At 41.9% G+C, this 72,089-nt stretch overlaps 1 protein-coding gene across 1 annotated transcript; it reads left to right on the top strand.

Moving 5' to 3' along the window:
- The first annotated feature begins 17,346 nt into the window (after positions 1–17,346).
- Positions 17,347–54,392, top strand: LOC146812156 (protein-glutamine gamma-glutamyltransferase E-like). Its single transcript, XM_085614559.1, has 5 exons — positions 17,347–17,465; positions 24,407–24,714; positions 38,751–38,911; positions 46,105–46,238; positions 53,469–54,392. The coding sequence occupies exons 2-5, from the start codon at positions 24,456–24,458 to the stop codon at positions 53,641–53,643; spliced, it is 729 nt and encodes a 242-aa protein (XP_085470685.1). The 5' UTR covers positions 17,347–17,465; positions 24,407–24,455; the 3' UTR covers positions 53,644–54,392.
- The last annotated feature ends 17,697 nt before the right edge of the window (positions 54,393–72,089 follow it).

The following is a 72,089-nucleotide window of genomic DNA, read 5'->3' as shown; positions in this document are numbered from 1 at the left end:
TATTCTGAAGCTGCCAAAATAAATGAAGGACAAATAAGCTCATAGACTTCAATGCAAAAGCGTGGGAATTTTTTTTTAAAGTAAGTTCTTTTTTTCCTGCTCTTTTTTCTTAAGGTATTATTATTTCTGAAATGCATTTCTTATTACTCTTTTAATATTAAAAATATTTTTATTTTTTTTTAACATTTCTCTATTTTTTTATTATAATACTCCAAAAGTACTCTTCCTTTTTTTGGACAAACATTAAACTTTATATAAGAAACTTAAAAATACTCTAGTATTAATCTTTCTTAATACTAATTTTTTCTTTAATTTACTGTTATTAATTTTAAATTATTGGTCTAGTATTAATATTTAATAATAATCCTTATTTCAATTTTATTTACATATTTAATTTAAATTAAAATTAATCAATTATTAATTCCTCATAATACAATTCTTTTATTATTAATATTAATACTCTTTTATATTTGAAAAATACTCAAGTATTAATATTTAGTTAAACTACTCACACTTATATTTTTAAAATTAAATTAAAATATACTCTTTCTATTTTGAAAAATACTCAAGTATTAATGTAACTTAAAAAATACTCTTTTTTATTACAAAAATTCTCAAGTATTAATATTTAGTTAAAAATACTCAAGTATTAATTTAACTTAAAAACTACTCTTTTATATTAGAAAAATACTCAAGTATTAATATTTAGTTAAACTACTCACACTTATATTTTTAAAATTAAATTACAATATACTCTTTCTATTTTGAAAAATACTCAAGTATTAATTTAACTTAAAAAATACTCTTTTATATTAGAAAAATACTCAAGTATTAATATTATGTTAAACTACTGTCTTTTTTAAATTTATATTTTATAAAAAAACATTAAATTATACGATATATATTTATTTAAGTTAAAATCCCAAAATTAAAAAATGCGTTGTAATAGTATCTGCGTTGTAAAAGTACTTACCATATAACATCATGCGTTGTAAATGCATGCGTTGTAAATGCATGCGTTGTAAAGGCATTTTCTAAGAATGCGTTGTAATGGTATATGCGTTGTAAAAGTACTTACCATATAATAGCATGCGTTGTAAAAGCATGCGTTGTAAAACCTTTTGCGTTGTAAAAAATGCGTTGTAATAGCATAGCGTTGTAAAAGTTGCGTTGTAAAGGTAGTTCCCCATTTGTAATAAACACCCTTGAACTTGGCCACTATTTACTAGTCCTCATTATGTAGCCAAAAATCGGTTGCACTGTAAATTAAATGAATGAAGAGTGATACCCAGAGTTCCCCCACCCCTCAGTGTGATTAAAAAGGCCCATCGGAGGACCAAGAGTAAGTATAGTAACTAATGAAGCACTGAGCTATAGATTTGGATTTAAAAAAAGAAAGTTTGGGCCCAGAAGCTGCTGGATCAGGAAGTTGGATGTTTGGGGGCTGACTGATAAAGGCATGCAAGAGTATTCATGTAGTACTACTTTCTGTACTCATAAATGTTTTAGTGATTCAGCCCAAACTATATTTTTGTAAAGTTTTGGCACAAACAAATATATATTATCAGGCATGAAGGGCATAACCAGAGAGAGCATCTAGCATCCGCCATCCAACCATGGAATGTTTTGACTGCATTATGTGCCTTATAAAATACAGTTAGTATAAAATAGTAGCCAAACGCCTCTCCCACATTATAAGCCAATGCTTGTGGCTTGGGCTTATACATCTAATTGGGGGACTTTAGGACTGCTATAGCCCATGGGAGTGGGCTATAGTGCATTAGAACTATGGCATGATCGGAACCTCTTTAAAAACAATGAAGCTGTTCAGGGCCAATAATGTCTAGTTTCTGCCTTCTTGTTCAACATTCCAATATTTGTCTTTATGCCTCTTCCTTTTTAATTTAGAACATTCTACCCTCAGTTGGTGGAATACCCTAACAAGCCCTTTTGTCCAATCTATATTATGTTTTACCCTGAGGGCACGAGTTTAATTCCTGGCATGACCGCTCACATTCCAGTAAAATAGGTACCATTGAATTGGGTAACTACCAACAGCAATTATATTGTGCCAAGAGGCCCGATTGGGTTGAACATGTTTTTTTTTTTTTTTTACAAATGCACAGGTTCTTCTCAAACCTAATAGGTCATATTGAATTGTGTTGTATTTTGGTACTGTTGTAGGCATGCTAAAGATATCACTGTTGCATCTTAAGTTGTGATCAACTTATATTTTGTTGCTCGGATCTGAATATTACTGCACTTTAAAACCCATAGCTCTGTCATTTTAAATAGTCAAATTAAAGTGTCACAGTAAACCAGCTGACAAGCCTCTCTTTTGAAATTGGTGTGTTGTTTCCCTGGGAAAGGTATTCTAAAAGAGAAAAAGGTGTTTATCAACTGTGCCTCACAGAGGTGTAATCTGAGCCTAGCACTTCTTGACCATTCAATTTCCCAGATTCCTTCATTTTAGATGCATTGTAACATACACAATAGCCATCAGATACATCCACTTCACTCCAAAACACAGAAGTAAAAAACATTTACATTACAACGCCAATAGCTCTAACTCTAAAACATGCGAGAGGTAATGCATGGCAAATTCTTTTTTTAATATGCGATAGCGAGGGGCTCTGGCCTATGTTTCTGTTGTTAACAACCAGTATAGTATTAGGTAGCAGGCTATAATGTTACTTCACTTACCTAATCTCTACAGGTTACCAGCAACAAATACATCACTTCAAATTCTAGAATGTAGTGGTTTTGAACACAAAAACACTATATCCCCAATATGTACAAGCCTTCAACAGAAAAAGTAAAATAGTTATTTGTTTGTACACTGCTGAGAGAAAATCAAAGTCTTAATAATTGTGGACAAGATTACAGATAATTTCCTGCCTTTAGGCACACCATGTTACAATTGTGTGCTTTTCCTTTATAACCTCAAAACCTCATACATTCTGGGACTTGTGCTTCATTAAAAAGGATCCAATTAAGGTATGACATCTAAAAAAATGTTACTTGCTATGCAAAAATAAATAAAAATATGGTTTATTTTTTAAGGATTTTTCAATAAATAAATATTTTGAAAACATTCTTTGTTTACTGTTATTATTTTTTAAATTGTAATTTATTCATTAAAAATGTAACTTTTTTAATGTAAATTTACTAAATGTGTTCCTTACCTCGACTCTATTGTCTTTTTCCTTCAAAACTTTCTCTTTCTTCGCTTTCTGATCCTTCTTTTCTTGTTCCGCGGGTTCTATATTCTGAAGCTGCCAAAATAAATGAAGGACAAATAAGCTCATAGACTTCAATGCAAAAGCGTGGGAATTTTTTTTTAAAGTAAGTTCTTTTTTTCCTGCTCTTTTTTCTTAAGGTATTATTATTTCTGAAATGCATTTCTTATTACTCTTTTAATATTAAAAATATTTTTATTTTTTTTTAACATTTCTCAATTTTTTTATTATAATACTCCAAAAGTACTCTTCCTTTTTTTGGACAAACATTAAACTTTATATAAGACACTTAAAAATACTCTAGTATTAATCTTTCTTAATACTAATTTTTTCTTTAATTTACTGTTATTAATTTTAAATTATTGGTCTAGTATTAATATTTAATAATAATCCTTATTTCAATTTTATTTACATATTTAATTTAAATTAAAATTAATCAATTATTAATTCCTCATAATACAATTCTTTTATTATTAATATTAATACTCTTTTATATTTGAAAACTACTCAAGTATTAATATTTAGTTAAACTACTCACACTTATATTTTTAAAATTAAATTAAAATATACTCTTTCTATTTTGAAAAATACTCAAGTATTAATTTAACTTAAAAAATACTCTTTTTTATTACAAAAATTCTCAAGTATTAATATTTAGTTAAAAATACTCAAGTATTAATTTAACGTAAAAAATACTCTTTTATATTAGAAAAATACTCAAGTATTAATATTTAGTTAAACTACTCACACTTATATTTTTAAAATTACATTAAAATATACTTTCTATTTTGAAAAATACTCAAGTATTAATGTAACTTAAAAAAATACTCTTTTATATTAGAAAAATACCCAAGTATTAATATTATGTTAAACTACTCTCTTTTTTAAATTTATATTTTATAAAAAAACATTAAATTATACGATATATATTTATTTAAGTTAAAATCCCAAAATTAAAAAATGCGTTGTAATAGTATATGCGTTGTAAAAGTACTTACCATATAACATAATGCGTTGTAAATGCATGCGTTGTAAATGCATGCGTTGTAAAGGCATTTTCTAAGAATGCGTTGTAATGGTATATGCGTTGTAAAAGTACTTACCATATAATAGCATGCGTTGTAAAAGCATGCGTTGTAAAACCTTTTGCGTTGTAAAAAATGCGTTGTAATAGCATAGCGTTGTAAAAGTTGCGTTGTAAAGGTAGTTCCCCATTTGTAATAAACACCCTTGAACTTGGCCACTATTTACTAGTCCTCATTATGTAGCCAAAAATCGGTTGCACTGTAAATTAAATGAATGAAGAGTGATACCCAGAGTTCCCCCACCCCTCAGTGTGATTAAAAAGGCCCATCGGAGGACCAAGAGTAAGTATAGTAACTAATGAAGCACTGAGCTATAGATTTGGATTTAAAAAAAGAAAGTTTGGGCCCAGAAGCTGCTGGATCAGGAAGTTGGATGTTTGGGGGCTGACTGATAAAGGCATGCAAGAGTATTCATGTAGTACTACTTTCTGTACTCATAAATGTTTTAGTGATTCAGCCCAAACTATATTTTTGTAAAGTTTTGGCACAAACAAATATATATTATCAGGCATGAAGGGCATAACCAGAGAGAGCATCTAGCATCCGCCATCCAACCATGGAATGTTTTGACTGCATTATGTGCCTTATAAAATACAGTTAGTATAAAATAGTAGCCAAACGCCTCTCCCACATTATAAGCCAATGCTTGTGGCTTGGGCTTATACATCTAATTGGGGGACTTTAGGACTGCTATAGCCCATGGGAGTGGGCTATAGTGCATTAGAACTATGGCATGATCGGAACCTCTTTAAAAACAATGAAGCTGTTCAGGGCCAATAATGTCTAGTTTCTGCCTTCTTGTTCAACATTCCAATATTTGTCTTTATGCCTCTTCCTTTTTAATTTAGAACATTCTACCCTCAGTTGGTGGAATACCCTAACAAGCCCTTTTGTCCAATCTATATTATGTTTTACCCTGAGGGCACGAGTTTAATTCCTGGCATGACCGCTCACATTCCAGTAAAATAGGTACCATTGAATTGGGTAACTACCAACAGCAATTATATTGTGCCAAGAGGCCCGATTGGGTTGAACATGCTTTTTTTTTTTTTACAAATGCACAGGTTCTTCTCAAACCTAATAGGTCATATTGAATTGTGTTGTATTTTGGTACTGTTGTAGGCATGCTAAAGATATCACTGTTGCATCTTAAGTTGTGATCAACTTATATTTTGTTGCTCGGATCTGAATATTACTGCACTTTAAAACCCATAGCTCTGTCATTTTAAATAGTCAAATTAAAGTGTCACAGTAAACCAGCTGACAAGCCTCTCTTTTGAAATTGGTGTGTTGTTTCCCTGGGAAAGGTATTCTAAAAGAGAAAAAGGTGTTTATCAACTGTGCCTCACAGAGGTGTAATCTGAGCCTAGCACTTCTTGACCATTCAATTTCCCAGATTCCTTCATTTTAGATGCATTGTAACATACACAATAGCCATCAGATACATCCACTTCACTCCAAAACACAGAAGTAAAAAACATTTACATTACAACGCCAATAGCTCTAACTCTAAAACATGCGAGAGCTAATGCATGGCAAATTCTTTTTTTAATATGCGATAGCGAGTGGCTCTGGCCTATGTTTCTGTTGTTAACAACCAGTATAGTATTAGGTAGCAGGCTATAATGTTACTTCACTTACCTAATCTCTACAGGTTACCAGCAACAAATACATCACTTCAAATTCTAGAATGTAGTGGTTTTGAACACAAAAACACTATATCCCCAATATGTACAAGCCTTCAACAGAAAAAGTAAAATAGTTATTTGTTTGTACACTGCTGAGAGAAAATCAAAGTCTTAATAATTGTGGACAAGATTACAGATAATTTCCTGCCTTTAGGCACACCATGTTACAATTGTGTGCTTTTCCTTTATAACCTCAAAACCTCATACATTCTGGGACTTGTGCTTCATTAAAAAGGATCCAATTAAGGTATGACATCTGAAAATGATTTAATTACAGCTGTCACCTGTTCCAATAATGTGTGAGTGACATTTGTACATCGGCCGTGTCCTTACGTGATATTTCCAAACCTTACGTGTAACACTTTGCATTACACTGTATGACAAACAGAACAATGCAGTTATGTTCATCTTTAAACATACTTTACAAAAATAACCTCATCTGTTGTTAAGTAATGAATGGTCTATAAATATAAAAGCAATGAAAGGTCTCTAAATATAAAATCGGTATAGAGTGGAGAAGACAATATATTTAACCATAAACTCTATCATTGATAGCAAAATGTATTATAGAATGATAGGTCATCAGCATTTCTAAACGATAATAAAATGTTTCGGACACTAGATATTTGACAATATCATACTTTTTTTTTTAATTTGTTATCTTTACAACTTATAGATCACCATGGAATACACAGAAAAATCCATTCTGGTTATAGACTTGCCCTCCTCTCTGCCAACAAGTGTTTCACAAAATCTCCGCTTTTCAAGGCAATCTTACTAAAATTCTTTGTGCTGAGGGATTCACCTTCTTTCTACATAAATCAAATTCCTCTTGTAGTATTCGTTCAATATCTAATCATGATTCATCTTAGATCAAGTCATTTAATCAGACGTCCTTGGCTTGTGAGGGTCAGAGATATCAGGCAAATCCTGATATAATGCAAGTCTATAACCAGAATTGATGTTTCTGTCGATAACAGAGTGATCTATATGTTGTAAAGATCACAATTTTGCATAATGTTTATGATCTTGTCAAATATCTAATGCCTGAAACTTTTGATTTTTGTATGAACACTATGATGACCTATCATTCTATAGGAAATGTTGCTATTAGTGATACAGTTCATGGTTAAATATTTTGCATTCTCCACTCACTTTTGAAATTTTACTATTGAATATATACTTACCCTAGGGGGTAACTAGGGATGAGGAGAGGTAGCGCTGGGCAAAATTACTGGTTTTCCCGACTTGTGTTTATTATATACTTAGGATAGCGCTAGTGCAAGTCACCTAGGAGTCACGAGTCCAAAGCAAAGGACAAGTTCCTTTATAAGGTCACAGATCTTCACAGTGCCTCCCAATAGCCTTAACATTTACAGTAGAAGGTACTTAAATCCTTATCATAAGTGGTCAGACCATCACCCTTTCCATAAACCACTTCCGTGAATTTTTAAGGTTTTAGATCAAAAGGCACAATTTCTGACTGAACTCTATGGAGCAGTCAAAGTTTTTATTTTGAACAAGTTATTTATGGAGCTTGAAATACTCCAGCAGAGTGAGGTTGTGGGCTGCATCTAGTGAAGTCCTCTCAAAGTAGGATAGCTATTGAACGAGTCCCACTCAAGCCATTAGTATTGGCGGTAAAAGCAGTGAATGGAAAAATTATTTTGCAGCCTATAAGATCTGTTTGTCAGGGGGATACTTTGTGTGCATTCTCTAAAAATCTTTGGACTAAGGGCCTGATTTAGAGTTTGGTGGATGTGTTAATCCCATCTAACCTATTATTATTGCCGTAGGATATAATGTACTTGTAGTAAGGCTTATGAGATATCCATCACATTGGTGACTGAGTAATCCATTTTGAAATCTAAATTAGGTCTCATTTTGGAGCTCAAAATCCTCCTACACAGCAAGCCTAGGAGCTGTACCCAACTAAGTCCTTATGAAGTCAGATAGCTTTGCTGCAAGGTCTCACTGATGCTCTGAAGGCTTTGAAAGCCCAAAATGTTTTAAATGCCAACTTTTCAGACTTTCTGGAACAGATCTTCTTGGTCTCTTCTAAGGCTCCCAGAACCTCATGGACAGCACTTTGGTGCCAGGACTCCGTCCAGTAGAGGCCACCAGCAGGGTCCAGTACAGGTCCCGTTGCTACAGGTCAGTTGGGCACTCCAGAAAAAGGACCTCTTAAAGCTTCTTCCATCTCTTTAACCACACAGCAGGTCAACTTCTGAGTCCTGGGTGCATTTGGGAGCAGGTTCATTACCTCTGGTCTCCCCACAGGTCTAGACAGCAGGCCCACTCAACTTCTGCTCTTCCTCAGGCCCAAATGGTTTCTGATGACCCAAGAGTAAAGTGCCCATTTTGTAGGGGCCCCTAGTCAATGGTTGAGTGTGTCTTGTGAACTCTCCCTAGTCGATGAGAATAAATTTCCCAGGGGCAACCCTTCTCACTTTTGCAACAAATCTGGTTTGCCTTACTGCAATCCTCCCACAGCGTATCATTCTGAGCAAAATCCAACATGGCAGGACTATTCTACTTTTGGAGATGACTTGTGTCCCTGTAAGGTGGGTACCTAGGAAATAAGCAGTCCACTGCCTCACAGCTACACCAACGTGGTTCTAGGATCAGCTCTCCATTTTACTGAGATCATGTTAAGCTGGCTACAGTAAGCCCAGGAAACAAAGGTTGCTCTTCCCCAGGTCTGCCTTTACACTTAACTATGAATTTGCAAGCTGTATACTGGTCCCTTTCAAGTTATTGAAGTTCCTGAACCCTTCACAACTGCACTTCCTGATTGAGAGAAGTCGTATACATCAAACCCAGGTCTTCCTGCCAAAAGGCACAAGCCATTTTTCTGCTTTGGGAGCATTTTCCACTATTCATTAGGTGGAAGCACGTAATGCTGACAGCTACCTGCTGACAGGCTAATGCTAATTAGCTAATTGAAGTTTCAGACAGAGAAAGTGTAACTTTAAAAAAAAATCATTTTCCTGTATATTTAGCATGCATCAACTTTCATCAGTTTTATTAAATTTTAAAAACAAGGGTTGAATAATTTCTGTAGCTTATGCCAACCAAGCGTTAGCATGAATAATATTTTAGCTGAATTTCAGTTTTGCTCATGTGACCAGCTACAGCTCTAAACAGTAAAAATGATTTGGGGGGTTAGTCACTGCAGGTATATGCCAACCCTACGTTTCTGTATGTATCACTTTTAAATACCAGGCACCCTATCTTGTGGGCTACAAGTTCTACTTAGGGGTGATTAATTTAAGATTTAAAAGTAGGTTTCTGTACTGTAAAAAAGGGCTATTTTCTTTGATTTGCCCGCAGGCTTCATAGCTACAGAGGTCATGTAACGCAGGTAGACCTAAATGTATTTTCTTATCATCAGCGTAATGGATGGCATAACATGCTGGAGTCCGCAGGTGACATTTAGCTTTCCATTCCAGTGGTGTATGTTCCTGCACTGTAAATCACAGTCTTACTGGGAGGTACCACACCAACTGGGAATTAGTCAGTCATACCATGTTTTATGGGTTGGAGAACATGCACTGGGGACAGGATAGTAGTACCCAAGTGTGCAGAGCCCAGCACTACCAGTCAGCACAAAATGGGGATGATCATGCAAAAGGAGGGATTTTCGCTCACCAATCCTCTCTGTTTATGCAATATTTTTATTATTAACTTGATTGAACTCCTCAAAATTCCACATATTTGTGCAATCCTAGTACTTTATGAAACATTTGCTAATGCCTTGCATTGAGGGAAAGGCATAAAAAGATAAATAAATGTGAGTAATAAGCATCTCTCCTTATGAATGGCTAAACCTGATGACACTTTCTAGAACTGTGAACTAAACAATTACTAATATTAAAACTGCCTATCCTCAAGGCCTGGGCTGAATTTTTTATGACGCTGGGGAACATTTGGTAATTCCACTTACTCTTTGACGCAGAATTACCGATAACTGTGCAATTACCTGCTTGCATACTTTGGGGGGAAAATCCTACAGTGAGAGCCCATTTATCAAGTGCAAGCGGCTATTCGTGTTCTACTGCATTTAGAGCTATTTCTTAGTGCAAAAATTCATCCTTTCATCCATTTTGGGCACCTGGGGGCATTTTGCACTAAGAAAATGGCACTAAATGCCAGGAGTACGTTGGAAATAAATCCTGAGCGGCTTCTCACACTAGCTGTTCGTGTTCTGTTGCATTTATTGCTATTTCTTGGCACAAAATGCATCTTTGCATCCATTAAGGACGCAAAATGGCATTTTTGTGTTAAGAAATAACACTAATGCAGAATTACTCTTCCATCATAATTCTGTGTAATCTCACGTAATTGTTATGGTAATTCCACATGGTTACGCTGCACAGAATTACACAATTTACACCCACCCCCACCATATACCAACAACTGCCTATAATATTGTGCTTATTCGTAGAATGTAAACAATTTAAATATTGGAAGTGTCACAATGTTACCACAAGACCCTCAAAGAGTATTCACAATACAAGCGTATTACCATGATAAAAAAAATTAACATTAAGAATAAGAGATACTGTATTTAACAGCACTTTGAAAATGGTGTTGGTATTTGGCATAAGATTGTGAGACACCTAAATGTTACAAAACAACAATAGGGCCGGACCCTGCAGGGGGAATCCGAATTCACTGCATCAAAGGAACAGGGAATAGGGAAAACCCATTAGGTTTTTTTTAAAAAAAAAAAACCTCACCCACCAACCTAGTTGGTGGCATGCTTCATCACTGGGTTCCCACCTGGGGTGCCGAGTAAATCCCAGGTGTGCTTTGACACCTTAGTTACAGTGGATATTAGGTATTGCTTCCAAAATGATAGTGTCTAGCTAACAGGATGGGAAAATCAACTCTCCACGTGTACTAGTGAGGTGTGCCCAATGGAAATAAAGTAAGTGTCTTTAAAGAACAATTTCAAACTTTGATGGATGTAAGGTACTTTTACTTCGTGTGCCTGACTACAGAGGAGATAACATTGTAAAGATGTCAAAAAAGAAAACGTTTCTTACCTTCGAAACAATAATTCTGGGTGATACATAATCTTTCCTCACGTCCATCCCAAATAGTCATTATCCAACCAGGTTTCAGATTAATCTGGAAAAAATGCTCCTATCAATATCACTAGAGCGCCACAAGATGGCGCAATTTAGACACAGTCACAAACCCACCTCTTGATAAGACAACAGAGCATATAAATACATAAGGATTCCTCCTTCTGGGAATGAACCTGTCTACATATGCCTATTGGACATTAAATGGACAGCCAGTAATTAATGTCCATTTTAGTATAGGCCATTCAAAAATAGTATTAATGTGTGTATTTTGCAGACGTCTCTTTTACAGAATTGCATTTAATTTTTCACACTTCCAGATTCATCATTCTTATGTGCCGATGATCAATAGCAGGTTTTGACACAGCCTCAGAGTCGGAGCTAAACAACTCAATTATCTGGACAAATCTAAGAGCCCTAGGAAGGGTGTCCAGGTGATGACCATAGAAATTAACTAATTTACAAGGTGGAAACATTGACAGTAGAACAATCGGACTAGGTCCTTTCTCTAATTTCAAGAGACTGTGCTCTGCATCTGCATTTACTAACTCAAAACTGATATTCTGTCCGAAGTTGATTGTTTTGATTGTTTTGTACCTGCACACTTCAGCACTTATTCTTGGTATGTATCACTGAGTGATCACTGTGGGTGCTGGGCACTTTATTTGCAGCAAGTTCAAATATAGCTGTGTGTTTATTCATTGCAAATGCATTTGTAGTGCCTAGTTTTTTTTCTGAAGCATTTATTGCAATGGCAATTCAATTACCAAAAATGTTTCCAAATGTGTGCTACAGTGAGACCTAGTGAATCACTGTGATTTACAAGAACATGACTTGATTCAACCCAGCCTGGCAGAATGCATCATGCTAAGTGGGTCGAGGAATGCAGACAGAAACTCCTGTCTCTCGTCTATTTTTAGTGTCGGATTCTTATCCAATGACCAGAAACAGTCTCTATTTAGGGAATGGTGCCAAGCGGGAGTTGGAAAGTTTCCTCAAAGAAAAAGGAGGTTCGGCTTTCTGTGGAGCTTTTTTTGCATGTTATGGGAAGATATTTTAGGATATTCTTTCATGACAGGAAACTCTTCTATAGGCAAGGGAGAATACTTTCACGTGTCCCAGTTGGTACCCCTGCTTCACATGGCCAAACACCGTTTGACACCAGCATGCCATTTGGCAACTAATATAGTCTGATGTCATCATAGCCAAGTGCAGAGTCGCTGCTGCTGCCGCGTACCACCACTTGGTGGCGCTGGAGAGATTTGAGTGAGGAAGTTCTGTCCTGATGAGTCTGAAACCAGAAAGGTTAATTCATTAAGTGAGGAACCAGGAAGGTTAATTCATTAGATGAGGAATCTGGTGGATGATTTATTCATCTTGTTGTAATTCATTCTAAACGTGTGAGGAAACAGCACAATTACTAAAGTAGTATAAGTGCATTATATAGTGAAAATATTGTCTCTCTTTTGGTGGTTGCATGTCAGACCATAGTTTATAGAAAAATCGTCTGAAATAACTATTATGTCTTAAATACTATTTACACAAATATTCTCCCATTAGGTGTAGATTTTCTATTATTAACTTCAAAGCAGAAATATTCTGTCGTGTCGAAAGTATGTAGGGCACGATATGTATCTCAGACAATGTACTGATAGTATCTGTACTACACCCTTTCGGTAATTGGGAACACCAGTGATTCTATCACATGCAGCACGCACATAATAGAAGTTTTATATTATGATCTCTCATTACAACTAAGTTTGTACTGGGTACATTTAAAGATTAAAGAATTCACTGCTTGCGTGAAGTATAGAATGCTTCTTCCCCAAGAAACGTGTAGGAAAGTACAAGGAGAACAGGGGAAGCATAACAATTCATAAAATGGCAAGTCCGTGTGGGAGGTATGTTCTAGCCTACTCATTCATTAGGATTCTATAGCCGATCACTTGGAACCCTAGTGTACACCCCCAGTTCTCTGTTCTACCCAGTCCGGTATAGAGGTAGCATGAAAGGATGGACTTTGGAAGCCCCAAGGCATTGATAATGGGCCCTGAAAGTCCAATGCTAAAGGGTAGAATATACCATTCTACACGGGTGCTGATTCTTAAACCTTCCCCTCTCTACTCTTGATCAAAGGTAATTCCTTCTGTTCATCTTTCCAATTTGAATTTCTTATTAATTAATTTCCAGCATTGACAGCAACGTTACAGGAATTTTCTGTAAGAGGTCACACAGAGCCACAGTTATTCTCTCTACCCTGACCTTGAATAAATCAAAGATTAAAATGTAAATCTATCTTGGATGGATGGATGAATGGATGGATGTATCTCAATACTAACATCTAATGTAATATTCCACCCTTTTACTGAATTTCACACAAACACAATGTATATGTTATAAGCAAAATGTTGGTTATCTCAGTTTTCATCTGCCTCAGAAATTCCTACTTAATTTGTAAATGCAACTCTAGAGAGATCTTAAATTTGTAACTCACCATGGGGCATATTATCAAGAAACTGCTTAAAAATTGTCGCCGCTTTAGCGGCAGAAAACTGCCGCTAAAGCGGCGATAATGGGTTGATAATATGTCCTTGAGAATTTCCATATAAGCCCATGTTTTGGTGTCAACATGGGCTTCTATTAGAATTTTCTGCGGCATATTATGAAGCCCATAATCAGCGGCGGTAATTTTAACGCCGTAGTTGATAATATGACCCATGTGTTTCTTCATTGTGTTGAGTCTTGGGGCACTCTGAAGATAAACCAGCCCTCTACATACAGGTTACCTCATGCCAATGCAAGGCTGCCATGGGATTCTTATCTTGTTTTCAGAGCAATAGCCTAGCTTAAGAAATTTTTGGTTTGGAGCCTCAATAAATGATTCGACTGGTGAAGGGCGAGAAAAATATGATTTATCCAAAGCAAAGTAAGTATTGGAAGCATTCAACTGATTACTTATTGATGGGTGGTTTTCCATTTTTAGCAAAGATTATTTTCCAATGACGTCATGCTGTCCCTTCCCAACCTCTGACATCTAGCACATCCCTCTTAACATCTGTGGCAGGGGTCTAAAGACCAGACAGATTCACAAGATAATAGCATTTAGTAATTAGTAAAACAACTACATGGTGTACGCCTCGTTCCAACATCAACCTGTTCTCAACGAAAAGACCACATTACCACTTTGAAAGTTTGTTTGAGAAAAATAAGAAAGAATGTCAAACAAACCAAAAACATGATACCCACTCAGTATAGTACTGTGACTTCAGCGACTGTGCTGCACGGGTGTATGTAATGAAGGCGGCGATATCCCCGCTAGCCAAGTAGGGATCTCCAGTACGGACGGGGTTCTCTGCTGTGGTGGGCAAAGTCACCCACGAGGGTCTAAAAGATCTCTTTTGATTGGTTTCTGAAACATAAACATCATCTACAGTATGGCTCCGAGGCTTCATGCAGTGAGGGCTACATACTGACAAATATGCTCATTGAGGCGCTGTGAGGAAGGAAAAATCAAAGTTAAAAAAGGTGCTGGTTAAAAAAGGCCCTCAGAGGCTCAAAGTCATCAGATGTTTTCATTGTGTTAAGGCAAACCTATGTAGCACACATGCTCCAAGGGATCTCCTGGCACTATTAACCGAGTACATCAGCGAAGACACTTCGGTAGAAAATGCATTGGAGAAATGTCCACATTTTAACATGGCATCTGAACTTGTGATGCCGGATCCTTCCTGAATGTAAACAAGTAAACAAGTCCACAGTCTAGCTGCAGACCTCGAGGAGCTACTACCTCCCTTCTTAGGAATTTGGAAGTATCAACCAGGTTGGCAGCAGAGGAATGTAAACATCTAGCTCGAGTGTATTTTTTTAATCCATTTGTGGTATCAAGCTAAGAGAATTTATATATGAGGCCCTCTCCACTGCTCAAAGCACCTTAAACGATTGATGACTTTCCTCTGTAACTTTTCTTTGACAGATTTTGCTCAACTTCTCTCTCCTCAGCAATCAAGGTTATAAGCCTCAGGAATGCATGACTGGACCACCCTGATTACATCTTTTGGTTGTTCTCAGTAGAGTGGTTTACAAGATTTAAAAAAACCGCAACCATGATCCTCTCATGGAAGTAAGAACATGTTTAAGCTTTTCAGCAGTGATGTTCTTCTACTTAGGAATGAGAGATACTACGCGACAGAGTTGACAGTGAGGGACTTGGGGACTTCAATTGCTCAATGCAGATGAGAATGTTTAGGTACAATTATCCCACTCTTCCACTACAATGTCAGGCACAAGAATAAATGCATACAAACTCTCATACTTACATGAGTGTCCAATAAATTCTCTTGATTCTCTTGTGCCTCTGATAACCTTGAAGGCATTTGGTGCCTAGATACAGAGTCACATAAATCTAGCACCAGGGTCTTCCAGGATGGTAAATCAGAAGACAGATGGCATTATTGGATCTCAGGGAGAGATGCAAAGTTGCAAATTCAATCCAACAGGAGTCCTGATAAATGAAGAACATGCATTTTACTGTTCCTGGGACCTGTAAAACAGTAGAGAACGGGAAGTACCCCAAGTCAGTGGGCTCCAGTTGGTGTTACAGGGGTACATTTGTGAATTTATCAGTAATACTTGAAAAGCAAAGCGCTGCAATGACGTGCTGTCCCTTAAGTGACCTAGAACCAGTGTTACTTCCAAGTAGCTTCAACATAATCCTGTGACAGTGGTTTATGGTAACAAAAGTGTCATCATTCCAAGGAATTTCAAAATCATGGAGATTTTGTTTTGTTGGAAAGAGGACCATAGTCTGCTCTGTTCTCACCTCTTTCCACTCTGACGGGAACTCTTGTGACCAAAAAGAATGGAGAGAACGGAGAGAATGGAGAATGGAGAGTGGAGAGAATGAAGAGAATGGAGAGAATGGAGAGTGGAGAGAATGGAGACTGGAGAGAATGAAGAGAATGGAGAGAATGGAGAGTGGAGAGTGGAGAGAATGGAGAGACTGGAGAATGAAAAGAATGGAGAGAATGGAGAGAATGGAGACTGGAGAGTGGAGAAAATGGGGAGAATTTGAGAATGAAGAGAATGGAGACTGGAGAGGACGAAGAGAATGGAGAGAATGGAGAATGGAGAGATTGGAGAATGGAGAGTGGCGAGAATGTAGAGAATGGAGAGTGGCTAGAATGGAGAGAATGGAAAATGAAGAGAATGGAGAGAATGGAGAATGGAGAGAATAGAGAATGGAGAGAATGGAGACTGGAGAGAATGGAGAGTGGAGAGAATTGAGAGAATGGAGAGTGGAGAGAATGGAGAGAATGGAGAATGAAGAGAATGGAGAGAATGGAGAATGGAGAGAATGGAGACTGGAGAGAATGAAGAGAATGGAGAATGGGGAGTGGATAGAATGGAGAGAATGGAGAATGAAGAGAATGGAGAGAATGGAGAATGGAGAGATTGGAGAATGGAGAGTGGAGAGAATGGAGAGAATGGAGAATGAAGAGAATGGAGAGAATGGAGAATGGAGAGAATGGAGACTGGAGAGAATGAAGAGAATGGAGAATGGAGAGTGGATAGAATGGAGAGAATGGAGAATGAAGAGAATGGAGAGAATGGAGAATGGAGAGAATGGAGACTGGAGAGAATGGAGAATGGAGAAAATGGGTTCCAGAGAGCACAGATGATTTATCACCTGGAGATCAACCCTCATAAAGCAGGCTCCACATTAGAAGCCTTTTTCCAAGACAAGACGAAACTCATTCAAACGTAGGAGTCTTCCTCAATGACAATCATTAACGTTCGATTAGTGTGATACAGCAGTTTCATTAAAGCCAGGGTAATCTCATATAGCTATTGGATGTGAGGTAACATCTTACAACTTCTTCATCCTAACTCTCACCAACATAGTCTAACACATTTAAGAGTTTAATAAACAGTTGAGGTGAAGTTCCCTCTCGTTAAAGAGAAGGGTTTGGCACGTTAGTGATTTAAATAGGCAGGCACTGTTTAAATCCAGATACAGACTGTTCCTGTTTTTCCACCAGGGAAGAAAAGGAAACATTTACTTTAAGAAAGAGATTAAATCCTATTTACAATCCAAGTTCTGGTTGAAGAGGGTTTTAGCACCAATCCAGATTTTGACAGCTGAATCCCTTTGCTCCCTCAGGGCAATCCACGTGGTTTTGGAAGGGAGTTGAACAACAGGCACACACTTGGCCCAGTGCCTGAGCAGTGATCAAGTGCCCTGGAATCCTGACAGCATAGCTCCGCGTCACATTGGGTGTGTTTACAGAGTAGAAAATAAAATGAGGATGGACGCACTGGATCACTCATCCTTCTGCCTCTCAGCGAGAACAGCGAATTGAGGTAAGTGTCTGCTTTCCTGTTTTAACTATCGTTATGATACTCTGCTTTTTCCCATAATTCACTAAGCTGGTTTGAATCCAACTCTATCCTGCACCTAGAAGCGTACAACAGGGGTGTGCCTGTTGTGCCCGTGCCACTAGAGGCACACAATTGAGATATGCCAGGTCTCCTTAAATTCAATCTTCAATCAGGGATTCCAGCAAGTGGGCAGTGTGGCTGCAATGCAAGGAATGGGGTACATTGTCACACATGATATATTGGTCCACATGTGAATGCAACATGCATGTGCTAGAGTATACGTAGGACCCCCTTTGTAAGGCATGATCTCGATTTTGACATATAAAACTTGCTGCATTTTAAGTCTTTTCCCCTACACTGGGTCCCTAATGTCTCAATAAAAGAGATAAAACATATTTTTCTGATGATATATGAAATATCCTTCAGCTTTAACTGCAAATATTGTGAGTTATGATGTTCATATGCCAATACTCCTGATTTAGTTGTGAGACTCATCGTGTTTTCAGAGAAACACATTTTACCTTTAGCTGACTTAAAATTCCGTCCACTGGAATGCCAGTTAATGTCAATTCTTCCCATATTGTGTGCATATATCCCTCTTATCTGGTCTCAAATGTTGACATTTGTGGATGTGTGTAATAATGTCAAACAATATTATATTAAATATAAGTGAATAATGACAAAATCATTGTACAACATTTCAAGAAGAACAGGTTTTAAAAGGTTATTTTGGAAAAACTTCATATTACGGTAGGCAGTCACAGAGTTTCTGGTGAATCAACAGCCGTAGCATAATTTTTCATTCTTTGTAAAACAAAGAGAGAAAAAATAATATGTTCACATAAATGTTGCTTTTCTGACGGTGACATGCGCAACATCAGGGCCACTGAAGCAATGGGGTTTCCCTTTGGCTCACTTTGATGACAAGGCTTTGATGACGATGATGATGTCAAGGAAGTGACGTCTTCAACGGTCTCAGCATAAGAAAGGATTGACCTTTTAGAGGAGATCGTGGGCAAGAATGAGGTCCTTAAGGACGGGAGCCCAGTTGTTTCTTCAGGGATTGGATAGTAAAATCCATCTGTGTAATAATGGATCTCAGAGGGGTCCTACACATCTGGGTAGATTGTGTAGAGGGTGCAAGATGGAGAATGCAGTCTATACCAACTGACTGGAGGACAGGCACATACAATTGGCAATTATAGGCTGTGGAATAGAGGGTGTCGGGGGTTCGGTGCCAAACAAGATTGCTCAAGTTATTATTATTTGGAGAAGACAGGTTTCACGTTACCCTAAACGTTTCCAAAACATGATTAGTCTAGTGCTGAGACACCCCTAAATATTGATCTTATCCAATGCATTTCAATAGAAAAATAAGGTTGGTCCTGCACTTCATGGGTACGTATTGACAGTCACAGAGTACTGGTTGATGTGGGCTGTTCATGGATGGGCAACCTCTACAATAACTGGGAACCGGGAAAAGGGATAGCCCTTAGCAAAGTTATGTTATGTTATGTTATGTTATGTTATTGATGATTTATAATGCGCACAGCTACTCAGAAGAGTGTCCCGGGGCGACCAGCAAAAGAGGACAGTGAAGAAGAAGAAAAATAGGTTAATGAAATAGAAAGGTTTTAAGTTGTTTCCTGAACAAAACGGGGTTTTGAAGGCTGCGGAGCTCCGGAGGAAGGGAGTTCCAAGACTTAGCCGCCAAATAGGATAATGAGCTGCCACCCTTTCTTTTCAAACGAATTTTGGGCATGGAGGCCAAGCACAAGTTCGAGGAACGCAGGTGTCTGCCCGGAACATAGAACGAAAAATGTTTCCTTAGGTACCAAGGGCCGTATTCGTAAAGTGCTGCATGGGCCGTCACCAGAGCCTTGAACATAACCCTAGCTTTTAGCGGCAATCAATGCAACTTACGAAGATGTTGTCTAACGCTGGTGTGTTTGGGTAGGTCCAACAGCAGCCGCACAGTGGCATTCTGCACCGCCTGCAATTTATCCATTAGGTAGCCAGGGAGACCTACATATAATGCATTGGCATAATCGAGACGGGAGGTGACCAAGGCCCTAATTCCTGTTTCTTTGGTGGAAGGGGACAGCAGGGGCTGAAATCTTTTGAGCATCTTTAAAATGCCAAAACAGGTGCCTGTCAATTTACTGATTTGATTATTAAAGCTAAGTTTTTCATCAAACCAGATCCCCAGGTTCTTCACAGGGAGACCCGAAGGGGATGGTGGTGGAACATCGGCGGGCCAACAGTCATGAAGAAACAAAGAGGGGAAGTCCCCAAAAAACAGTATCTCTTTTTTATCTTCATTACATTTCAGCTGAGCCGAAGTAAACCAGTTAAACACCGCAGATAGGCAGGATCTAACATGGTCAGTACTGGACTCATGCTTTTTTCAAGTGAACAAAAGCTGGGAATCATCAGCATATGCTACTACTTTCGCGCCGAAATCCTCAGCAAGCTGGATAAGCGGGGTCATATAAAGATTAAATAACAGAGGACTCAGTGTGGATCCCTGAGGGACCCCTGTTAGAACCGCTTGCGTGGTAGAAGTAAAAGGAGGGATCCACACTTGCTGGGTTCTGCCGGCAAGGAAGGACTTAAGCCATTTCCATGCGGCAACGATGATACCAAGCCTCTGCAATCGGGCCAGGAGGAGGGCATGGGGGACGGTATCAAAAGTGGCAGATAGGTCCAAAAGGACCAAAATTGCCCTGCCCCCAGCATCTAACGCCTCCCGGATAGCCTCTGAGATTTCCACCAAGGCAGACTCAGTGATATAAGAAGCACGAAAACCCGATTGGGAGGTATGTAACAGGCTGTGTTGTTCAATATAGGCGGTGAGTTGTTTGTTCACAAGTTTCTCACAAACTTTGGCCACACCCGGCAGCAAAGAGATAGGCCGATAGCTGGAAAGAATATGAGGATCGAGCGTCTGCTTTTTTATAAGAGGGACCAGCATGGCCTGCTTCCAGGAGGGAGGAACCATGGCCGACCCTAGACAGGTATTAATCAGCTGGTTCACCAAAGGATTAATAATATGGGCCGTGCGAGACAGAATTATTGCGGGACATGGGTCAAGAGGGGAGCCAGACTTTAAAGCGGTCAGGGCAGCCAAAGACTCCTCAAGGGATATGGTTGAAAAGGAGGAGAAATAAATTACCGTATCAGATGGGGAATAGGAATCGGCAGACAGCTGCAAAGACTGGGCAGCTGGAGTATCAAAAAGCAGTTGAAGAGATCTGACTTTAGTCAGAAAAAAGTCAGAAAGCTCTTCACACCAGATAAGAGAGGATGTGGTTACATTGTTCAAAGCTTTAGGCGAGACATAACTTTTTACAATGTTAAATAATGCCTTAGCATTATTGCCCGACATGGCGATACGGTCCGAATAATAGCATCTTTTTGCAGCAATAATTGCCGCATAGTAGATTTTTTGGGCTTTTTTCATTTCCATCTTATCAGTTGCATTGTAATTCTGTCTCCATCTTCTTTCAAGCCTTTTGCACTGATGTTTCTGAGATTTAAGCAAAGGCGTAAACCAAGGATTGGACAATGGCATATTAGGGCGTCGAGGTCTGACCTGAGGCCCAAGATCGCAAACCACCTTATTGATTCAGTCATTGAACTGCCCCAGAGCCAGGTCCAAATCTTCTGAGAGGTGTGGCAGACAGTCAGCTAGCGCGGAGCACAGAGCTACAGGGTCGATCTTATGAGGAGCCCTATGGGTAGTCGCACAGCGAGGCCTAAACGAAGAAGGACCCTTGGCAATATTCCAAGCGAAGGAAACTAAATAGTGATCAGACCAAGTGACGGGCAGCGGAGGGTTCACCAACACAGGCAAGCTGGAGCAAACTACGTCAAGCGTATGGCCACCACTATGAGTTGGAGAAGAAACATATTGAACCAGATCGGCGGAGTGCAATAAGGCTAAAAAGTTTGACGTATCACTCCAATCAGGGTTGTCCATGTGAATATTACAGTCCCCAAGGAGCAAAAAATGGGAGTAGCGCACAGCTCTAGGTAAAATCCAAGTGTCCAACAACGTAGGGAAAGTGCCTAAAGGGCCAGGAGGGGGTATAGCACAATCCCACCTAAACAATAATGGGGGGAGACTTTTATGCAAAAATCCAGAGCTTCTACTTCAGGAGAGTCCACAAGTTAAAAAAAATGACACTCCCATTCCTCTCTGACAACAACTGCCACACCTCCTCCTTGACCATTTTTCCGATCGGCACGAGCGATTTTGAAACCGGCGGGGATGGCTAATTCAATACCTGGACCAGAGGATTGAGTGAGCCAGGTTTCAGTCAAAAAGAGAATATCAAGAGAAGCATCAGTAAGCAGCTCAAAGATGTCCTGACAGTGTTTAGATATAGAACGAGCGTTGATAAGGGCTACCTTGATAGTGGTCTGTACCTTACCAACACCATGCTGTTCCGCAGAAGGGATAGGGGACAGCGATAGAGCAAGTCCGCACTTCGTGCAGAATTGGGAGCTATTTAATGCGTCATCCCATCTCATACAGCAACTAGAGGGATCGTTAAATGCTAACAATTCATTTTGATTATACTGAATGAATTTAGCAGAGTTCAAAGTAACGTCACTGGCATAAAGGCTGGCGCTGGCCGCTGCCGGGACGCTGACGGGCGCAGACAGGCTTGCCTTAAGCGCGTCTTTGGCGCGCCAGCGGTGTGCCCGCTGCGCGTTTCCGCTGCGTGCTCGCGCTGTGCGCATTTGAAGCCTCGGCCCTTTGCAACCACTAGAGCACGAACTGACTAAGATGGCGGCTCTAAGTGGCACCACCAGGAAGTGAGGGCTGACAAAAGCGCGAGGTAGAAGCCAAGAGCTTCGTGATGCACTCCTCCAAGTAAGTTCCCACACAGAGTTAAAAGCACACAAGATAGTACAATAATATTAAAATAAAAGAGATTTCTTGTTTTTCTAAGCAAAATCTGCAGTAACAGCAGCAAAAGTTAAAGCTCAAATGCTGGGAGCAACGCTCGCTCGTGCCGTGAGAATTTGAAGCCTCGGCCCTTTGCAACCACTAGAGCACGCACTGACTAAGATGGCGGCTCTAAGTGGCACCACCAGGAAGTGAGGGCTGACAAAAGCGCGAGGTAGAAGCCAAGAGCTTCGTGATGCACTCCCCCAAGTAAGTTCCCACACAGAGTTAAAAGCACACAAGATAGTACAATAACATTAAAATAAAAGAGATTTCTTGTTTTTCTAAGCAAAAGACTGCAGTAACAGCAGCAAAAGGTAAAGCTCAAATGCTGGGAGTAACTAAACAATTAATCTAAAGCAGCAAATTGAACCCAAGACACTTAGATTTATTTCTTTGAAAATCACCTCCACATCCTTTTGAGCAGCTGGAGGGCTGGATAAGCCAGTTGTTTTCTCAGATGAATATTTAGTACAACTCCATCCTGCCAATTGCATCACATCCCTCCCCTACCTATAGTAGGTCTTTGATTGTATATATATATATATATATATTGATGGGCTGCCATCAGTAGCGGCTTCAGTGAAACGTTTGATGGCCTGTTCCCTGCCATGCTGCTCCAATCTCCTTTTCAGATATGTCTTCCTTACTAGCATCACCTGGTCAATCTACCATCGAGTTGGGGTTTTCCCCAAAAATTGTCCAAGTGATGTCAAAGTTGAAACAAGCATTGTCAAAGCCAATGGTCTAGTCTTGGCAAACTGGTGTGACTTTTTAATAATTACAAGCAGAAGAAGCAAAAATCGAAGGAAACAATAAAACAAAGAAAACATTCTGTTTCCTAAATGTGGCAGTCACATACCTACAATAAAAAAATTTAAAATATCAATCACAAATAATTGTAATTGACCATTACTAGTACTTCCTATTAATCACTTTTAATTAGAACGGATACACAAATCCTTTACAGTTTTAACACACATCAAAGAAAAATACGATTCTTGTTTGTGTAAAGAAAACGTGCTATTGGCTTTGAATTACTGCACCCTGAAGATATAGTTTAAACACATAAATATGTCTAAAAACTCAAAAAGATAAAACAATGGAAAGCAAAAACCATTCCTAAATAAAGCTATTGCCTCACAATCCCTGGCAATGAAGAACTCTTCTTTATAGACATATATGCAAATGTAATCAGGTAAATTGCTGTCATCATTGTGCAAGAGAGACAGTGTATGAAGTGGGCTGATCAATTCCCCTCATGCTGTATACCGTGGTGGGACGAAGCGGACAATGAATGACAGCTGACAAGACCAATGGAGGAAGACGGCTGATCCAAAGCCCTTTATGTTTGTGCATAATTAGGTACTGATTTTTTTTCTTTCAATGTATTCATATGTTGAGGCTAGTGAGACAACTAATGCTGACTCTGCACAAAGCATAAAAATGAAATGTTGGTGCCGAAGATCTGGCCAATTTACAACCAATGACTAATCTCGTATTTAGGAGACAAAAGGACAGAGGAAGATAGGAGTCATTCAAAAGGACATTAGTTGCAGTTGGCTGCAAGTTATGCCCACCACATTTTCAATTTTAAAGAGAGTTTGCAGTAGAAAAAAGGTTTTAGGAGCACATGAAAAGTACCACCACTATATTGCTAATAATCGCTCTTTCACTTCAAAATAGTGACTTGTTTCCCACTTTTTATGGAAGTAGACAAATTATGGAATGACAGATAGAGATTTAAAAAAAACTCTGCCTTGGCTCACCTATCAATTCAACATGTTGTTAATGTGAAATCCTATTAAGAGGTGTGTGCAATAATGTATGTTTGGCAACTGTGAATAGTAAGCACTGTTGAATGTTCCTAGTATTGTATATCACTTAATGTACATTGTTTTAGGTAGGCAAGTGCATTTTATTGAAGCTTCAATGAAAAACATTGATTACTTTGATTTTATTCTAGCTGTTGGAACCACAAGTAGTACTTGAAAACTCCTGCAAACCTACCATCAATGGAGACCACATCAAGAGACGATGGGACGCGATCCTCTCGAGCACCTGAGAAAAAGGCATGCTACGCTGGGAAGTTCAAGCTGGCTGGTAGCTCTGAAGTGGGCCATGATGTCAACTTCAAATTGATTCTCACAAACCTAAAAACTGATACCAAAACTATACCAGTGAACATCACTGCCAATGCCATCTTGTACAACAGGAAACCTATGCATGAACTTTTAAAGGATTCCCACACCGTTCAACTCGGCCCAACAGAAGGTAATACAATTTAAGGAGCTTTGTAAATATTTTTTTGTTTTACGGCACTATTTGGTTACTGGAGGATGGGATAATCCATTAGAAACATGGCAGATGTACTGTCCGGCATATTAGAAGTGCATTGTATGGCACATGTGATACGGTGGACAGGATATCCCGCATATTTTGACTAATTATCACATCTGGCAACTTCTAAATAAGGAGCATAGGGCCCTATTCAGAGTCTTGTCTTTTATTTCAATGTTCCGTGTTTGTTCAATGATGAACTTCACTATTTTAATTGTACTTTTCACTTCATGTTCAACTTGAACTTTGATGAGCATCAACATTCTTTATACATCTTATCGCACTTATAATATTTTAATTCTGTCTCTTTTTCCAGGTACTATTGACCTTAAACACAGGGTATTTATCCTGACTACCCTAATTGGAAAACACCCAATTTATGCACAGTTCTTAGGTCCTGAAGAAAGCCCATCGACCCTTCATGGGGCGGATATCGGGCTGAAACATGTCGACCATAGTGCGGTGGACTCATAATTAGCCCATCGCTGCACGTAAAGAATTTTTTTACATAGTTCTCCCATACACCATACAGAATAAAAAGGTTATTTTTGGCTAGTATGAGGATTACTTTTTAAAGGAGCACTACACCTCACTTTTCACTCACCTTGATTTCTGATCACTACTGAAAAACCAGTGGTTCCCTCCAGGTGGAGGAAGCATACAAAAGAGAGACCCTATGCTGAAGCTGTCACGCATATAACGAGAGGCGGAGAATCAAGATATACCGCCGCACGAGCTACCTGCGTGAATGAGGGTTTTTAAGTACTCCTTTGTGAAGTACTGTCGGAAAGGACATAACGGACCCTGGTGGCAGGTACAAGTGATCCATTTACCTCCCCTTTGATTTTTTGATTGTACAACAGGAAGCTGAATTGCTTCTTACTCCCCCAATCCCTGATTTGAATATAATTATCACATCTGGCAACTTCTAAATAAGGAGCATAGGGCCCTATTCAGAGTTTTGCAGGTGAGATGCTCCATTACAATAGCGGGTGTCCCATACGCCATGCCACAAGTGTATTATAGCCTATGGCACTTTTAATAAGGTGGGAGGGATATCCGTCACATTTATGGCAGAGTACCTGATCACCGAATGATAGCTAAGGTCCTTAATCATTAACAAAGTACATCAAGGCAGGTGTGGGGACCTTACACAGCTTACAAACAGTCAAACAAGAGCAGACGCACAGAAAGTGACTGTAAAGATGTTATATAGTGTTATTATTGTATAGAAGACATCAGTCCAAGGCTATTAAGATGCTACATTAATATATGGGATGAAGTGCCCCTTCATAAATTTGAAAGAAAGCATATATAGGTTTCTGCAATATATGTACTGAACTACATCGGATTTTCCTATTAGAGTCTAAATAATTTCTTACTAGAGTTTAATTTAGACACCACTATTCACCTGAGATACGAAAATGATGTAGCCTCTCTACTGTAAAAACTTGGGTTGTAACATCAAATTGTCGGCTGCTCTTTCTGTGGACAATGTGAAATGAAGGTCCTTAAACAGATCTGGTAACTGCCACTTAAACAATGAAATAGACGCCAGTCTTTCTTCTTTCAAACTTTATTTCGGTAATTCACCATAAAAGTTACATTAAAATATATTTCTTCATTTAAAACAATAGGAAAAAGAATAAAAACAGATTCAGAAGAGCAATTAATACATTATTTATAAAGAGAGAAAAAAAAGTGTTAAAAATGTAGACCTATTTTTTTCCGTGCAATTGCAACTGCTAATAAATACCTACTCAAGCTAAAAACAACTGAAGGCAGCGTTTCGTACCTCAAAGCTCTCAGAGCTTCAAGGTGCTTTTGATATCCCAACGTCTGACAGAGAGGGCGAATCCACTTCTTTCTAATCTTGTCATAGAATGTGCAAAAAAACAAAATATGTGCAATACTTTCTACGGAGCATATTATCAAAGCCAGGGGATAAACTTATCGCCGCTTTAGCATCCGTTTTCGGGCATAAAGCGGCGATAACTTTATCGCCTAATCAGCAAGGACACGCTAGTGTGTATTTTGCTGACTTAGCCCCCGTTTCCAGCACGCCTAACTTTGCATCGCTAATGAGATGCAAAGTAGGCGTGGCTGTGAAACCAACCAGGGAAAATATCGCAAAGGCAGCTTTCGCAATATTATCAAGGAAGGGTAGCGATTTTTTAAATCGCATTAAGTATGCCTTAACGCAGGAATTTAACGTCTGTTAAATTACGGACTAAGGCATGCTTAACATGGGGGGTGGATTGTGTGGCTAAGACCACAGGCCCCTATCATCAAGGGTATCGCCGTTTTCCATGGAACATCGCTGGAAAACCAGTCATGTTCCATGGAAAACATCGCTATTGCTAGGATAACTATCGCCATTGCGCTGAGCGTTGTTAATACAGCGCTAGCATGGCGATAATTATCTGTGATAGCTGGTGTTAAACATTTAAACGCTCAGAGCGGCCAGCAATAATTATCGCTCGCCTTTGATAATATGCTCCCACATTTTCTAAAACGCATAAAGGGATTCAGCGTTTCTTCACCCATTATCCAAATTCCATTTCACCGTATAGGCTTTAATTTGAAGGATACTATAACAAAACGTAAACGACAGTCTTTTCAGAGCCTTTTTTTAATTTACCTCGCCAGGATAGCCACATTAGGTAATATGGCAAATTGTTTGCTTATTGCAATGATGGGAGTACCAATCTACCTACGTGTTACACATATATTTTGAACCACAAGATATCTTTGATACTGACGAAGTCATAGAGTATGTGCATGGAAGTACATAGACAGTAGTCACTCTATATTTCATATGGATTATCTGAATCCAAAAGATATGGCCAGGCAAAAATTGTATATGGGAAAACCCTAGGTGTAGTAGTATTTGCACAACTTGGAATCCCAATATGGCGCAAAATCCTGTTTACTCAAAAGCCCGGATACCTGTGGGAGACACAGTGAGGCCTAAAAAGAAGCGTAAAATAAGCGAATTTCACTCTTGGCTGGCTTTAAAGTAAAAAAGAAAAACAATCACATACTCAAGATTTGGTTAGAGCCTTGCAAATTGAGAGATGTTATTGTAGGGTATCTGGAAAAGAAGAAAACGAAATGTAGATTTTAGTGTCATTGTTAGACCTGTCAGCCCTTTGGGTGGTCCCTCCTCATCATTATTTATTTTGTCCCACTTTTGCCTCAAACCCTGTTTGAATTTTTCCTTTTTGGGAACCACCAGACTTTTTAGTGTTGCTGCAGATTCAGGGAGCCATTTTATCTACCCCTGAAACTTCTGTCTGAGGGCCTGGAGCACAAAATGTTGGCCACCTGTGACATCACCAGCACCCACTGGAACCTACTAGCACCTTCCAGAACATTCCAGAACCCTGTGACAGTTGGAGGCGGTTTAGAATGTTGGGAAGCTAAGACAGAGAGTTGGCAGTTGGAGCTGGCAGTTGGCACCTGACTGGTGAAGAGTGAGCAGCAGAAACCTGAAGGAGGAAGGAGTGAGGCAGCAGGGGTGGAAACGTGTGCCTGGAGTGGGGTCCATAAACCCACCCTTGATACTAGTCCCTACTGACTGAGCCCAGCCTGGAGCCCTGTGTGGGAAGAAGCAAGAAAAAACCATCCTAAGGACTTGGACAGCAGGAACAGGCCTTAGAATCCAAGAACAGCAAGATCCTGACCTGGATACTGGTTTCCCTGGAGTCCGACGTCGAGTAGCCTGGAAACCTGGAGCCCGAGGTGGAGAAGCGGCGCTGACTGGAAAAGCAGACGTCGTACCCGGAGCCGCCAGAGGTCGAGAGAGGGCGCCGACGGAGGTCGGAGAAGTACCAGAGGTCGAGGAGGAAGTCACCCGAGGTCGAGTGAGCGGCGTCGACGGGGGAGTAAAGTCCGCCCTCCGGAGTCGCCGGAGACCGAGGTGAAGCGTGCCGGAGGTCGGGAGTGGAGATCGCACTCCGGAGTCGCCGGAACCTGAGAGAATCGTGCCGGAGGTCGGGAGTGGAGGTCGCACTCCGGAGTCGCCGGAACCTGAGGAGAGGAGCACCGGAGGTCGGGAGTGGAGATCGCACTCCGGAGCCGCCGGAAGTCGACATCGAGCCAAGGCCGGCCGACGTCATCGAACCTGAGGTCGACATCGGACCGGAGCCGCCCGAAGTCGACATCGAGCCAAGACTGCCCGACGCCATTGAATCGGAGGTCGAGATCGAGCCGAGGCCGCCGACATCGAACCGGAACCGCCTACCGGCGTCGTCAAGAACTGACATTGTGCCGAGGCCGCCGACATCGAACCGGAACTGCCTCACGGCGTCGACACGACTCCAGCGGCGTCGGAACTTCAGAAAAAGGGCAGTAAGTGGAATAGAGGGCGCCAAAGGCCCTGTGGAATCCTAAGAGACTACTCTAGGGGTTAGAGAGGTACTGGAACCAGCTGGACTGTGCCAGGGGTGAGCTGAGACTAATTTAGAGGGGTTGTGTAGAGTGAGAGAGCCAGGTCTCTGGTATTCCCCCCTTGATCTACCTCAGTTTAGGCCTCAGCCTTGTCCAAGCCAGGGAGTAGACACCCTCAAGCCTTCCACATCACCACAAGCTGTGCCTGGGCCAAATCAGCCCATAGTAATCTCAAACGTGATCTGATTCTTTAAGTGTCACTGACAGCTTTTAATTATTTTTTGAGGGCACTGTATTTATTGTATTTAACCTATTTATTGCTTCACTGTATTTATTGTTCCACAGTATTTATTGTCGCACAATATTTATTGGTTTGCAGTATTTATTGCCTCAGAATATTTAATTGCCTGTATGTTTTGCACTTATATTTATGCCTTCCTTATTTATGATCACCCCTATTTATTGAATCATTAAGCCAGTATTTATTTGACCTGCACTATTTAAAAAGCCTTGTATATTGTGATTGTGTTATTATTTATCTAATCAGCAACTAAGAGAAAAAGAAGATAAAGAAAGATATTTTCATAATTTTTACGGTGTAGAGTCGTTTTTGGAACGGATGCACGCATGGTTATTGTATGGGTATGACGTATGCTTAGCACGGTGCCTGACCCCTGACCACTCGAGCCAAGCTACCACTGTGTATGTCTGGAGAGACCCCGTTACCACCAACCCTTTCCGGTGTGGGAGTGGGGTATTTCCAACATTAATTGGTGGCAGCGGTGGGATAGAGCTGTGCCTACGTATACTCAACAATAACTGTGGGTAGTCCATAGGCCTACACCGGGAGTTTTCTCAAAGCGGCCTTCCTAATTGTGGGTTTTTGTTTTTTCCAAATTTACTCTGGTGGTGGGAGGAGGTATTATTAAAGGTACCCCCCCTGCATAGTTACTGCAAATAACTGTCCTCTGACCTGAGTGGGCAAGATGGAGTTTGTACTGGAGAATTTAGAAACGTACACTGTGGCCCAACTCAGGGAGTTTTGCCAGCGGGAGGGGGTGTATTGTCCCCCAGGAGCAAAGAAGGGTGCACTCCAAACCAGCTTAAGGGCTTGGGGGGAGGCACGCCGAGAAAGCAAAGCTGAGGAGGAGGACAGGGATAGAGAGCCCGACAGTGAGGGAGCTGGTTTGTACCAACCTGAGGTGGGGAACCTGTCAGCGGGACCCAGGACACTTTCCAGGAAGGGCAGCAGTGCCTCTAGCGGTGGCTTGTCTGAAGTGGAGTTAACAGACCGGAGGGAGAAAAGGCAGCTCACATGGGACTTAGCAAGGCTGGAGAAGGAGAAACAGAGGATGGCTCATGAGATAAGGCTGAAAGAGATAGATCTTCAGATCCTGAGAATCGGGGCACACCCTGTACCTAACGGTGGCAGCGAAGAACAAGAGTACACCAGGGAACCCAAACCCTACCTGCCAAAGGACATAGTAGCTAGCTATGGGGCGGGTGACGATATCGCCAAGTGGCTAGCGGCCTATGAGGTCTCGTTAAGGGCCCATGGGGTTCCAGAGAAGTACTGGGGAGGGGGATTGTACAAGTACATGCCTCCAGCTGGTAGGGATGCATTATTGGCCCTCGAGGAGGATGAGCAGACCCACTACCCCACCATGAAACTGGCGCTCATAAGAAAGTTTGGACTAACACCCGAAAAGTACAGACAGAAGTTCAGGGGTAGTCACAAACTGGGCACACAGAATTGGGTGGACTTCCTGGACTATGCAAAGAAGGCACTAGAGGGTTGGATTCAGGGCAGTGAAGTGAGGAACTATGAGGGGTTGTTTGAACTAGTACTGAAGGAACACCTGCTCGAGAAATGTTTCCCTGAACTGCGTCAACACCTGGTGGATAGCAAGCTGACCAGTCCCCGGAAGCTTGCTGAGGAGGCGGACATTTGGGCTAGTACCCGGGTGTCCACAAGGGGGACTGGAGGGGATACTCAAAAGGCCGGACAGGGTGCCCCCCAGAAGAAAGAGGGAGGGGAAAAGAAAAAGGAGTTCTCCAAAGGCCCCCAAAATAATTTCCAAGGAAAGGGAACAGGATTCACCCCTAGGGCTAACCCACCCAGAAACCCTAATCCTGGCCAGAGTCAGCAGCCAAGGGTTGTCCATTGCTACGAGTGCAGTGGCGTTGGACACTATAAAGGAGATCCGAAGTGCCTGAAACGACCACCCCCTCCCATTGGAGGAAAGACCCCCGGAGTAGCTAGTGCAGTGCTCGGGGAGGAGATGCCCTTAACTAAGGGAAGGGAGTGGGCGGGTGTCACTTTAGTGTCCCTGGGAGAACGGGAGATGGTTCCTAAGATCCAGGTGCCCGCAAATACCGTAAAGTATGGGCAGTGGGTCACCATCAACGGCCAAAGAGGGGTGGCTCTGAGAGACACAGGAGCCAGTATGACTATGGTACGTAGCCAACTGGTGTCTCCAGAGCAGGTGATTCCCGATGTACTCCACCCAGCCGCGATGGCTGACGGCAGAACAGGCCACTATCCAGTGGCCGAGGTTCCCTTTGAATGGGGGGGGGGTTGCAGGTTCACTTCGAGTTGCCGTAAGCCCTGCCGTGCCAGTCGATTGTCTGCTGGGGAATGACATGGAGCACAACGCTTGGAAGGAGGTGGAATACCGGACTCACACTGAGATGCTGGGTACACCTGACTGGGCCTGTGTGAGCACAGGGTCCGCGACTACCCGGAGAGGGAGTTCGTTTCGGCTGGAGCCTGGAACAAAGGCCCAGCCAGCTGCCAGTCAAGGGAAGAACCGAGGACAGGAGGAGCCTGCCTCGGCGTCCACACCCCGTAGGACGGATAGGCCACCGGAGGTGGTGGACCAGGAGTCTGCGGTGGGGGATGTCACCGAACTGGAGGACCTACCCATCCCGGCCGAGTGGCACGTGGAGGGAGGCCCGTCCAGGGAGGAATTCTGCCAGGGCCAGAGGGAGTGCCCTACCCTTGAGGGGCTGAGGCGACAGGCCGAAGCCCAGGCAGCAGGGAACGTTGAAGGGAACTACAGTGTTTACTGGGAGGATGGCCTCCTCTACAGTGAACCCAAGGCACCCCTACACGGATCGTCACGAGCCTTGGTAGTCCCTCAACGTTATCGAGCCTTCCTTCTGGAGTTGGCTCACGAGATCCCCTTGGCAGGACACTTGGGGCAAGACAAGACCTTCGCCCGTCTTGTCCCACACTTTTATTGGCCTCAAATGAAAGTGTCGTCCGATACCTACTACAGGACATGTGTGTCTTGCCAAGCCAGTGGGAAAACAGGGGTGAAGCTGAAAGCTCCCCTGGAACCACTTCCTGTCGTTAGCACCCCCTTTGAAAGGGTGGGCATCGACATTGTGGGTCCGTTAGATCCGCCAACGTCAGCTGGTCACAGGTTTATCCTGGTCCTGGTGGATCATGCCACACGGTACCCAGAGGCAATACCTCTGAGGACCATAACAGCACCTGTTGTGGCTAGGGCCCTGATGGGAATCTTTACACGAGTGGGTTTTCCCAAGGAAGTTGTGTCCGACAGGGGGACCAACTTCATGTCAGCGTACATGCGGGCGATGTGGAAGGAGTGTGGAGTGACATACCGGTTCACCACTCCTCACCACCCCCAGACCAACGGTCTGGTGGAGAGGTTTAACAAAACCTTGAAGGGCATGATCAGAAGTCTGCCTGAAAGCCTGCGGAGGAAATGGGACGTCCTCCTACCCTGTTTACTCTTTTCCTACAGGGAAGTGCCACAGAAGGGAGTGGGCTTCAGCCCCTTCGAGCTTCTGTATGGGCACCCTGTACGTGGACCTCTCAACCTGGTGAGAGACGGATGGGAAAGAACTCCCAGAAAGCTTCCCCAGGACGTGGTGAGCTACATGCTGGCCTTCCGGAGCCAAATGGCTAAGTTGTGGAAGCAAGCTTCTGACAACTTGGAAGCCAGCCAAGCAGTGATGAAGGCGTAGTATGACCACAATGCTCACCCGGTGGAGTTGGAGCCTGGCCAGAAGGTGTGGGTGATCGAACCGGGAGAGCTTAGTGCCCTCCAGGATCGCTGGTCAGGACCCTTTGAGGTGTTGGAGAAGAAGGGTAAGGCTACCTACTTGGTGGACCTGAAGACCCCTCGTCAGCCCCTACGGGTGCTGCACGCCAACCGCCTCAAACCCCACCACGAGAGGCCCGAAGTCATCTTGATGATGGTGACTGACGGAGCAGAGGACGTGGAAAGCGAGCCTCTCCCCGATTTGTTTGCGTCTCAAGAGAAGGATGGGTCGGTGGAGGGAGTGATTCTCTCCCCATCTCTAACTCCTGAACAGCAGGAGGACTGTCGCCAGGTCCTGGGGCAGTACTCTTCGTTGTTCTCCCTTGTCCCGGGTAGGACTCACCTGTGCGTCCATGACGTGGACACAGGAGACAGCCCACCTGTGAAGTCCAAGATCTACCGGATGTCAGACAAGGTGAAGGCCAGCATTCACAGTGAAGTCACTAAGATGCTGGAGCTAGGAGTGATCGAACCTTCTAGCAGCCCCTGGTCCAGTCCGGTGGTACTAGTACCAAAAGCTGCACCACCGGGTGCCCAACCGGAACTGAGGTTCTGTGTGGACTACCGGGGACTGAATTCAGTGACCAAAACTGATGCTCATCCGATCCCTAGGGCGGATGAATTGATTGACCGGCTGGGAGCTGCCCAATATCTAAGTACCTTTGACCTTACTTCTGGGTACTGGCAGATCTCTTTGACTGATGGAGCAAGGGAAAGGTCAGCCTTCTCCACGCCCAATGGCCACTACCAGTTCTGTGTGATGCCCTTTGGGCTCAAGAACGCACCTGCCACGTTTCAGCGCCTGGTAAACCAGATCCTCACCGGAATGGAGAGTTTCTCTGCTGCTTATCTGGATGACATAGCCGTCTTCAGTAACAGCTGGGAGGATCACTTGCGTCACCTGCAAGCTGTTCTTCAGGCCCTGAGACAAGCTGGATTGACGATCAAGGCCAGCAAGTGCCAGATCGGGCAGGGGTCGGTAGTGTACCTTGGACACTTGGTGGGTAGGGGAGCGGTGCAACCCCTCCAGGCGAAGATCGAGGCCATCATGGCCTGGGAACCCCCCAAGACACAGACTGAGGTCCGAGCTTTTCTGGGCCTCACGGGATACTACCGCCGCTTCGTGAAGGGATACGGTACCATCGTAGCCCCCCTCACGGAGCTCACGTCCAAGAAACAACCTCGACGGGTAGTCTGGACGGAGGCTTGTCAGCAGGCCTTTGTGAGATTGAAGAAAGCCATGTGCGAGGCCCCAGTCTTAAGGGCCCCAGACTTTTCCAAGGAGTTCATTGTCCAGACAGATGCATCAGAACATGGCATTGGGGCAGTGTTATCGCAACTCAATGAAGAGGGTCTGGATCAACCCGTGGTCTTCCTATCCCGGAGACTACTTCCCAGGGAACAGAAGTGGAGTGCAATAGAGCGTGAAGCCTTTGCAGTGGTATGGGCTCTGAAGAAGTTGCGGCCATACCTGTTTGGCTCGCACTTCCTGATTCAGACCGACCACAGACCCCTTCGTTGGCTGATGCAGATGAAGGGGGAGAATCCCAAGTTGTTGAGGTGGTCTATTTCCCTACAGGGAATGGACTTTCAGGTGGAACATCGGCCTGGAGTGGACCACGCCAATGCAGACGGTCTCTCAAGGTATTTCCGCCTTAGTGATGAGAACTCCCAAGGGGTTGGGTAGCTCTCCCCACTTTCAGCTGGGGGGGACGCGTGTTAGACCTGTCAGCCCTTTGGGTGGTCCCTCCTCATCATTATTTATTTTGTCCCACTTTTGCCTCAAACCCTGTTTGAATTTTTCCTTTTTGGGAACCACCAGACTTTTTAGTGTTGCTGCAGATTCAGGGAGCCATTTTATCTACCCCTGAAACTTCTGTCTGAGGGCCTGGAGCACAAAATGGTGGCCACCTGTGACATCACCAGCACCCACTGGAACCTACTAGCACCTTCCAGAACATTCCAGAACCCTGTGACAGTTGGAGGCGGTTTAGAATGTTGGGAAGCTAAGACAGAGAGTTGGCAGTTGGAGCTGGCAGTTGGCACCTGACTGGTGAAGAGTGAGCAGCAGAAACCTGAAGGAGGAAGGAGTGAGGCAGCAGGGGTGGAAACTTGTGCCTGGAGTGGGGTCCATAAACCCACCCTTGATACTAGTCCCTACTGACTGAGCCCAGCCTGGAGCCCTGTGTGGGAAGAAGCAAGAAAAAAACCATCCTAAGGACCTGGACAGCAGGAACAGGCCTTAGAATCCAAGAACAGCAAGATCCTGACCTGGATACTGGTTTCCCTGGAGTCCGACGTCGAGTAGCCTGGAGACCTGGAGCCCGAGGTGGAGAAGCGGCGCTGACTGGAAAAGCAGACGTCGTACCCGGAGCCGCCAGAGGTCGAGAGAGGGCGCCGACGGAGGTCGGAGAAGTACCAGAGGTCGAGGAGGAAGTCACCCGAGGTCGAGTGAGCGGCGTCGACGGGGGAGTGAAGTCCGCCCTCCGGAGTCGCCGGAGACCGAGGTGAAGCGTGCCGGAGGTCGGGAGTGGAGATCGCACTCCGGAGTCGCCGGAACCTGAGAGAATCGTGCCGGAGGTCGGGAGTGGAGGTCGCACTCCGGAGTCGCCGGAACCTGAGGAGAGGAGCACCGGAGGTCGGGAGTGGAGATCGCACTCCGGAACCGCCGGAAGTCGACATCGAGCCAAGGCCGGCCGACGTCATCGAACCTGAGGTCGACATCGGACCGGAGCCGCCCGAAGTCGACATCGAGCCAAGACTGCCCGACGCCATTGAATCGGAGGTCGAGATCGAGCCGAGGCCGCCGACATCGAACCGGAACCGCCTACCGGCGTCGTCAAGAACTGACATTGTGCCGAGGCCGCCGACATCGAACCGGAACCGCCTCACGGCGTCGACACGACTCCAGCGGCGTCGGAACTTCAGAAAAAGGGCAGTAAGTGGAATAGAGGGCGCCAAAGGCCCTGTGGAATCCTAAGAGACTACTCTAGGGGTTAGAGAGGTACTGGAACCAGCTGGACTGTGCCAGGGGTGAGCTGAGACTAATTTAGAGGGGTTGTGTAGAGTGAGAGAGCCAGGTCTCTGGTATTCCCCCCTTGATCTACCTCAGTTTAGGCCTCAGCCTTGTCCAAGCCAGGGAGTAGACACCCTCAAGCCTTCCACATCACCACAAGCTGTGCCTGGGCCAAATCAGCCCATAGTAATCTCAAACGTGATCTGATTCTTTAAGTGTCACTGACAGCTTTTAATTATTTTTTGAGGGCACTGTATTTATTGTATTTAACCTATTTATTGCTTCACTGTATTTATTGTTCCACAGTATTTATTGTCGCACAATATTTATTGGTTTGCAGTATTTATTGCCTCAGAATATTTAATTGCCTGTATGTTTTGCACTTATATTTATGCCTTCCTTATTTATGATCACCCCTATTTATTGAATCATTAAGCCAGTATTTATTTGACCTGCACTATTTAAAAAGCCTTGTATATTGTGATTGTGTTATTATTTATCTAATCAGCAACTAAGAGAAAAAGAAGATAAAGAAAGATATTTTCATAATTTTTACGGTGTAGAGTCGTTTTTGGAACGGATGCACGCATGGTTATTGTATGGGTATGACGTATGCTTAGCACGGTGCCTGACCCCTGACCACTTGAGCCAAGCTACCACTGTGTATGTCTGGAGAGACCCCGTTACCACCAACCCTTTCCGGTGTGGGAGTGGGGTATTTCCAACAGTCATCCACTTGAAAATGTGCATTAACAATATTAGAACAAACAAGAGCCAAGAGTGCAATGGGAAAGAGAAGAAACAGGCTTAGAAAAGAGAACCTCAGGGCACTCCATCAGACGAAGTAATGGAGGAAACCTCCTAGGGCTCTTCCGGAACATTTAGAAAACAAATATTTTTGAACTTCAATGCAATCCTGTTCTGATTAAGAACAGCTCTGCCATTTGATAGGGCAATCAAAAATACAAGATCCAAAGTAACCTCATGGTTCATGTGGACATCACATGTCTGGGTGAAACTCTGGGTAGAAAAGAGGAGTTACTGGGCTAAATTGTATGTGGAATTCCTGACTCTTCTGACCCATATCTTCCCCCCTTCAGGGGTTACAGGTGCTGGTGGTATTGTTAACTGGCCAGGGAATACTGTGCACTTGTAATGAGGACATCAGATTCCTCTCTAATGGTATTGACATAACAGCTGTATTTGTAAAACGCATTCACACTAGAGGTCGGCATAACTGGCGTAAATCCATGTGGTCTAATTACTCGCAATTTCCGCAAAATTGCATAATTGTATGAGAAACGTAATCCAGCATTTAGCTCTAATTTCTCAGTGCAAAATGCTCCCTCATGCACAAATTGGTCCCGCTGATGCATTTTGCACTAAAAAAAAAATTCCCAGCTCTAAGCCCTAGAACTATACCTGAGCCCTAAACCATTGTCCAGAGCCCTAAAGACCTGCCCTGAGCCCTAAACCCTATATCCCAGCGCTAAACACTAAATTCCCAGCCCTAAAGCCTAGCCTTAAACCCGAGCCCAAACCCTAGTCCGGAGCCCTAATGACCTGCCCTGAGCCCTAAACCCTACATCCCAATCTAACTTTTGCTGCAATTTAATCTTAATTACTCCAGCTGGCACACTCACTTAAATTTGGGTAATTTCGCACCATAAAACTGCTGAAATAACTCAGATTAAGTCCGTTTTTATTTGCTGCTTTTCTCACTGTACACTTGTGTCCTCTTGCACAACGCTTGTTCCTTCCGTTTAAATTCCAAATCATTCACGTCGCAAATTCCCTTTCTTTGCCTGGCGAATCTAAAAACATAGGGGCAGATCTACAAGAAACTAACGCAGCTCAGTGCTGCAAGTCATTTTGCAGCGCCGCGCTGCATTAGTTTCATAGCACAGGGATGTCGCATCTCTGTGCTTCCCCCTGCGCTGGCGCACAAACTGCTGCCATGTGCCATGTGCCGGCGCAGGCACCCTTGCACCATAGTGCAAGGATGCCTGCGTCATGGGGAGCACCTTCCTTCACAAAAACAATCAATTGAGGTGATTTCCTCTTTCAATGTGTGCTGTAGAATGCAGCACGCATTGAACGAGGAAAAAAACGAGGGGAAATTAAAAAATTTCCTTGTTGCACCTCGGTACGCCACCCCTATGGTGGCATAGCATTCTGACGGTTTCTCGTAAATCTGGAAATGCATCAGTGGACATGGGTGTTGCGTGGGAACACCCACAGCAACACCCATGTCACGCCCCTAACACGAAATGTGTTGCATGAACAGGGGTGATATTTAAAAACACAGGTTAAGTCACGCAGGATAACTTTACCAGTTCTTGTAAATATCACTTAGCAGGCTGCGCCACAGGTGCGGCACGCAACGCACCGGCGGCGCAAGGGGCTTGTTAATCTGCCCCATGGAGTAAAACTTATTTTTAAAGGACACAATTGCTTATTGATTGTTCTGCATTTTTTCCCCTCCACAGTGAAAGAGATCCCTTTCAGCATTCCTTACAGCCAGTATGAAGATCGCTTGCCAGCAGAAAACATGATCCAAGTCCGGGCTGTGTGTCTGTGTGAGCAGACCAAAGACTATGTGGTCGTAGAGAGAAACATCCTTTTGGAGAACCCCAAGTTGAAAATATCAGTAAGTCAAGTTGGCCTTTAAGGAGTCACTTATGAATCGTTGGTAGCAGCAAGGCAATATCTTAAATTCTATAATGCATACATAACTGATGATTTAGTGGTGCATGGGTTCCAAGTAACTGCAGCGAAGAATAGGTGAATGCGCTGCCTCTTTGTAGAGCACTAAGAGTCATGGGTAAAATGTCATACTACGGAAATATTGTGGCCTAAATGTCAAATACACAAAGGGCCCGATTCACAAAGGTTAACTGAGACCAAAGTCGAACTTTACGACTTTCGGTATTCACAAGGGGCATTTAGGAGTAGAAAAGTTAGACTTTTGTCTCAGTTAAACTTAAGTTTTATTCTTAAGTTGAACTGAAACCAAAAGTCCTAACTTAAGACCATAACGTAAGTTTAACTGAGACAAAAGTCTAACTTCACTACTTGTAAATGCCCTTTGTGAATACTGGAATTCATAAAGGTAGACTTTTGTCTTAGTTTACCTTTGTGAATTGGGCCCAAAGACTCAATTTCCGGGTCAGAGAGGACCTGGCTTGGCAGTTCTGGCTGGACTGTTCCTACTGGAGCAGGGTCAAGACTGCTTTGCAAATGATTAGGTCTAATCTGAGGTGGCATGGTAGGGAAAAGGACAATAGGTTGGACTTCTACCCCGAGCGATTGACAGTGGTTAGACCTATTACAAGCATTCTCCCATCACCTTTTGTGTGTTAAATGTCAACACCATAAAATAGAGTAGGTATGTATATGAAGGTAAGTATCTGTTTACTATAAATTTAACTCAACTTATATCAATCTTCACAACAAATATATCTTCAAGCTATGTGGATGTGTAGATAAGAATCGTAATCTGTATTTACCCATATGTACATACCACGACAATATTTGGGTACTTGTTATTTTGTCCATAATAATTTTCTAGGATGATAGTTCTGTGCTCGATAATCTGACATACATACAACTGCGTACTGTGGTGTGGAAATGGGAAAACCCTGGATGTCAATTCACCAAAATGTAAGGAATAGTGGAAGTGACTTCTTGTCAAAGGATCTAAATCCTTTGACGCTATTGCAGAGTTGGCCAACATCTTTTTTTATTTTGAGCAGCTAGCTGAATAACAAGAATGTAATACTACAGATTGGTAAAGGGATATTTAGAGCTCTGTTCACTTTTTGTTTCTGCCTCTGCCTTCAAAGTCCCTGGGATGAGAGAAAGAAAGTATAACTTGTTTGGGTAGCAACAGACAAGCCAGGGGTGTTATCTGCTAGCCCTTTCTACCTTTATTTGATAGTCCTAGGAGAACCATCTGTTGACTCACTAAAGTGCAATGACAGACCAGTGTGCAATTAGAAAAATCGATATATTGTCTCTCAAGCCTTAGTATTGGAATAGGAAAAAATGTGGTTCTCTATCAAATATAACAAACTCCATGCCCCTGAACACAGTGAAGGAAAGTTGAAACAACTGCCCACAGCAGGATGTTACAAGGAAGTTAACCCACTGGGTTCAAAGTTCATGGAACTGATGCCAGAAGCCTTCAATTGGGAAAAAGTAAGACAGTGGCTAGCTAGTGCTAGCCATTACGTGGAATTTGGTAACATGCCAACTTTGAAAAATAAGTCGGATTCATGCAAAAACACTATGCAATGAAATTTAAACTATGGTAAACCTGTGGTATAAAAAATATGTATTTACTGAGTAGCAGTAGATCTTTGTATGATTATTGCTTTTTAGGGGTTCACTCTTTCCCATCAGTAACAGATCCCACAACTATTATTTCCTGCATACACATAAAAGTGGTACAGTGCATAACATCAGGCAGTGTCCAGCAACTACAGGGCTACATCATCTCAGAAGCAGGCTTTTTAGAATATTGATTCCAGTTAAAGAAAAAGCCAGGGTGAGTTGAAGAGAAGATAAAGTGGTGGTAAATCATGGCTATCAGTGGGACATGAGACTCTGGGCACTAAAATGCAATCAGTCTGTAGTTTTTAACATGTAAAAGTACATTCAGGCATATTATTTACTCAATTCCTGTCCACCAGTTTCCCCATTGTCTGCTAAGAAAAGTAAAATCTCATACTTGAGTACTTTGGGGCAGAAAGAGTTTTCTGGTGAAGGTGAGATATGAGCACAGGTGCATGGTAAATGACTCCTTGGCTTGAATGCCTGTTTTGCCACAGAGGCCCTATAATCTCCATAAAATGCCTCCTTCCAGTTTGTGGTAGAAGGTAATGCCAAAATAACTCATTATGTGTTGGGGTGCAGTCACTAGCATTAAATGAAAACGATGATGCCATAAAATTCTGTTATGGAATATATTAAATGCTCGTGCACCTTGATGTGTTTGGGACCTATGTGAAGGGCATGAGTAATAAAAGTAAGTTAAAGACTAAAGAGAACAGTATTAAGCTTATTCCTACAACAAGACAGGTCAGGAAGCTGATTATAAAATAGTGGACACTACCGTCCTTACTACGATATTGGAGCTTCTCAAATTTTGATTGATAGAAGGGTCGGCAGCATTCTACTATCCTCCCACTTCTAAAAAAAGCCCACTTGGATCCCTCCAATCTTTCTAACCTTCATCCCATCTCTCTGCTAAAAGTCTTCTCCAGAATTCTGGAGAAACATGCAAATGCCCAGCTTAGCTAGTTTGTTAAGGCCCAAATATTTCTCCATCACTCGCAATCCGGCTTCAGGGTTGAACACAGCACAGAGTCCGCCCTTTGGGTGTCACTGGACATGTAATAGAACACCTGGATGGCGCCAGCACCTCTGCACTCATTATATTGGATTTGAGTGCGGCTTTCGATACGGTATCCTATTCAATCTTGTCAGCTAGAGTAGAAGCACTGGGTCTGGAAGATTCAGCACTGAGATGGCTTGCTTCCTTCTCAAAAGACTGAGATTTCAGGTCTTTTTGACCAATGTTTGCTGTAAGCCACAAGCCCTGACCTCAGGAGTTCTACAGGGTTCTGCTTTGAGCTCCCTTCCATTTAAAATCTATGTGCGTCCTTTGGCAGACCTCGTGGAGAGTTTCAGACTTACCCTTTTTTCTTATGCTGACGACACTCAGCTAATTTTCATTCCTCTAAACCTGGGCTTGAGCAAAATATTGACATGGATGAACACAAACTCCCTCAAGCTTAATAAGGGATAAGACAGAGGTCATGATGGGTAGGAACGCCTCTCTACAGGGTTCTAGACATTGGCCATAGTCCCTTGGAACCCTACCCACCCTTCTCCTTTGGTGATAAATCTGGGCTTTTTCATGGATAATAAACTCTTCATGAAATCTCAAGTGTCTAGAGTCACTGCTACTTGCTATACAGTCCTCTGATGGCTTAAAGAAATTATATGTCAGATCCGTATAGCAGCACAAATAATGGTTACCCATGCCCTAATCACATCCAGACTGGACTATTGTAACATGCTGTACCTAGGCGCTGACAAGACTCTGGTTTAGCACCTACAGGTTGTGCAAAACTGCTGCAGCTAGGCTGCTCTCCTGCTTACCAAAATCTGCCTCAGTCTCCCATCCGCTTCGGGAACTGCATTGGCTGAGGATAACTAAGTGCATTGAGTTTGAAACATTGCGCTTTATGTTCAAAGCCAAGCATAGCTTAGGACCTCTCTTCATTCAGAAACTGGTGACTTCATACCAGCCGGCTCGTTCCCTAAGATCTTCAAATCAAACTCTGTTCTCTGTACTGAGGTTTCATTGAACCTGCATGAAAGGCAGATGCTTTGCATATCTGGGCCCTAAACTGTGGAACTCTCTCCCCTCAGCTTTAAGGAATTGTAATTCCCTCCTGAGCTTTCGTAAGGGTCTGAAAACCTGGCTATTTTAGCTTATTGCATTGGACCTGTGCACTATCCTGATCCGGGAAACACTCTGGGGTAGCTGCGTGCATTACAAATTGAATAATAATGATAATAGTGTCGACCTACCAAGTAAGAGAAGATCTTTCCACCAACAAATGGTTTCTGGCTATGTGGGACAGCCGTAGATTGAAATTCAAAGAGCTAAGCATCTGGGCAGGCTCTTACAATGTAATGTGTGATTTCCTGACAGGAGGCCATCTCTGTGGTGGCATTTATGTGCAATGCACATGGGTATGAAAACAACCCTTTTAAAAAATGAAAGCCAAATCAAGTCAAATAGGCTTTATTTGATTTTGCTTTAAAAAATCATCAAAGCATAAAATACAACACATTAAATCATCATCTAAATGGAAAGTCAGTGGCGAGGTGAACCATGGAGTTTGAATAATGGCTTGGGACTCTTGATTTTGCACACCCTACTATTTACACACTTCACCTTATGAGGAGTTGCAATAATCTAAGTGAGATCCAATTAACGATGAGACTGAGTTTCTCCCAGTGTTCATCGATATAAGGTAAAGAATAAACCTACGCAAGGAATGAAGAACACACAAGCTGATGTGGTAGGTTGATGCAACAGAAGATATTTGTTATTTACATTTTAAGGTCGCATTAAATACAACTCCAAAGTTTTTGACCACCATTTTTGTGTTAGGGTGGGCTTCAAGGTCCGGAGGCGAAGGAAACCAGTTGCTATGAGATGGCATTGTTGTCCAGCACCTCATTCTTATCTAGATTGATCTCATGCCAACTAGAAACAATCCATCTACAGATATCGTTGATACATTCAGAAAATGAAACAAAAAATTGCTGAGCGTTAGCTACCTGAAAGATAACCTGAGTATCATCAGAATTTAAATACAGTGAGCTCCTAATTACATCCAAAAAAGGTCTGCTATCCATATTAAAGTACAAGGGGAAATCGTGGAACCCTAAGGAACTCTTGTGTTTACTGTAGTCAGTGCAGACGTCCATTTACCTATGGTATCCCACTGAGATCTCTCCAGACTAAAAGATCTGAACTTTTCTAGAGCCTCCTTATTGACACTGCATTCAGACATGTAGGAACTAAGAATGCTATGGTCCACCATGTTAAAGGCACTGACAGGTCGAGCAGACTTACAACAGTTATGCAATTTCTTACAGAGCCCCCTTAAAATGTCACCTTGCACTATGAAAGGACCTGACTCTGTACTATGGCACGGCCTGAAATCAACTGGGGCATCATCTGGAAGATGGCTTGATTCCAAATAGTTACTAAGTTGTCTGGCAACAAAACATTTCTAAAATCTTGGTGACTGCAGGGAGAAGAGTTATCAGATGAAAACTAGCCGGATCTATAATATTAATAGATAATAAAGACATGTAGCCGAAACAAATCAAAGTAGAAAGGTAATAATGGAAGAAAAAGAACATCAAAGCAATGCACATTTTCTTTTTCAAGTAACCTTAATTAGAACATTGGAATGTTGGGAGATTCACTGAAGGGCTGTGGGCCAATAATTGCCGGTTTAGGCCTTCGGTTCCACTATTTCAGTGCTTGTATTTCTATTTATTTTACCCTCATTGAATGGCATGCACCAATAACTTCATCACCCTTCTGCCTCAGAATATACTAGATGTCAAAACCCTCTCTCTTTTTGCATGACTTCCTCTGTGTCTCAGACCCATAGCTTAGATTTCAGGCTTTTAAACTACGTATAGCCCTCAGTAGTGGGCTATAAGGATATTTTAAATTGGTCTAATGTTTGGAAATAGGGATAAAGTAGTGGATAAAAAAGGGATGAGATTAGAATTAGAAGGTGTGGTTAGAGAAAGGATAAGGGTTAATGGATTGGCAGAGGTTAGTGAATTGATTAGTGTAGTGTATGTGAAAAGGGGTGGGCAATGGAAAAGTATTTGGTTGACCCATAGAATTTGGGTTATGGTCTGGGTTAGGTTTAATGCCATGTTGTCAACAACCTGGTATTCTTCATTCGGGGTTCTACATTATATTTTAACCTATTACATATGAAAAAATTGTGGCTATGATGTTTTGGCTATAGTTATTACATTGTTCTTAACAGTAGCATTCTTCATTTGTGCATACATTACTTTCACCAGTACTTTTAAAACATTACATTGTTTGCTTTTCTCTCTTACCTGGTTTGCATAACATCAAACCTTCCAGTTCTTTACTCCCCCATTCCTGCCTTTGATACATGAGTCACATGTGCAAGTAATAGAGAGAAGGACTTATTTGAAATGCAAAGTGGTTTGCTCACATAGTGTATATAGAGGGTCCCCTCTAGAACACATTTTGAGATTTTAAAACAAATTTATTTTTAAATTTGGAAAGTCAAACTTTCAACTTGGTTCTGGCCCAGCTAAATTCAAATGTATGAAGAGTGAAGCACCTCTTCGCACTCATACCTTGAAAATGAAGCCATGTTGTGAGACGAGATATATCCCGCCATTGGTGCTTTAAAACCCCTCCTCCAATTGCAGAATGACTTAGATGAAATTTCTGCTAAGCTATCGTGTTGAACTGAGTGTACAATCACGCAGATGTCTTAAGAAACACCGAATGAACTGGGGGCCCTGGTGAGATCACTTTCAAAACAAACTACCAACAATACAATGGTATTTATTAGAGTGCAATATAACTGATGTAACCTAGGTAATCAATGTACTACTAACATGTCTCTCCAAATGTGTCTTGCTGTAAAAGTTATATATGTGTCTCAAAAATAAAAAACAGATGTAGAAAAAGAAGAAAATGAATCCATCTTATGCACAAAATAGTATTCTGGATTTTTTTAGAAACTTTAAAATACTACTATTTCCTCAATACTACTTTAATATTACCTGTGCCTTCCCCTTTTATATCAGGTATGATTATGAAGGTGTTAACCTTCTAAACTGCTTCAGAAAACCACCCATAGCATGTCCCTGGTGACTGTTTGGGGCTGTGGATGAATGGGAAGAGGGGGATACTTTTGGTATGTTGTTGGAAGCAATTTTTGAAATGATCTCATAACCAAGCTTGGGAATGCTCTGTATTTACTTTATACACACATTTTAAGTGAATAACACCAACCAATATGAATGGCTTTTCTGACCTCGAACCTATGGCTGCATTTAAATCAAATTCATGAATTGTGACACAAAGCCCTAGCCCTCCTACGAGTATATTGTGATAAAAGCAATGAAGTAACAGGTCTCTAATCCAACCAAATGTTGTTACTTCCTAGGTGAACAGGCAGCAAGGAAACATCCAATCAGAGTAAAGGAAATATGTAATCCATTGTTTTTTGCTTTCCCCAGGTATCAGAACCGCTCATGGTGAACAAGGAGTCAACTGTGGAGGTTTCCTTCACCAATCCGCTCCAAAAGGAGGTTACTGACTGTGTGCTGACTGCAGAGGGCAGTGGCCTTATTAAAGAGGTCTTGACCATGAAGTAAGTAGAAGGGGGATTCTTCTAGCTTCCCCACACTAAGATTGATAATAAATAGTTTTTTCTTCTGTTTCATACCACTCTTTTTCCATTTCCAAGCACTGTAAATAACAAGTGCCATTGTTTCCTGATGTAATGATCATCAGTTCATCAACCTCAGACAGACGTAAGATTGGATTGGCCTTGTCGACATTCAAACTTGCAGCCTGCTGATAGTAAGATATCTCAGAAGTGAGGGTTTAACGCAATGGAGCATGCCCATGCAAAGATGATCACTTGAATCATGACCATGTGCTCTTCTCAAGATACTAATTCCTCATTGAAGCCAGATTCTTTAAGACATGTTTCCCAATAATTTGGTATTACAACTGCAGAGCACGGACATATTGCAATAGGCAGAGGTTTAAAAGTGACCTATTTAGAGAACTCCGCCGTCTTCTAATTGAGCTCCAAGGATGACCAATAATTGTGTTTGAAATATCTGCATAGGAGGTCAAGCAGAGTGACATTACTAGTAAAATGGTGTTGCAACCAGTCAACTCAGGTTGCCTCCACATTTTCTTCCAGCCCAAAGGTCTGATTTCCATACATGTTATACCTGAGAGGTTATCACGGATGCAACTGCAGTCACTTTATTCCTTGAGCACTTCAAATGCTCAACAACTCAGGGAATGTACCAAAGAATGGCCTCTAACAAATCTGCATCCAAATTTCAATTGCTAAAAAGATTTCTGCTTTGGCTGTACACAAAGGAGAAGCTAAAAAATGAGATTCTGCTAATACTGATTGAGTCAAGAGGTCTTGCTTTTAAAAGTTGAATGCTAACTTATTGTGTTAGCCATAGTTGTTTTTTTTTTTTTTAAATTAACTATTGTAAATGGCTTTCAGCCATTCTGGAATGCTAACCTAAAACAGCCAAAACGGCCGTTGCTGCTCCTCGAAACATATGTTCTATCATTCTAATGTTTAAAATGCATTAATCAGGCTTGTATCTTTAGTTGTGGAAGAAACTGTCCAGCCATTTAATACTAGGCCACCAGCTAAAGAATCATTGGCAAAGCTAATAGGGCCCACCTTGGATATCTGGTGCAATTTTTATTTTATTGCAGGCATATGCCAAAAATAAAAAGAAGAAACAATGAAAATATGCTAGCACCTACACATGATAGGCATACATTTGCAATAAAACCAATTTAAATGTACACAAAAAACACTCATGTTATCTAATGTAAAAGAATGCAACTGCTTCCTAGCAGAAGGGAGTATTTAGAACAAGTTTGGAAACTCTTTTTAGTTTTTTTTACCCATAGTGGAAAATATGGTTTCTGTTGGCAAGGAAAGTACCATTGCTTTCAATCAATCAATCAATCAATCAATCAATCAATCAATCAATCAATCAATCAGGGGTTTATATAGTGCGCTACTCACCCGTGAATGTCTCAAGGCGCTGGGGAGAGGGGGGGAGCTCCGGGTCAGTTGAAAAGCCAGGTCTTGAGGTCCTTCCTGAAGGTGTGCAGGGTTGGAGAGAGTCTGATGTTCACTGGGAGCTCTCCCTCCTGTTCTGCTTCTGCGGATGCGGGGGACCTCTGCCAGGGCGAGGTCAGTGGAGATGAGGTTCCACTTTAAATTACTGATACCTGAAAAACCTGAAAAAGTTAACTCCACCTAGGTATATATATAAGTAACCTTTAAGTTATGAATGTATTCGATTGTATGAAACTGTCAACAAAGTTAAAGCTAGCTCTAGGACATGCCTAAATATATGCTTCCCTTGATCAAGTATACCTACGAAAAGCAGATCAAAAATATATATTACCGATCAAGATTATAGATGTTGGCAAATACCTCTTTCAAGCTTTCGAGAAAAAGAATGGGGGCAAAGAAAAATCAGCAGACAGTTTAGCTCAAAGAGAAGAAAAATATTGATATATGGATGGTTTAATACTCCAAATGCTGCAATACTAGCGAATACAGGTCATCATCAGGAGCCAATTTAATTCCGCTAAAGTATTAAAAAGGCAGATTCCATGCCAAATAAGAGACACACTATGGCGTATCTTTTAAGGTCTTTCCTCAGTGGATTTTCCCAACGAGCTGAGATACAATGCCATTTATGTGTTTTAGTATTTCCATGACCAGACAAGACAGTTCTATCAGTGAGAGGAGAGGAGATGTTTTATCAAATTTAGGTGTGCGTGTAAAACTTTGCATAAAAAACATAAATTGAAACTTTTCACCATTCCTCTCTAATCCACCTGCCACGAAGGTATTTTGCCTTTGCTTTTCTACAAATGCCCCCACAAGCAGTTGTATGTAAGACTATGTTACAATGAAATATAATTTGACACAAATAGTGTGTCCTAAACATTGTTTACCGAAATGTCTCACCACTGGATGTAGATTTCCTATTATCAACTCTGATAGGCCGATATTTTTGCAGGTGATATTTAGAACAGAAGATTTATATCAGATGATATTCTGACAATGATATCTGAGTACCACACACACACTGCAAGTCCGAGGCAGCAGCGAAATGTATATGGCCTGCTGATTGGTCATAGCAATGATCAATGGAAGGGTATGAAAATGGAAAACAGAAGAAACAGACACAGTCCAGTTGCCCAATGTCTGTTCCTTTGTCCGTGGGCAAGAATAGGTAAAACCAGTTGCTGGTCAAATACTATACTGGTTCCATCTAAAAATACACAGAACACGCTGCATTTTTCTGAAACGGTCTACTGATTTACAATTTGGCTTCCTCTCACCCCTCATCATATCATTCAAGAATTCCAGCAATATTTTAGAATCAAAGCAGTTACTCAGACATAAGTAATCAAGTGTTTTATGCTTTTTTCTTAAATCTTATGTTGCTCGATCAACTGCTTAAGTGTTAGATTTGTAGATACTTCAATGCAGGTTCCGTGGCGTCAAGTCACCAATTTCATACACTGCTGTACCACAGAAACATGAAGTCATCTGCATAAAACCTAATATATGCCCAAATGGGTATTTGTAGGAGTTATTTGTGTGCAATTGATTGTTTTTCTGCCCACCATGTGAAATTGATATTCTAGAGTAAGAAAGCAATTAGAGTTTATATCATTTCTCACTCCAAAAAAAGAAAATACACCTTATGTAAATTTACAAGGAGGAACTACTCAGACCAATGCCTTCAATCTTAAACAACCAGTTTTCAGGGTTAGTAGTATAGCTTTATCAAGGAAATTGCTGCTTCATAAAAGATAGTGGTATACTCTTCTGTCCCACAAATAGCACATATTTCCATTTGAGATGCAGTGTAAGTAAACTTGAATATTTGCTTGAGATGACACTCTTTCATGATGGCACAAAAATTGCATATGATGGAAAAACAGAAACCTGACCTAGAAAAGCATCTGCACCTGCAGATATGGAGACTGGGCAAATAGGCTTAAATAATCAAATGTCACAAGTATTTTTGCTACCAACAAAAGTGGCAATATCAGGACAAAAAAGTAGAAGTCATTGTTCTACAACAAAAGAGACCACCTCTGTTAGGTTAAATATGAACATCCTCTAGCTCTTAAAGTAAACTTCAAGATACAAAATGGTGAGTTAGTAAATGTGAATGTGGTGTAGGTAGGCAGGAAGAAGTGGTTCCTAAATTGGGGAAGTAGCGGAAATGTTAAGGTTCCAATGTGAGAATGGCTAGGAGGTATGTTAAAACAAACGTAGTATTAAATTGCCTGGAGGTGGAGGTGGCATTGAGAACAGAATTGGTCACTGCATCTGGATCAGTGTGTATGACAGAAACAGAAAGCCAGTATCACCCAATTAGAATAAGGAATGAGGGGACAATTGGCTTTTATTTATAACACATACAAATTAGAAATCCATCTGAACTTGCTTTAGAAAAGCCAAGGGAGATTTAGAGGATTTGCTGATGGGACAGTTGACCAAAGAGGTGCTTAATTCTAAACAACCATACGATAAGAATGGTTAAGTAGCTGAAATCAAAAACTATAATGGATTTCCCCAGAAAGATACGTGCAGCTGACTATCTTCCTCAAACATCATAAGCCTTGTTTCTAGTTCATATCACAACAAAATTGCTAGACACAAAGGTCACTTCTTAGATATTAGCTCAGCTATAGCCCAAAACCATGGTCGACTGCAGAAGGACATGATCACTAACTTCATCATCTGATCATGAGCTCATATGATTGCATTTTTGTGAGTTTTTTAATTCTTTTCTATTAAGTCTCATATTCATGTTTGACTCTGCTGCTATGATGGTATTGCTAGACTTATTGGCAACATTCAAGATGGTGGCATACTCTACCTTGCGGAATAGGTTAAGACTTTATAGCTTTCAGGACACAGTTCTGTCGTGGATATGATCATTCCTGGGAGATTGCTCCCACTAGGTTTTCCTCCCCTCTTTTTCCTCCTCTTCCAAACCCCAGGTCGTTGGAGTGCCTCAGGGCTCCACTCTTAGTCCTCTGCTCTTCAACCTCTATTGGGCCTCCTTGGATACACTTGTTGAATCCTAGAGAGTGAAGGTCGTATCCTATGCAGACGACACTCAAGTGGTCACATTTCGAGAACACTCAGAAGCAGCCGTTGTCAAGTTGAAAATCTGCATATAAGGCATGGTCAAATGGATGGAATCAAACTTGTTAAAGTTGAATACAGATGAAATGGAGGTTATTTTCTTCAACAAGAAGGTCCCCCCTCTGCTAACCTGTGCTGACCGACCAAATTGAGTTCACCCTCTGAACTGGCCTCATCTGCGACAAATTTGGGGATACGGTTTGACTCCCAGCTCTCGTTCACCTCCCAGATCAGGCAGATCTCTTCGATCTACTTCCTAAAGCTCAGATCAGTCAGAAAGTTGATACACCTGCTCCTGGCTGATTCCCAGAAAACTGTAATCCAAGCCTTAGTGGCATCATGGTTGGATTACGCAAACAGCCTTTATGTGGATCTCCCCGCCTTTCTGATCCACAGGTTACAGATCATACAGAATGTGGCCGCAAGGCTGATCCGATGATTCCCTGTTTGCCATCATATCTCGCCACATCTTAAGCGGCTACATTGGCTTCAGGAGGCAAAAATAATTAAGTTCAAGGCTCTGAGCTTGTCAATCAGAGCTCTTGCAGGCAAGGGCCCTCGATATTTGAAAAATAGACTGGGTTGGACCAACAGGAGAATTTGCTGAGATCAAACCACCATCAACTTATGCGCAATCCCAGGTTTGCCAAAGTCCATCAGGGTGGTGGATCTGTCTCAGTACTGAGTGATAAACTTCGGAACACCCGTCCAACTATCCTCAGCATGACTGAGTCAGAGCACTCTTTTAAGAGAAAATTAAAAACCTGGCACTTTGGCCAAATCTAGATTTGACTGTCCAGCGTTACTCTCAGTCCCTTTGCTATGAGTGCCAGGACGCTTCTCCTGAAGTAGCTGTGCACTGTATAATGCTGTTGATTGATTGATTGATTGATTTCTTTCTTTTTTATGAACTTCAATGAAGTAAATATTATTTGTACAAGTTACTGCCATCACTGAGGCTTAGGGTTAAGATGAGGAACTGCTTTTCCACACTCCTTAAATCATAGGAGCTGAAGAATTTAAGAATAAGTGAAACCCTATCAGAGAAGCAAGATGGGTTTGTTGGAATGACCAACCCATCAATATCTGCTGCTTGCTCCAATGGGTCTATTTACTGATACAAGATGTGAAGCATAAAACGAAGTTTGAATCTCATGTCAATAAATACTCATCCAAACTTTTGAGATGGCCTTCTTTGGGAAAATGTAATGGAGTAACACAAAAATGATTTACCTAACAAGATGGACTTGGACATGGCCCTCATTCTCATTCTAAACTTTATTCGATCCTTACAATTAAGATCATAATAGTACATAAAAAGCAATTTAGTCAAACCCAATAAAATGGACAGAAAGTCATTTCCAAATTCATCCTCTATCAGATCTCAAAACGGTGTACATCTTGAATGTCCCAAAATGGACAATATCAAATGCATAAAATCATATAAGTTTGGTTAAAATTTAAGTTAACTAAAAGTACAAGTTAAACATCTAGGATCTAGATCCAGCTGTTTCCTATTGCCCATGCATGGCCACCAGAAGTGTGCCACTGCAGAGCAAACCAGGGGATCGGGCAATGACTTTAAAAAGTATAATGCTACTCGACACTGTCTCAGGTTACACCACTTTAAAATCGGAACAATGTATTCCAGTTGTTCCTTTTTATGAAAACCACAGGAAAACATTAAATGGAAGATCAGACTGAGGTGACTTCCCATCACAAGGGCAGTGTAATAAATAAGAGTGTTTAAATCTTTTTTAGGGGAAACCCAACATTAGTGGAAGGAAATTCAGGCGAAAGCGAGTTAAAATAAACTTGTGTTCCGGGATCGGAATATCCACTGAATATGAGTATCCACCATCTACCAGGGCGGGACTAATTGATAAGCAAGAACCGACTGTTTGGTATAGTTCCTCTCTGCTCTAAAATATTGGGCCCTCTTGGTGAAAATATCCACCAATTTTCCCCTGGATATTCTTTTGCAAGATAGTGGGTCTTTAAATAATTCTACTTGTCCCATATTAGTCAGTTCCCGCTCTACATAGGTTAGCCATCTAATTTTACCATGGTTCTCCAATTTTAGGCAGTCTCTAAAAATGTTTTGAGTTAAGAATAGAGTGTCCCGCCTCCAAATGGAGCACCAAAGGAGAATTGAGGCCAACTTCATCGAGTCAGTAATATAAGGTAAATCCAACTCAATCTGTAAATATAATTCAAAGAGGATTGGGGTAGGGAAACCAAGGACTTAAAGAACGTATTTTCAATTACTTGTAGGGAAACAATAAGGGCTGTCCCCAAGCCCATGGATCTGAATTTGATTGTAGGTTGCTTGGTGAATTGGCTGCAGTATTCAGACTTGCAAGCTCGAATATTTTCTGGTTGTTGGTCAGGACTTGTGGTATCCTAGTGAGGATGCCACAACACTTCCTGGTGTGCATTGCTGCTTCGGCACTGATGATCAGCTAACTATGCAACCAAGTCTTAACTATCATCCTTTGGACTCTTTGGTTTTGATTACTTTTCTGTGCAATGTACTTTCATGGAACCTGTTTTCTTTATTTGCTCTCAGAAACAAGCACTTACTGTTGTATCTTTCAAAGGTAAGATATTAACCATAACCTCTATCTTTTTTTATTGTAGGGTTGGATCTGCGAAGTCTGGTGAGACCTTAAAAATACCAATCAAAATCACCCCCAATAGAGCAGGCCAACGGCATTTGGTTGTCGACTTCACGTGCAGCAAGTTTTCAAATATCAAAGCATGCCTGGCAATTAATGTGGCTGATGGAGCTTCCGCCCCAGCATCCAAGAAGTGAATCCTATACTTCAGGCAGTCTTCTTTTACTGGATCAAAAGGATGGAAATGCTTATGTCTCTGAAGCAACACTTTACTCTCACCTTCTTGGGATAAAAATTACTACTCAATTCAAGATGACTGTTGACATCTCAGAAAACTCTTACATTCTTGTATCTTAATTGGCAATGCTCAGACCTATTTAAATCTGGTGTAGAAGTCTCCCATTACATTCCAACACCCAGACGTGCCTATACCACAGGTATTGGTACTTCAGAGATTCATAAATACTGGTCCATTATGTGTCAACCCATGACAAATGGAAAAAACAATAGGAATTGATGCTTCCACACCGCGTCCTATAGGTTATTCCCCATTCCCACCTTGATTTCACAAGTTTTCTTGTTCCAGTATCAGCCATTAACTACTGTTACTGGTCGAATCCGAAATTACAGGCCTGCTTGAATAAAGGCCCCTGTTCCATTCATGGCTGTAGAGAACCTCATCTCACACAATGACAACTTTTCAAACTTTTGGTAATGATCGTGCCCATGACTGATGTATTTGGGCTCCTCACAAAGCATACAATATTAACATCAGTTTGGTAGAAATGCCTCATACCTTCAGCTCCTCATTGAAATCAAAACTGTAACGTGTTATTGCAAAATATAAACATGAGACAATGTTCCCTAGGGTGGCGTAGGTATATCCACATTCCCTCTGCAATTATCATGGTGGACAGTGGCGGCTCGCCAAGGGAGTGCTGCGGGGCGGTGGGGAGGGGTGGTGGAGGGGCAGGGTGGGGGGTAGTGGACTCGGGCATACGACGGACAGTAAGGTAAGCAACTAAATAAATAAAACTATTTACCTTGCGCACGTTGCATCGCCGAATTGGCGATGCAGCGAGCGCAAGGTAAATAGTTTTATTTATTTAATTACTTGCCTTACTCTTGTCTGTTGTATGTCCGAGTCCACCACCCCCCTGCCCCTCCCCCACCCTGCCCTACCACCCTGCGACACTCCCTCGGCGAGCCGCCACTGATGGTGGACTTGACATTTTAAACATCCCTAACCTGGCACTGAATGGCAATGACACATTGCCATCTGGGGAGCCTAACCACATACCTGGCAAGGGATTCTGCTCAAGAGAATCTTAACTTCCTGTCAATCATTGCGACAGGTAGAGACATTCCCCTCTTGGGCCCTATTTATTTTAGATATTGGAAAAATATGTGCTAATTCAGTTACGGTATGTTTTTCAGATGTTAAGCTTTGTAGTAAACCCCCAGGATAATATGTAGTGATACTGCATCAGTGATGGCGTAATACCACCCAACAACCCAATAAAAGACAATCCCACTACCATCAACTAATGCCTGACTGTATTTATGCGGTATTCCTGCACCTGTGCAAAGCATAATTATCACTCTTTATACCTCATTTATACTTTATACCTCATTATGTCCCATGACACTTAAGATTAGAAGATAGTATTCATTAGAGGGTGCTCTGATACTGCAAGCATGCATAGCCCTTCACTTTGGGTAAGACGCCCCTCTGGTCTCCCTATGCCGATAATACCTCTTCCAGTCAGAAAGAACATATATCCTTTGTTTCATGCCCTAGCCCCGGCAGATATGTAATTTCAGCCAGAAAACTCCACCAGTTGGTTTACTCTAAATAGGAGTGGCTCGATGAGAATTACAAGGTATACAGTAGCCTTTAAAGACAGAAACATCCACAGGTGATGCTATCAGCTGCCTAATAATTTCTGTCACCCAAAGACATAATACAAAAGCACTTTAACTTCGGTTTCTAATACCTCTGGGTGGAATATCCAATAATATCCTTCCATACCTGAGCAAAATATAAGGAGAGCTGTCAGGTGGTTGGACGACTAAAAAATGGACCGCAACATATTAGTATGGTATTAGTTAAGAAACAAAGTACTATTTATAGAAATTCCCAGCATGAATATCTGTAAAACCAATGACAATTTTGAAAAGCCTTCCATGAAAATTGAGTTGAATTCAATTATGTTTTTATTTGGGTTAACAATGCATTAGAAATGCAAAAAGAACACTTTTTACAACAGAATGTATCCATAATGAAAACATTACAAGTGCAGATACATCACGTTAATTCATTGTGTCTTACATATTAAACATCTCCTATAAAATGATTTGTGGATCATAGAAATGTATCAAATGACTTCACAATGGGTGTTACATTTCGTTTATGTTCCTATTCCTCTCCTTGTCAAATAGGCTGACAGTCAGGTCTTTGATAACATCTGTATTCTGTGGAGGTTTATTCCATCTTTATCCAATCATACATTTCTCATCACCAATTAAAAGTGTCAATTTTCATAAGCCCAATTAATAACACACACACATCACAATAATTGTTCTTCATACCTAATATTTCAGCATCTGCAAATCTGCTAGATGAGTCCATTTAGGGTAATGAATACCCTCCATCTGGCGTTCTCACTTCTCATTTTGCCACAGGTGCTTTATTTTACATTCAGCCAGAATTGTGGGGCTGTTACATTTCTTCCATCCCCTAGTAGCAATATTACATTTGTCTATGTTGTAAAAGTGTTACAAAATATTGATATGCTTGTAAACCAGGGATTTAGAAAAATGGTGCCACAATTTGTGTAATAATACAGAACATTGAAACTGTGCTTCAACAAAGAAAACCAGTATTCGTGCGCGGTCACCTGGAGTGGACCTGGCCTGACAATTCAGGATGGACTCTTCCTGTTCCAGCAAAGTCAAGGCTTATTTGCCTGTCCCTAAGTAGAGTAGCTTAGTGAGTAAAATCTGATAGATTTGAATGTGCCACAGAATAATTACTAGTGACTGAGACTAATTCAGGCACTCCACCCACCACCTTTTTGTTGTACCCAGTCAATTAAAGACAGTAAGACTTCCAAAGGAAATTTGTGGCTTTTAATAACTTAATGATGGTTTCTTTTTTCTTATCTGACTATTCCCCTTATAACTCAGCTGAAAACATTACCAAATGCACATTAAATATTATGATAAATTGCTGTCTTTACAGATGTGATGTAAATACCCAATGCTGTATTGGTTGTATTGTAAAAATAAAATAAAAACAATATGTTGGCAAACACTAAAGAGTTCTGAGTGTTCTTTCAAATAGTTGTCTTCTGTGCATCAGGTAGACTCAAATATTGGTTAAATATGTTATCCTTCGTCTTTGTTGGGCTCATAGTTTCTGTTATACGTATGTGAATTCCTTGCTATTACCTCAGTGTGTAGAAGCACGTTTGTGTGACTTGGCCCTGGACGTGGATGGAGTTGAAATCCTTCGTCTGGCAATCTCCATTTGGAACCATGAATCCCCGTAAAAAAAAAAAAAGCATGCTTGCACAAATGACTGTCAAGGCCACTTATCATACTGAATGCTCATTTTTTAATGCCAAAGGAGTCCTTTGTGGGGTGGGGGCTAAGCCCTTTGTTAGGGGGTCCTAAATACTGATAATGAGGCAAGAGCCATGTTGTCTGTGTATTTGCATGCACACTCTGCTCCCTGCTCTGTATGTGCCTAAGAACACACTTATTTGGGAAAAAGGGGGTGGTGATGGACAGAGTTTCTGAATGATGCAGAATACTCTTACCAAGTCAAGAGATCATGGTTTTAATCCATCACCGTTTTTTAGCTCACTGCACCATCCCAGCTCAGAACCTGGCTACATGCAAATTAGTCTGTACCTGTCCCAGTGCATGATGGGAACAGGGCAAACCAAACTACCAAGCCAATTCTTATACTGGGAAGGAAACAAGCTTCCGGGGACCGGTTTCTGGCATCACAGCCTTCGTCGGCCCGGCTTGCCTGAATCCTGATGGTGCAATGAGCAAGGGACTCACGTCTGAGCATACCCTCCCACAATGAGTGTGGATAAAATCGATTTGGGAAAAAGGGGGTGGTGATGGACAGAGTTTCTGAATGATGCAGAATACTCTTACCAAGTCAAGAGATCATGGTTTTAATCCATCACCGTTTTTTAGCTCACTGCACCATCCCAGCTCAGAACCTGGCTACATGCAAATTAGTCTGTACCTGTCCCAGTGCATGATGGGAACAGGGCAAACCAAACTACCAAGCCAATTCTTATACTGGGAAGGAAACAAGCTTCCGGGGACCGGTTTCTGGCATCACAGCCTTCGTCGCCCGGCTTGCCTGAATCCTGATGGTGCAATGAGCAAGGGACTCACGTCTGAGCATACCCTCCCACACTGAGTGTGGATAAAATCGATTTGGGAAAAAGGGGGTGGTGATGGACAGATTTTCTGAATGATGCAGAATACTCTTACCAAGTCAAGAGATCATGGTTTTAATCCATCACCGTTTTTTAGCTCACTGCACCATCCCAGCTCAGAACCTGGCTACATGCAAATTAGTCTGTACCTGTCCCAGTGCATGATGGGAACAGGGCAAACCAAACTACCAAGCCAATTCTTATACTGGGAAGGAAACAAGCTTCCGGGGACCGGTTTCTGGCATCACAGCCTTCGTCGGCCCGGCTTGCCTGAATCCTGATGGTGCAATGAGCAAGGGACTCACGTCTGAGCATACCCTCCCACACTGAGTGTGGATAAAATCGATTTGGGAAAAAGGGGGTGGTGATGGACAGAGTTTCTGAATGATGCAGAATACTCTTACCAAGTCAAGAGATCATGATTTAATCCATCACCGTTTTTTAGCTCACTGCACCATCCCAGCTCAGAACCTGGCTACATGCAAATTAGTCTGTACCTGTCCCAGTGCATGATGGGAACAGGGCAAACCAAACTACCAAGCCAATTCTTATACTGGGAAGGAAACAAGCTTCCGGGGACCGGTTTCTGGCATCACAGCCTTCGTCGGCCCGGCTTGCCTGAATCCTGATGGTGCAATGAGCAAGGGACTCACGTCTGAGCATACCCTCCCACACTGAGTGTGGATAAAATCGATTTGGGAAAAAGGGGGTGGTGATTGACAGAGTTTCTGAATGATGCAGAATACTCTTACCAAGTCAAGAGATCATGGTTTTAATCCATCACCGTTTTTTAGCTCACTGCACCATCCCAGCTCAGAACCTGGCTACATGCAAATTAGTCTGTACCTGTCCCAGTGCATGATGGGAACAGGGCAAACCAAACTACCAAGCCAATTCTTATACTGGGAAGGAAACAAGCTTCCGGGGACCGGTTTCTGGCATCACCACCTCCTTTTGTACCGCTTTGTTCGCCATAAATTGGCAGGGTATGCTCAGACGTGAGTCCCTTGCTCACTTTGCCACTGGATTCAAGCAAGCCTGGCTGAAGACGGCTGAAATGCCAGAAACCGGTCCTAGGAAGCTTGTTTCCGGTCCAGGGAAGACATGGCTTGGCAGTTCGGGCTGGACTGTTCCCATGGGGCACAGGGTCAGAATGATTTGCATATGGCCATGTCTGAACTGGGGTGGCAGAGTGGGCTAAAGAACGGTGATGGATCAAACCCAGATCTGTTGACTGGGTGTGAGTGTTTGATTGGTTCTGATGCTCCGTCCATCACCACCTCCTTTTGTACCGCTTTGTTCGCCATAAGTTGGCAGGGTATGCTAAGACGTGAGTCCCTTGCTCACTTTGCCACTGGATTCAAGCAAGCCTGGCTGAAGACGGATGAAATGCCAGAAACCGGTTCTAGGAAGCTTGTTTCCGGTCCAGGGAAGACATGGCTTGGCAGTTCGGGCTGGACTGTTCCCATGGGGCACAGGGTCAGACTGATTTGCATATGGCCATGTCTGAACTGGGGTGGCAGAGTGGGCTAAAGAACGGTGATGGATCAAACCCAGATCTGTTGACTGGGTGTGAGTGTTTGATTGGTTCTGATGCTCCGTCCATCACCACCTCCTTTGGTACTGCTAAGAACACACTTACGGCGTGGTTACAGCCACAAAATCATCACAACTTTCTGGGGGTCTTTAGTCTCCTTCGGGGTTATGGTGCCCGTGGAGAAACACGGGGTCAGATTTGCAAGCCCCTTGTGACATCTTTACGACACCGCTGTGTCACTTCCATGACGCAGCAGCATTGTAAACAATGCGCCACTATGCGACATATTTACAACGTGCCGCATCTAGGGAGATGCGTCACGTATTAAAGCCCTGCGCTACATTATACCTGCGTCAGGTGGGCATTCCATCGCAAGGAAGCCTCGTAAAAGTGACGCGATTTCACTGAGTCACTTTTATGACCCATCTGCGTCAAAATCTTATGCCTGCTTGTAGCAGGCATAAGGAGTGATGCAACACAGCAAGTATAGGCCGCCCCTGAGCAGTGCTGGAGTTGCGTCGCGCTTGTGATGCGGCTCCAGCACTGCGTCACCTTTACGCCGACAGATGAGTGACGCATCTGTCTATCCTTACGCCACAGTGCGCTGCATTTACAATGCAGCGCATCCTTGGTGGCACAAGGGTTTTTTAACGTCACGCAAAATAACTGGCGCAACCCTGCTAATATGCAGGGATGTGCCAGTTATTGTAAATCTGCCCCAAGTTGTGGTGGTTTGAACCGATGCTCCCCACTGGATGAGCTGGTTCATGCATTAGCATATCACTAGAGAGAGCCCATTATTTTTGCAAAGCAGACACATTGCCTTAGTCTAAACCAGACAAATCCAGTGAGGGTCTGCACTGCCTTAAACTGGAGCCATGTGCCTGTTTGCAAATCTGAGCCCCTGAGCCTGTGACGGGGTTCAAATTAAAATACTTAGGAGCTCGGAGCAGCAAGCTAGTTGTTTCAGAGTAGCAACTCTCTTATCACAGCAATCCCCAAAGCTTATCACAACATGAGGTATCCATCTGTATCAGACACATGAGTTATAAGAAGATAAATAACAGTTAAAGCTATGCATGCAAACACTAGGTTTATTTATTTAATTTACTCACTAGTCTTTGACATAGTACTGTTATACATCGAAGGGTGACCACATGCTTTCCAACAAAGGTTATTTGCACAACATCTGAAGATTGCGCACACACACACACACATATATAGGACTTGAAGTCATTGAGTCACATGGCAGCCTGAGTGTACTTCGACATACATCAATCCATCACCACGATGGAATAAGAGCACTTGAACATTTTTTAGGCAAAAAACCTATAGAATTCCACTCCCATAACAAAATGCTGATATATCTAATAAACTTTTGCTTAAACAATAACTATTTTCTATTTCAGCAACAGGTTTATCACCAAGTGAGAGGCGTAGCTATGGGTGCAAGTTTTTCACCTAGCTACGCCTGTCTCCACAAGGGATGGTGGGAGGAGATGGTTGTAAAATCAAAATATGCAGACATATTGGCAAAAAATGTAGTAAAATGGGTTCGTTTTATAGATGACCTATTTCTGATATGGCATGCTGATAAACAAAGTGCAGAGGAATTTATCAACATGCAAAACAATAATGACATACATTTACAGCTTACACATGACATTAGTGATGCATCCATCTGCTTCCTAGATGTAGAGGTTTACGTGCTTGACAACAAGGTAGAAACAAGACTGCACCATAAGCTCACGGCTGGTAATACCATCTTACATTCCAGCAGCTTTCACCCCAAACATACAATCCATAGCATACCGTAAGGTGAAATGCTGAGGATTTGTAGTAGGGAACTAGACCTAGTGAAAGCACAAGAGGAGTGTAAATCTCGCTTTCTGCCCAGGGGCTATTCAGAGCGAACGGTGGATGAGGCAATCCGCCGAACTAGAGCCCTACCACGTGAAGACCTGTTGTTGAAGTCATCAGCTAGCAAAGCCAAGCAAACATAAAGTATAGTAACCACTGAAGTAGCCCCAGACTGATCCTTACACACAACAAGCAAAGAGACAGCCTAAGAAAAATAGTAAAAAAGAATTGTCATTTAGTGCAAAGTGACCCTGTTATAGGGGAGAGAATGCCATCAACCCCCATGATAACATACAGAAAGGCTCTGAGCACAGGGGATTGCTTAGTAAGTAGCAGCCCAGAAGTAAAAAAGAATGCCAATTGGCTGTCGAACCGTAAAGGTTTTGTGAGATGTATGTCATGCAAGGCATGTAAATATGGAGAAAGCAAGACTTCTTATTTAACACCATTTAAGGATAGCCCGACTATAATTGAAAAGTTTCTAACATGTAAAACAGAGTTCGCTGTGTTTGTGCTGGAGTGCTCTCGTGGACTGCGATATGTGGGAAGCACAAAATTGCAGTTCCACAAGAGAAAACTCCAGCACATACGGGCCATAACCAATAATGCTACTACGTATCCGGTGGCCCGGCATTTTAGAGAAGTCCATGCAAACAACCTGGACCATCTGAAATACTATGTAATAAACTGCGTCCCCCCACTGAGAAGAGGAGGGAACAGAGATGCTACACTAAGGCTACTAGAAACTAGTCATATCCTTGAACTAGACAGCAAGAGCCCACAAGGGCTGAATACAACAGAAGATTTGCACACCTGGCTCTAACAGCAGTTTTTAAATCATACTGTGTGTACATGTGAATAGAAAAACAGAACAAATACTATAAGGTTTTAATACGCTAAGTCTCTGACCCATACACATACTTTTCCCTTTTTTTCTTTGGGTGACATGGGCTCATATCACAACAAACAATTTTAATGCACAACGGCACTTTATTGGTGTGTTCATTCTCAGGGAGCATTAGGAACACAGAAGATTTACACATTAATTGCACTATAATTTTTATGGTTATTTGCACTGTCAAATAATATGGCCATATTGACATCAATAATTATTTTGAATAGCGTTTAAGGCAGATTAGGTCTGGCTGTGGATGATGTAAAAAACCAAGTGAAGAAATAACCGAGATATGATATTCAGAAATGCCGAATCTATGTGCAAATCAATTAAATGTATTTATACAGTCATATACTAACTGCGTATTTTGCACACAGTTTTTAAATGTTGTGATCTTAACCATATGATTTTAAGCATCGGACATTTATATATTTATATATAAAAAAAAATGAGTGTGTTTCTGGAATAATGTATTTACACAGCAATATTGGGAATTTTGCACATGGTTTTAAGATTTTAAACATCAAACCCAGGAGTAAAATCGAGAAAATGAATTCTGTGTTTTGCAAACTAAATGTATTTAAACAGTCAAATTGTGTAGTTTTGCACAGAGTAAATGTTTTACAATAATCTTAAATATTTATAAAATTTTAAATATTTAGGAATCAGCCAAACAGCATAAAAGCTATTATTATTGTTGAAGTATGCAGTGCAATATTGGAGCTCACATGGGTAGTCTGTTTTCTATAGCCATGAATTAATCATGCACTTGTCACTTTAAAAATGGGGAGAAAAATGTAGCATGTCATGTGATCAAGGCCCCTGGTGGGTTGAAATGCGTCATGGTGGCACAGCACGAAAAATAAATGAATATATTATCTACTGGCGGTCGCCAGTAGATAGTTATAGTTAGGACCGAGTTCCCATAGGAAATCTGAAATTCTATTCTGAATAACTTTGGCGCCGATTGACTTATCTTTGTGACATTTTCAAAACTAATGGGGCGCTCCGCTCAGCTCCTACCCTGAAAGTCTCGGGTTGATTCGTCAAGCGGGGGCTGAGAAAAAAGGGGGGTCCCAAAACGCGTTTTCCCCATGCATTTTCCCATAGGACCTTTAGTCGAAGGTACAGCCCGAACGGCTGAACAGAATTACTTGAAATTTGGCAAAGAGGTAGTCCTCAGGTCAGGCATGTGCCATTCGCTTAAATGGTGTAAATCCGTTCAGTAGTTCCTGAGAAAATCAAAAGTAAAATCACATATATATCTGGGCGGAGCCTAACCACACATCTCATCGTGAGATCTGATTGGCTGTCAGCACTTCATCCAAGAAGTGTTGGCAGCCATCTTGGGACCAATATACATGATAGCACCTCATTAAAAAGCATTGCAGTTAATAGAAGGTTTTAAGACTTTAGTTACATTATAAATCATTTGTTGATGGTACCATACTCATTTTAGGAATTGTGGTGTGTTCTAAGGTGATTTTACCATGTGAAAAAGCCTTCTGCTGTGATATCATGAATCATGCTTGAGAGAAAACTATTTTCTCATGCTTTTCCCACAGAGGTTTGGAAGGTGATCTATAAGCTAACTGAGAGCATATTTTCTGTAAATTCACATTATCTTTCTCAGTCATGTGAGAATGAAGTCTGACATTCTCAATAAAACATGTACATCCAACAAGGGCAGAAACTGTCAGTTGATTCCTTTGTGTTCTACTGCAGATTCCCAGAGTGTTCTAAAGAACAACTAACAGTCTTACTTATGACAAAAGTATGGCACACCTGAAGCCATCTTGAATGGAATAAAGTGGTAACACTTAAAACATTTAATTTACAAAGGAACACAATGAGGGGATTCATTTTGCCATAGAAATTAGGATTATTGCTGCAGAAAGAAAAATTAGGGCACATTTTGACTTCTCAAATCCTCTTCTATGTCATAAAAAAATTCTGACATGCAGACTGAAACATGCACTTTGAATACCAGCAGCAGACTTCCCTGGTGAGCAGTAGCTTTACTACAGTGATCTAATGAGCAACTAGAGTTCTAACATTCAGAATTTATGGCAAATGTGTGACACATCTGAATGCCTTCTTGATGGAATCAAAGTAAAAATCTGAAAGCATTTCCTACTGAGGAGACTGCAGTAAATGAGGAAATTAGGAAACTTCATAAGAAATAAATCTCCCAAGATGGCCACCAGACACAAAAGAGCCTAAATGCAGCACAAATATCACCCAGATGTAGCCCACATGTAGCCCAATGACAGAAGTGTGCAAAACACCTATTTTTTGTGTATTTGCAGTTTTATATAGTGCAGACTTGTCAGGTATTGGAATGCTTTACATGAGCATTGGTTACATCACACAAGATCAAATTCATTTTGGTTGTAGACATGGGGAGATTAAGTGATTGACCACAATCACAGAATGTTGAGCTGAAGCAGAAACTCCAACCTGGTTCCCCAGTTGCAAAGTGTGCAACTCTGGAAGTAACACCACATCCTCTCGCCAAGGTGCAACATGTAATCAAGTGGTCAACTGGATAAAAAAACATAAAGATTACAAATAATTTAAAAGTTCTTTGTCGCTATTTGAAAACTCAGAAAATATGTCCTCATTTTAGTTTTTTAGAGCACTAACCATAATTTTGATGCAAATAAGACCCTCTCATATATGTAATTTCTAAATGAAATACTCTAGGTATTACAGTTTTGATTACATCAAGATGACGTCAGGCGTTCCACACTTTTGTAATAAATATAGAATGTTAGCAATCTAGTTGTTCATTGGGATACTGTTGAGAGGCAGAGGCCAGGGGCACGGACTCTGAAAATTGAAGGCAGGTAGGAGAGTGCAGAGGCATCAATTTGACCACACTGGGCAGGCAGGAAGGGCAGTGGCAGCACAACAGACTATGGAGGGCAGTGGAAAGGGGGCAGGGGCAACAAACCAACAATACAGGACTGGCAAGAGAGGCTGTGGCAATATAATAGACCATTGTGGGCAGAAGGAAGAGGCAGTGGTAGTACAGCCATACATGCCAACAGACCCATTTCAGCCAGGAAACGTCCAATGTTTTTAAGCTCAAATGGGCTTTATTTGATCTTTTTCAATGTAACTCAAAGGGGAAAATCAAAACCCCAGTTTTCAAAATCTCCCTCTTACCAAGTTCAAAATGTTCGCAAGTATGGTACATTGAATCAGGGTAGGCAGGAGGAATTGGGGTAGGGACATGGACTCGGATAACAGAGGACAGGAGGGACATGGAGAGGTGCACCAAACTGACCCTGCAGGGCAGGCATCAGGGTTTGCAGCAGCACAATACAGCACACAGCGCATGCGGGACGGGAGTGCAGCACAACAATCCATAGAAAGCAATAGGGAGGGGACAGGACCATGCACATGGACAACAGAGAACAGATGGGAAAGAGGCAATGGTAGCTAGCTGACCATAATGGACAGGCAGGAGAGAAAGCTGCAGCATAACATACCATAAAGGGCAGGAGGGACGGATCAGGGGCATTACAATGGAACAGACAAGCCAGGAGGGAGGGAATAGGGGTCTGCACATGGAAACAGAGGGCTGGGGGCAAGGAGGCAGGGCAGGAGCAGCAAGATGACCATGGAGGTCAGGCAGGTTGGGCACTAGAAACAAGACACACCATGGAGAGCAACAATGAGACTATGATGGCATACACACAGACCATGGAGGGAAGGTGGGAGGGGGTCAGGGGCAGCTAACTGACCACACAGGGAAGGTGGGAGGGGCAATCCAAATCAATAAGGGAGATAAATCAGGAGTTAGCACAGGAAGAGGGGTCTTTGTCCATTTTAGGAATCAAGCAAAGCATTGCCTCCTAAAAAGTACCTTGAGCCTCCTTTTTGTCACGAAGTATTGATATGGAGGGAGGAGATGGGGAATTAAAATGTCTGAAGATTGTGAATAGAATTAGGCTGTGAAACTATCCAGTCCAGGACCTTATCCTTTGGCAATTTGTCTAAAGCATACTTAAGATCTTCTATGGATATGTCCTTGTAAAGTATGGACTAATCTTCAGGTTGATGATAGTGTGGGGGGAGAGATTTAAAATAGAGTCCAGGGCAGCATCTGATGGAAAAGATTCTGGTGTATACAAATTCTACTAAAAATCTGTAAAACATTGTAAACTTTCCTCGATGATTAGCCCCTTTGTCATCTATAATGTTTACTATTTAGATTTTTGGGATTTTACTTTTAGGTAGTTCTCCAGCAGTTTTTCTGCTCTATTACACCTGCCATAAAATGTAGTATTAATCTTTAATAAAACACCAGAAGCCTCTTCGGTCAATTTTTTGTCAAAGCCAACTTAGCTTGAACAAGATGTATATGAGTAGCTTAATTATTCGAAGTATAATATTGATGTGCAAGTTGTTTGATGGAAGAGAATAGGAGTTCAAATTCCTCCAAAGATTTTTCTTTTGCGTTGCAACATAGTCGATGATATAACTACAGGCAGTTGCGTTGAAGGCATCCCAGATAATATAGAATGGTAAACTGAAGTAATGTTGAATAAAAATAATCCTTTAAACAAAGTTCAAATTGTTCCAGAAAGGTTCAATCTTTCAGTAAATAATTAATGAAACACCATCTTTTTGATCTAGAGGATACAAATAATATTTCTATCTCGATAAAAACAGGAGCGTGGTCAGATATTAATATAGATCCAATTTCGACATGAACTTAAGAGGGAAGTAAATTAGGTGAAATAAAGGTGTCATCAATTCTGAGTTTTGGAATTATGTGTGGGGGAGTAAAAAGTTAATTCTAGATTATCTTGATTATAAATCCTCCAAGCGTCTACCAAACCTCTGGATTGGAAAGAATTTTTGGAAGTTTTTTGCATTCTATCAGGGACATATCTGGCAAGAGATTTCCTGTCAATAAAGGGATCAATAATTGATTACAGTCTCCTCCCACCAGATGTTTAGTGCCAGAGAAAGAGTGCAAAATTTGAGATATGTGATAACAAAAGTGAACGTCTATGCCAGTGGGGCTGTATATGTTGCAGAAGGGAAGGGGAGTGTTGTTGATGGTGGTATGAAGATAAAGCCATCTCCATCATCATCCTTCTCCTCCTTTTCAATGAAAGGTACTCATGAAATAAGGTAATAATACCATTTTTATTCTGATTTACGGGGGAACAGAGAATCTGGCCTACACAGTGATTCTTCAATGAGTTGATATCTTTATCAATAAGATGAGTTTCTTTTAACATACCAATCTTTCACTTTAATCTGGCAAAGTGTGCAAGCAAGCTTTGTTTCGCAGATTATTACCCGTATAAGAGAAGAAACAGCTTATAATGTAGATGCATTCTTCATTCAATAAAAAATACAAAAGATAACCAAGCCATGCACATAAACAGAAAACGTGTATATTCACGGTGAGAATCAAGAGAGGAACAAACAAGAAAAGAGGTAGGAGAATGAAAAAAGACGAGAAGCAGATAGTAGAAAGAAAGATGGCAAAACGTTGAATGACTTCAACCATAAGAAGAATGGGGCACATCCAATGTAGAAACAATAACAAAGGGAGACAGGAAAGCACAAGAAAAAAGATGAGCAGCAGACTTAGGCCAGCCAGAGATGAAAGACCGAAGCCCCGGAGACAACAATATTGAATATACAATAAGACAGCAGATGGGACACATAAAAGAATACTAAAAAGATAAGCGATTTCCAAAATAACAAGAATACAAAGATGAGTAATAAAAAACAGTTACCGGCAAATGTAGTTAAGGTATATACAATAGGTCTTGGATGGGAAACACGTGGGAGATGAAACAGCTGGAGAAGGGGCTGGGTTACACAAGAGACATCTGAGAATATTGTATTAATATTTGAAAATAACATTTTAGCATAAGAACAATAAGCATAACAACCATCAAGCGGAGACTATGCATATATATAGGCAAAACACAGCAATAACCACACAGCCCAATAAATACTTCAAGATTTTCCAAGAGCCATTTCTTCACCCTTGCACTGAAAAATGAAGTTTTGTAGATCATCTGTAGAATCAAATGAGAAGGTTCTCTCCTTGTAGGTCACTTTGAAGAAACAAGAACCATATCTAGCGTTCATGGAGCATAAAACTGGTCGAAAGGAAAGGAATTTCTTTTGACAAGCAGTGGTTGTACGAGCCACATACTATAAGAAGAAGATCTTTTGACCAGACCAAAGCATTTGCTTCCTCTGTTTGCCTGCAGATAGAACCATTAGAAGTTCAGTGTATTCCAAAAACAGGACAATGATTTCTTTTGGGTGCCCTGATTATGAGGCACCCAGAGATTTAGGACCAATTGTATGAGCACGTTGTAAATTAAGATTTATCTGCTCCTTAAGTCCAACTATCTTCGGGATGTGCAGCTTAAGGAAGATAAGCATGTCCAAACCTTCTGATCCTTCAGGGATGCAATACATTCTATGATTTATTGCTTCGATTTCGGTTCTCCAAATCTTCAGTTTGTTGCTTTAGAAGCACAATTTCCTTGGACATAACCTCAATCTTAGTTGCTGCATCTTGGATAGTGCTAACACAATGCTCTACATTTGACACCCTGGATTCAAGATTGGACCATTTTTCCTCTATTCGTTGAAGCGTTGAGTTGGTTTCCATGACAAAAGGTTTTAGAAGCTTTATTTCTTCCATGAGGTCAATGGTAATGGAGACTTAATTGGAGAACCAGGGTCTTTTGCTGCCGTTTTGTGGCTTGGAGACGTCTTTGCGGGAATAAGGCCCATTTCCAGAACCGGTTGAAGCATTATTGACCGGAAGATGAAGAGGACTCCATAAATGAAGAAAGAAAATAGCAGAGTCAGGGTACTGCCTGAATTAGACCCTCCCAAACACAGCAAGTCTAGTTTGAAAATATGAAAATTCAGTGGAATTAAACGTTTGCCATTTATTTATTTCTCAGAACAACATATGAGTTCAGCTCAAAAATGTATGCTGCAAAAAGGGGCCAGTGGGCAAACCTTCCCACAAGTTCAGCAGTGTTCTAAACTGAAGTGAAGCAAAGCCAGTTCACATAAACAGCAGACATCGAAGGAAAGTAATTAATACCAAAACTGATTTTTTGGGGGTGGTAGATTAATCCCATAATAGCGGGCACCATATATTATACACGAGCCCTCCACACAGAGCCACAGACTCCACTGAGGAAGACAGGTGAAGAAGCAAAACAAATGTAGTCAAATGAGTAGAAAACTGCTGAAAGAGACCACTGAGTTACAGTCAGGATTCAGTGCAGGAGTAGTTTGAAGACAATAAAGTTAATTGGTAGTAAGCAATTGACGGTTGAAAATGTGCCAAAACTGCATGTGGAGGCAGCATTATGGTGTATGTAGGCTAAGAAGGATCTTACATCAAAGAGATTATATACATTGAAATGTCCCAAAATCACTAAAATAGTGGCAGGACAATGCTTACTTCATGTTTTTTGTTTTAAAAATAAAGCAATGTCCCAAGGCAGAATGGCATGGGGGAACAAAGTCAATCCTAAATTGGGCATAATGGGCAAAGATGAAGAATATGGAATAAGTATGGCTCTTAGTGTGACCATATTGAAAATCTCATCTCACTGTGCAGACTGCAGCAGCCTTTGTCCATTGTAAAGGCCTGCCTAGGAAAATATTCCATGCTCCGTTGTAATGCTTATCAAAAATCTAAGGGGCAGACATTTGTGACGCAATGGCAGCATAAAAAAACCAGCAAATTTACAACGTGAAGCATCCAGAGAGATGCGTCAAGTTGTAAAGCCCTGCGTGACATCATACCTGCGTCATGTATAATGTATGCAGGGTAGACGTTCCCACGCAGGAAAGACTCGTAACAGTGATGCAATGAAATCTACAAGATTTCACTGTGTGACTTTTAGGACGCCACTGCGTCAAAACCTTACGCCTGCTTGAAGCAGGCGTAAGAATTGACGCAGTGTATTGGGAATAGGCTGCAACAGGCATTGCTGGAGTTGTGTCGTGCTTGCGACACGACTCCAGCGATGCCTGACTTTTCCACCAACAGATGCGTCAGAATTTCTGATGCGTCTGTCAATCCTTGCACCATAGTGCGCCATATTGTAAATACTGTGTTACAGCAAATAAATGATGGACGGAATGCTGACAATGCAAACATTCTCCCACTACGCCACCCCAGTTTGGACCCAGCCATATGCAAATCAGTCTTGACCCTGTGCCCCATGGGAACAGTCCAGACCGAACTGCCAGGCCAGGTCCTCCCTGGACCGTAAACAAGCATCCTGGGACCGGTTTCAGGGTATGCCACCCTTCTTCAGCCAGGCTAGCTTGAAGCCAGTGGCACAGTGAGCAAGGAACCCACGTCTGGGCATACCCATCCCACTTAGCGCGAAAAGTGTTTCAGCAAACAAATGATTAACGGAATGCTGACAATGCAAACATTCTCCCCAGTCAAAAGATCTGGGTTAAATCCATTGTTCTTTTGCCCACTACACCACCCCAGTTTGGACCCAGCCATATGCAAATCAGTCTTGACCCTGTTCCCCATGGGAACAGTCCAGACCGAACTGTCAGGTCAGGTCCTCCCTGGACTGGAAACAAGCATCCTGGGACCGGTTTCAGGGTATGTCACCCTTCTTCAGCCAGGCTTGCTTGAATCCAGTGGCACAGTGAGCAAGGGACCCACGTCTGGGCATACCCATCCAACTTAGGGCGAAAAATGTTACAGCAAACAAATGATGGACGGAATGCTGACAATGCAAACATTCTCCCCCAGTCAAAAGATCTGGGTTAAATCCCTGGTTCTTTTGCCCACTAGGTCACCCCAGTTGGGTCCCGCCATATGCAAATCAGTCTTGACCCTGTGCCCCATGGGAACAGTCCAGACCGAACTGCAAGGCCAGGTCCTCCCTAGACCGGAAACAAGCATCCTGGGACCGGGTTCAGGGTATGTCACCCTTCTTCAGCCAGGCTACCTTGAATCCAGTGGCACAGTGAGCAAGGGACACACGTCTGGGCATACCCATCCCACTTAGAGCGAAAAGTGTTACAGCAAACATATGATTGACGGAATGCTGACAATGCAAACATTCTTCCCCAGTCAAAAGATCTGGGTTAAATCCATCGTTCTTTTGCCCACTACCCCACCCCAGTTTTTGACCCAGCCATATGCAAATCAGTCTTGACCCTGTGCCCCATGGGAGCAGTCCAGACCGAACTGCCAGGCCTGGTACTCCCTGGACCGGAAACAAGAATCCTGGGACCGGTTTCAGGGTATGTCACCCTTCTTCAGCCAGTCTAGCTTGAATCCAGTGGCACAGTGAGCAAGGGACCCACGTCTGGGCATACCCATTCAACTTAGGGCGAAAAATGTTACAGCAAACAAATGATGGACGGAATGCTGAGAATGCAAACATTCTCCCCCAGTCAAAAGATCTGGGTTAAATCCATAGTTCTTTTGCACACTAGGGCACCCCAGTTGGGCCACGCCATATGCAAATCAGTCTTGACCCTGTGCCCCATGGGAACAGTCCAGATCGAACTGCCAGGCCAGGTCCTCCCTAGACCGGAAACAAGCATCTTGGGACCTTTTTCAGGGTATTTCACCCTTCTTCAGCCAGGCTAGCTTGAAACCAGTGGCACAGTGAGCAAGGGACCCAGGTCTCGGCATACCCATCCCACTTAGAGCGAAAAGTGTTACAGCAAACAAATGATGGACGGAATGCTGCCAATGCAAACATTCTCCCACAGTCAAAAGATCTGGGTTAAATCCATCGTTCTTTTGCCCACTACGCCACCCCAGTTTCTAAATATGGCGTATCTATGGTGGCGCAAGGGTTTTTCTCGCAGGGAAACTGACGC

The sequence above is a fragment of the Triturus cristatus genome, chromosome 7, assembly GCF_964204655.1.
Source record: "Triturus cristatus chromosome 7, aTriCri1.1, whole genome shotgun sequence".
Lineage (NCBI taxonomy): Eukaryota > Metazoa > Chordata > Amphibia > Caudata > Salamandridae > Triturus > Triturus cristatus.
This window is presented reverse-complemented; position numbering and strand designations above follow the sequence as displayed.

Excerpts from the sequence above, each read along its gene's own strand:
- LOC146812156 (XM_085614559.1), top strand. The coding sequence starts at position 24,456 with ATGGAGACCACATCAAGAGACGATGGGACGCGATCCTCTCGAGCACCT. Across the intron at positions 38,912-46,104 it reads ACCCCAAGTTGAAAATATCA|GTATCAGAACCGCTCATGGT; the intron begins GTAAGTCAAGTT and ends TGCTTTCCCCAG. Across the intron at positions 46,239-53,468 it reads AAAGAGGTCTTGACCATGAA|GGTTGGATCTGCGAAGTCTG; the intron begins GTAAGTAGAAGG and ends TTTTTATTGTAG.